The sequence below is a fragment of the Arvicola amphibius genome, chromosome 3 (genome assembly GCF_903992535.2).
Source record: "Arvicola amphibius chromosome 3, mArvAmp1.2, whole genome shotgun sequence".
Classification (NCBI taxonomy): Eukaryota; Metazoa; Chordata; class Mammalia; order Rodentia; family Cricetidae; genus Arvicola; species Arvicola amphibius.
In genome coordinates, this window is record NC_052049.1 from 87232362 (window position 1) to 87299892 (window position 67531).

General features: G+C 38.4%; 2 protein-coding genes across 2 annotated transcripts; one reads left to right on the top strand and one right to left on the bottom strand.

Annotated features, from left to right (window-relative positions):
• Window positions 1–1019: 1019 nt before the first annotated feature.
• Window positions 1020–49956, bottom strand: Naalad2 (N-acetylated alpha-linked acidic dipeptidase 2). Its single transcript, XM_038323441.1, has 20 exons — window positions 49892–49956; window positions 47355–47485; window positions 46601–46712; window positions 43911–44097; window positions 42143–42244; window positions 40637–40762; window positions 38125–38311; window positions 32954–33047; window positions 31989–32087; window positions 26771–26856; window positions 26351–26470; window positions 26166–26248; window positions 23701–23764; window positions 22650–22717; window positions 18765–18856; window positions 12855–12945; window positions 9280–9544; window positions 5061–5142; window positions 3854–3946; window positions 1020–1209 (listed from the first exon to the last, which is right to left on the bottom strand). The coding sequence occupies exons 1-20, from the start codon at window positions 49954–49956 to the stop codon at window positions 1020–1022; spliced, it is 2337 nt and encodes a 778-aa protein (XP_038179369.1).
• Window positions 49957–59033: 9077 nt separating this feature from the next.
• On the top strand, window positions 59034–60320 carry Ubtfl1 (upstream binding transcription factor like 1). The gene has a single exon (XM_038322126.1). It carries the CDS (start codon window positions 59034–59036, stop codon window positions 60318–60320), a length of 1287 nt encoding a protein of 428 aa, XP_038178054.1.
• Window positions 60321–67531: the final 7211 nt, after the last annotated feature.

Consider the following 67531-nt stretch of genomic DNA (forward strand, 5'->3'; position numbering starts at 1 on the left):
CAGTTGACATGAATCTGGACAGATGTAAAAAGATCCTTGCTTTTTCGTTGTCCCCTGCTGTTTTAAAGGCTTTTATGTATGCATAACCTTGGCCTGTGATCATCCAGACTGGAATGTTTTTCTACGTCTGTTAGGTAGAAGCCCATGTTTCTAGACTCACACACGGCAGGGCACTTGAATTGAATGGCAGTGCGTCAGGCAACATCGCTTGTTTTTCAGTCATATAAATAAGTTCATATTTGTAAACAGTTAACAGAAATAGCCCATTGCAGGGAAGAACATTTTCTTACAGCAGGTCAGAGCCTGACCCAACAGTTTTATACTGTGTAATAAGTTGTCCCAACGGGTTTCTCAAGGGTTTTTCTTTTTAACTTACATATATGGATGTACAACTTTATTGTCGGAAGAGGACATCTGAGCCACCATGTGGTTCCTGGGAATTGAACTCAGGACCTCTGGAAGAGCAGCCAGTCCTCTTAACTGCTGAGCCATGTCTCCATCCCAGGTTTATCTTTTGACCTGTCCAGTGACTGACAGGCCCATTTGGATTACCTCTTAAAGGAAAGGACAGTGATAAGTTTGTTCTTTGCCAAAAAGCCATACACTGAGTAACTAACATAAGCCTCAGCCTTAAAAAAAGATAAATAGTACTGCAGATTAGTTTGGTCTTATGGGCTCATTCATGGCTAACTTTTTACTCAGCAGAATCTGCCAGTAATACTGGATGTCCATGAACATTTGGGTTGCTTCCAGTTTCAGTTTCACTAAATATGCATGCAAGAGTTTAAAAAGAAAAAAAAAAACCACGACAGATAAGTACGGTGGAAGTACAAAACATGATCTGAGAATCATGGTTTTAGAATGTCCTGGCCTCTTGACCCACCAGAGAAAAAGACATTTTGTCTTCAGACTCCTCAGCAGCCTCTACCAGTGAGTCCATATGAGCGAGACTCCCTCTAATGGCTTGACTCTCAAAAACACTGCAGTACTTCTTGTGATGAAGCTACTTGACAAAAACTTCATAACACATCTGTCAGAGTCCCTGCTGCTGCTTGAATCGTGAAAGCTGCAATAGAAATATGTTTCTTCACTTCTGCCCAGGCCGAGTGAGGGTCTACTCTATTTTCAATATCAAACATAGCATCATAAATCCCAGGGAATGATTCTCCAGCATATTTGTTGTGACTACTTGGAGCGAAGATGATGTGCCTAAACAAAAAAAAAAAAAAAAAAAAAGATTATTTTTATAACAAATGAAAAATTACAGGTGTCATAGCTACATTTATCTAAGAAGTTGTTGGGCAAAGTATAAGTATACAGTGTGTCATACAGTCATTCTACAAGGTCTTTAAAATAACAGTAGCATTATTCTAGAATACTGCAGCTGGCTAAAACAACAATATGAACTATTTTAGTATCTACATATTTAATTAACAGTTTAAAAATATATATTCTTAACATATAGCATGGTAGTTTTGGAGGACATCTTGATATATTCTCATCAAACTTTAAAATGTGTTGTGTTGTCTTTTTTTGGCCCTAAATACCAGGTCCTGATGATAGAGATACTAATATTTATAAATGCTCAAGTAGAACACAAGGACATCTTATGAAGTGTGTTTCATAATGGGTGAGAGAAGCTCACCTAACAAATCTCAATAATAAGTCATTAACGCTATCAATGAAAGCCAAACTATGAAATACTATGTGGGGGAATAAAGTGCTAAAATCTTCCATGCTGACATCAACAGATGAATTCTTGATTAAAAAGAAAAAGAAAAAAGAAAAACGTAAAATAAAGTATGACTCCACTTATATATTGAAAAAAACCTCTGTATATGTATATATAAATACACACATTTACATGCAAATATAGTACATGAATATAGTAAGCAGAGTTATCCATAAATATGTGTGTGTACAGTTACATTTAAACATGCATCTAAAGTACACATTTATATACACATATATGTATATTACATAACTCACGGAATGTTGAGTTCCCCTGAAAAGATCAGCAGAACTATGTGTACAAGCGAGGAGGAAACTGATAAAATAGAACGGTCTCTAGACTCCATGCTTCACAGTCTGAAAAAGTACAGCTGTTATAAAAAGTGGTTCTGAAGGATCAATAGACGATTAACTGTCAAGTTGGGAGCATAGGCCCCAGCCCCTGGCATTTATCCCAGCCCCTCAGGCCTGGTCTGGACTTCAAATCCCAGCAGGCCAGGTCCTAACCTCTCCCTGGGGGTGGGGTCAGGACCACCCCCCAGAGTATTTAAGGGAACACATGGTCTCCCTTTCTTCCTCCTGGAGGTGGCATTCCTGTGGCTTTCCTGTTCCCCCTGGGGGCCACCCAGAGTGCAGAACTCCCATTAAACCTGGATATTTCTTAATTTGGCTTGTTTTCATTCAGCTTGATTGGGAACTTTGCATTTGCAGGGAGCTTGCATTAGGAAATATTCCTAACAATACTGCAATAGAACTTGTTATATATACACACATATTCATAACTACTATCTCCAATTTATATCTATGAATAAACAGACATTTATAAATACAGCTCACACCCCAGAGTGCCTCCGTCTCCTAGCTCAATCTTCAGAAGCCTTAAATCTACAGGCCTCAATGGTAAACAGCTAAAATCTCCATTTGTAGCTGAGAAACCAAAGGTTTAGAGAAATAATATCCCAGGTCACAGTGGAAGGTCCCTGCTCTAAAAGTTCTATTTATATCATTTGGCTGTTAGTCCTAACCACTAACATTTAGAAAGGCGATCACTAGCTATGTAAAGTAGCATTTATTATGTTAATCCAGACAGGCAAATCCTAGAGGCATGATATTGAAGAGCACTGAAACCCTGAAATTGCACCCAGTCCTACTTTGCATGACCATGAGTGAAGATTTTTCTGACTTTAAATGCTAGAGCCATTTTAATTTCCATTAAGGCACCATTTAAAATGGTTTTTTGATTTATTTACATTGTTATGTGCATAAATACTTTGCCTGGGTGTATGTATGTGTACCATGTACCACATGCATGCCTGGTGCCTCCAGAGTTCAGAAGAGACTGAGCTGCAGATGGTTGTGAGCCACCACATAGGTGCCGAGAATCAAGTGCCCTTAATCACTAAGCCATCTCTCCAGTCATAAGGACCTTAAGAAAATAATCTGGGGGAGGGGGAGTGATAGCTTTAAGATACTAAAAGAAAATATGACATAGATACAAAACAAAAAAATAACCTGAAACAAAACAATATTTCTTTCAATAGACATGACAACTATCTTAACAACTTAAATCACTATATGGAATGAAACTAATAAATGTAATATAAATGTAATGAAGTAAACTTGTTTTACTTGGGAAAAAAGATCAGGTTAGATGAAAACATTACACAGGATAAAAGATTTGAGATCTTTATGAAAGAAATTTTCTAATAATTACTCCTTCAAAAATATAATGGGCTTCTTTAGGGACCAGTGAGGTATCTATCACGAAGTCTGAAGCAGATTGAATATTTACCTACCTGAAAGCATGCAGGAAGGATTCATTAGACTTGGACTACAAGTGCACTAAGGTTCCTTTCGAACTCTGTGGCTAGAATATTGTGTTAAAGTTCTTTCTCAGTTTGGCCCACAGTGAAAAACTAATTGATATGAGAAGTATTTTTCCAATACTACATATTATACCATTACTGGATACATAATTGCATTCATATTACATTTAGCATTCATATTGCATTAATATATCTCATACTACTATGATGGCATTTATTTAAATCATCTTTGATATAATTCTTTGACTATAGTGAAGTGTTTGGTGTCCTCTGTAGAACACACGTCTTCCTCTTACCTGTAGAACCGCCTCCCAGGTAAACCAAGAGGATCTATGAATGCTCTTTCCAGAAGCATAAGTTGGTCATTCACAATTCTCACTGCAATAGGACTTGGAGAATAAGAAACACATCATTAAAATCTCTACTAGCAGGCCACAATTCAACTAATATTAAATAAAGATAATGCATGGGAAGATAAACAAAATAATCAGTAGACAATTAGGAGAAATAATGTTGACAGGGTAATAAGTCACACAGCAAGCAACATGTAACAACAGGGTCATCTTAGCATTTACAACAGACACAGAATGCTATTGAGAAGTGGATTGTTTTATTTTTCAAGGCCACAAAGTGGTCAAAAAGAAAGGAAAGCTACTCTTTACTTCTCTGTAGGCTAACCAGACTTCCCAGAAAGATGGAGGAAACTGCCAAGTCATTCCTAATGACTCCCACAGTCCTACTTCGGAGGACAGAAACAGAATAAAGATGAGCAACAACACAGGGTAAAGGTTTCTGAAATCTGTGAGAAAGGGAGGACAGCTTGCCATGGTGAGCAGGCAGTCCTTTCCCATTCACAATCCTTACACTGCTTCTGCATAGTTGACCTACATACATCTTTGGGCTCTTCTGCAATCCGAGGGTCAAGAGAGCCTCCTCGAAATGACTGATACAGCTTGCCGTTTAAGTCTGAAAAAATAAACTATACTTGGTGCAATTCATATTTATTGTATAATGTTTTAATATAATATAAAAATTATTTTCTACCTAAAAGTGGCAATAACAAAAAAATTCCAGAAAAAAAAAAGCTATACAAAAGAAGTGGTTCATGGGTGACTAGGTATTGAGAAGGGCTATACAGAAATATATTCAAAGCACCCAAGTTTATAGTTATGAATTACCAACTGTAACTCTCATCACACAAATTCAACTTTGAATTAGTGAAAATTAAAAATAACAGAACTCTGAGAGCCCTAGTTATTACAAAGAAGAGGCCATGAACTTGAGAATGAAGCTAGGGAAGGGAACAATAGAGGACTTAAGCGAGTGGTTGGAAATGACATATTAGAGAAAAGACAACTCTAAGGACGTCTTTCTGGGTTCTAAGAAGCTGGTGAATCTTGCTGATGCTGCTGTCTTGCAGACCACGGCTTAAGCAGCAATGACTTCGCATTCTACACACATGAAGACAGTCTGCCCTTCTGAGAGTAGGCAGCTGAAACTTACTTAGTAAGATCAACTTGAGTGAGTCTTCTATGAAAGTCTGAAGCGGCCTCTGAAAAGTTTGTCACAGCAGAAAATAAGGAATCTTTTTTAAAAATAGAAAAGTAAAAGAATTTAGTTAGTAGTTCACATTTCAGAGGTTCACATTTCTGCCCTCTCCCTGATAGGACCAAACAATGGAAAACCTTTGTTCTAGGGACCCTTCTTGTGGATTCATGAAAAGGATTGGTCAAAAAGATGGGAATTTTAAATGTAGTCAAACTGTGTTATTTTGTTGTTGTTTTTTGTTTTTAGTGTGTGTGTGTGTGTGTGTGTGTGTGTGTGTACTTGTGTCCTGGTATCCATGGAGGTCAGAAGAGGGGGTCAGATCTCTTTTGGAGCTAGAATTACAGGTATTTATGATCCTCATGACATGATGAGTTTTGAGATCTGAACTCCTGTTCTCATGATAGACCAGAAAGTGCTTTTAATCAATGAGTCATCTCTACAGCACTCCCCTAATTTGGTTCTTAAGAGAATTCCTTTTACAAGTACTGGAAACAAATAATACCGCAATCAATTACTTACCCAAACTCCAGCATTCTTTAATTAAATATATTTATTGGAACAATTAGCAATTATGATATGTTAGCGACTGGATATATGTATAGATATGATATTAACTGTCATTATTACAGGACTAAAACAATACCAATTCTTATTTTTTAAACAATAATATATTAACATCTTTTTCAAATGGTGACTTGTGACAAATTAATATATCTAGATGGAGAAACAGATTGAGGTTTGGTCTGGATATATTTTTATTTATTTCATAAAGTTTTAAAAATATAATTAGGCTTCCAGCAAATACTTTTTATTACAACGACCCACTTGCCATGGTGTCTGTGTTCTAAGCAGGAACTGACACGCATGATTGATAAACTGCTTGCAACTCAGATCACATGACTCTGCTACATCATCTGTCAATGGGGTTGGACCTTCAAAATAAATACATCTGGTATTTTCAAAAAAGTCCTTTCAACCTCAAGTTTTCCAAGCTTTGTTTAAAATGTAACCAAAGCAAGTAATCTAATAATGTGTATGATGGAAACAAAGGAAACAGGATGTTGAAGAGGGAGGTCTAAATTTCACGTATAATAGAGAAATCAAGATAAAAACTGAAATATGTCATTAGGATTCATCAGAAACAACATTTGCAGTGCAGTAGTAGTGTTATAGGAGCATAGTGAGTTGTTTAGTGGAAGATAAAGAACTGGGAGTATAAATTATGTATTGATTGATTCATTCATTCATTCACTCATCTGACCCACATTCTTCACTAGTGTATCTTATGAATAATCATTGCTTCCTGCTACTAACAGAGAATTTTGATTGTGAAGGTGGGACATAGCAGAGACGAATGCCACTGTTAAAATGGAAGAGATATGACAATATGCCATCTGATGAGTATTTACTAATAGAGACACAGATGCGATCAAAGGCCTCACTATAAATTCAGTTACAGTGAGGCTGATAGAAGAGAAAGTGGGAAATAACCTTGAACGCACTGGCACAGGAGACAACTTCCTGACTATAACACCACCCATACAGACACTGAGACTGGCAGGCAATAGATGGGACCTCTGAAACGGAGAAACTGCTGCAAGGCAAAGGACACAGTCAACAAGACAAAACGACAGCCTATGGAATGGGGAAAGATCTTCACCTACTCCACTCTGACAGAGGACATCTCCAAAATATATAATGGACTCGAAACTAGACATCAAAATATCAAATAATCCCATTAAAAAGCGGGGTACAGATTTAAACACAGAATTCTCAAGAGAAGAATATTGAATGGCCGAGATACACTTAAAGAAGTGTTTAACATCCTTAGCTATCAAGGAAATGCAAATTAAAACAACTATGAGATGCAATCTCACATCTGTCAGAATGGTTAAGATCAAAAATGCTAATGACAGTTTATGTTGGAGAGAATGTGGGATAATGATGTGGGATTCCCCTCTGTATGCTGTTAATACCATTGGTTAATAAAGAAACTGGCTTTGCCTGATAAAGTAGAGCTAGGCAGGAAAAACTAAACTGAATGCTGGGAGAAAGAAACAGAGTCAGAGAGAAACCATGTAGCCCCACAGGAGACAGACGCCAGAACTTTACCTGGTAAGTCACAGATTAATAGAGATGAGTTAAATTAATATGTAAGAGCTAACCAATAAGAAGTTAGTTCTAATAAGCCAAGCAGTGATTTAATTAATATAGTTTCTGTGTGGTTATTTCAGGTCTGGGAGGCTGAGAAACGACCAAGCAGCCTCCTACAACGGTAAAGGGAACACTCCGAACACTCCTTCATTGCTGTGTGGGTGTGCACTTGTTTGCACTTGTGCAGCCACTTTGGAAAATAGTATGGCAGTTTCTCAGGAATTTGGGACTCAATCTACCTCAAGTCCTAGCAATATCATTCTTGGGCATATACCCAAAGGATGCTCAACCATATCCCAATGACACTTGCTCAACTATGCAGCATTATTTGTAAAAGCCAGAATGTGGAAACAACCTACATGCCCCTCAATTGAAGAATGGATGAAGAAAATATGGTATATTTACACAATGGAGTAATACTTACACAATACCAATGACATTATGAAATGTGGAGGCAAGTGAATGGAACTAGAAAAAAAATCATCCTAAGTGAGGTATCCCATACCCAGAAAGAAACACGGTGTGTACTCACTCATAAGTTCATATTAGATGTAAAGCAAAGGATAACCAGGCTATAATTCTCAGCCCCAGAGAAGCTAGGTAACAAGGAGGACTCTAAGAGGGATACATGGATCTCCCAGGGAAGAGGAAGTAAATGGGATGTTTTGGGGAAACTGAGGGTGGGAAAGAGTAGAGGGGAGAGGATGGGGGATGGGAACATGAGGAATCAGGATGGTCGAGTTGTGAGCAGGATGGAGCAGGAGAGTGATTGGGGAGATAGCTTGATAGACAGGGCTATTGCAGAGTCCTGGAGAAACCTGGTGCCAAGAAGCCTCCTGGCAACCCATAAGGATGACTCTGTCTAGGACTCCCAGCAATAGTGGAGAGGGTGCCTGGACTGGTCTTTCCCTGTAATCAAGTTGACTACCCTAGTTGTGATCATAGAGCCTCCATCCAGTACCTGATGGAAGCAGATACAAAGATCCACAGCCAACCAGTGAGCTGAACTCCGGGAGGGAGTCTAGTTGAAGAGAGGGTGGAGGGGCATCAAGATCGTGATGAGGAAACCTGCAGAGACTGCTGACCTGAGCTTGTGGGAGCTCAGACTCTGGACAAACAGCTCAGGAGCCAGCATGGGACTGAACTAGGCCCTCTGCATTCGAGTGACAGTTGTGTAGTGTGGTCTTTTGTGGGGCCCCTAGCAGTGGGACCAGAACCTGTTCTGATGCATGGGTTGGCATTTTGGAGCCTAATCCGTTGGTGGATGCCTTTTTCACACTTGATGAAGCGGTGGGGACAGGGGGGAAGCTTAGTCCTGTCTCAGCTTGGTTTGCCATGCTTTGTTGATTGTACCATCTAAGTGGAGGAGGACTGGATGGGGGTGGAAGGTGGAAGGTGTGGGGAGTGAGAGGGAGGAGAGGGGAGAAAGGAAACTAGTTGGTATGTAAATAGTTTTAAGTAATAATAATTTTTTAAAAAAATAAAAGAATGAAACAGCAGAAAATGGCATTAACAGAGAAGACTGGTTCATGAACAGGTAGGGAAGCAGAGGGAGAAATTAACTTGTCTATAGAAGCCCCTGCCCCTAAGCTTATATAACTTCTCTCCTGCCTGGATCTCAGCCTATGCTAATGAAGAGGCATTTCACCAAAAGGCTCTCAAGATCTCTCAAGATGTTTAAGAACTCCACGTGCTGCACAGCTGCACAACTGTTAGCATCTGTCTCGATGAGGCCTGGTCGTTTCCTCCAGTTTCAGCTCTTCATTTCCCTCATCGTGCAGAGATACTCTTTCTTCTTTCCTTCTTTTATTTGTTGTTTTTTTTTTTTTTTCAGGCAGTCTTGCTATGTAGCTCAGGCTAGCCTAACACTTGTGATCCTCCTACCTCAACCTTCCGAAAGCTGGGGTTATGGGAGAGACCAGCACACCTGCCTCTTCTTTAATTCATTTTATTTCCAGATTGAAGCACCTAAGTGGGGGCTAGCAAGAAGGGTCAGTGGGCAAAGTCTATAAAATCTTACCAAATGACACCGCATGTTTTCTCAGTTGCTGTTCATGTTTCCTGGATAAATTGAAGATACTTGCTGCATAGGTTTTCAAGGCTTTTGCATAGTCTTGAACGTTGAAAGGAATGATTACAGAGTCTGCAAGCTCATATACCAATGCTCCTCGCAACTGAGCCACAGAAAGCTGTTTTTTAAATGTGGGGTCATAAAACTTCTCTACTAATTCAAATGTCTCATAGATGGTATGGTATACAGGATAGCTACTGTATTTATCTGTTTTCTAAAATGGAGAAGGAATTGAAAAATAAGAATTATATTTTCAATTTATATTTTAATCATAGACATGATTAAAGAAAAATAGATGACAGCCCTGATTTCACCAAGTAAGTTAAAAATATAATTAAAACACTATAGTCAAAATGCTCACTAACTTAAATTTTTATATTCCTGTCTTCATTTTGTAATTCATGTAACCTTCATCCAACCTTTGGTTTTTATAACTAAAGAAATACTTATTCAAATCAGCACAATTCAAAACTATGAACTGATCAAGTGTATGAAAAGTTCTGGGTAACTTAGTGTCTACAGAAAGGTAATGTATTCTTTCCCTAACCAAGCAGTGCTCAACCAAAGCCTATCAACCCTTGATAATACTCTGGGAGTATCTGTAGTGAACATGTTACTACACAGTTTGTGGACATAGTTTGAGATCTTCGGTTTGCATATCCTAATTTTATTTTTTACTATCTGCTATTTTCTTTTTTTTCTTATTATGTGTACAGTGTTCTGTCTGCATGCATGCCTGCAGGCCAGAAGAGGGCACCAGATCTCATTACAGATAATTGTGAACCACCATGTGGGTGCTGGGAATTGAACTCAGTACCTCCAGATGAGCAGTCAGTGCTCTTAACTACTGAGCCATCTCTCTAGCCCATAGCTTTTTTTGTTTTGTTTTGTTTTGTTTTGTTTGTTTGTTTTTCAAGACAGGGTTTCTCTGTAGCCCTGGAGCCTGTCCTGGAGCTAGCTTGTGTAGAACAGGCTGACCTTGAACTCACAGAGATACTCCTGCTTCTTTCTGCCTCCCAAGTGCTGGAATTAAAGGCATGTGCCACCACTATATTATAGGCCTGCTATATTCTTATAGGACTACCATTCTTACTACTCTGGATCATAAAAAAAAAAACAATCCAGTATTAGTCCCCTTTCTTCTAATTGTGTGTTTCTTGAATACTAGACAACTTTCTTCAAACTTGTGACAGAGTGTAATAGTGAATAAAGTGATACAGCTAAAGTCATACTTTTCACGTGCAGTTGACCTCTAAGTCACACAGGAGTTAGAGAGAACCAATCTAAGCACATATATCAACTAAACTACTACTAGTATAAATAACACATATTGTGTATACTCTGTATATTCTGTATGATCAAAATATGTGAGCCCTATAACACATTACTTTTTACTCTAGTATGCAACTTACTATAGAGGTAAAGAGCTCAAGCTCCATATGATTAGTGTCACATGGTATTTTAAGTAAATACTCAAAACAATCATACCACAGAGCTATAGACAGAGCTATAGGATGACTTTAGTAGTATATTATATTATATAGTTCACTTTATACACCTATAATTTAATGTAATATCTTCACATTTATTTATATTTTGTTGTATTGCAAATGTGCCATGTATTATTCAATAAATAACTTTGATAAACTTATTTTTTGCATTATTTTGTATATATTTCATAGCAGCAAGAGGTGAGAGTAGACTCATCTGCACATATTTTATGTAGGACATACCTAGCTCTTAAAGTTTTTTGACATTTCTAGAGTCTGTACTTTGTAATCTTTAAATCTCAAAAATATTCACACCTAAATGGACTCATACCATTTAAACTCATGTTGCTTGATTTTCAGGTGTAGTAAAAAAATGAGTATTGATATATAGTATACAATGCTCACTCATCTAATTTACAGTATTCTGGAACCATCTTTGCTTCTTTATCATTGGTTGTATTCAGGATAATTAAACGAACAACCAATATGCATTATGTACAAACAAGATGTTGGCATATGGTACTTTGGGTTTGGAATTGATTAAAGGATGCAAAGAAGCCAAGTCTACTAATATGTGGTGTATGACAGAATTTAAGATATTGTCAAAACAACACAGCACACATTCACTACTTCTAAGTACTTGTAAGTCATCAGAATGGTTGATTAACAATGATATGAACTAAGAAGTACAGAGTAGAAAGTAGGAAGAAATTAAAGATTGAGAGAAACTTGCTCTGTTCTCTACCCACTGGCCTTGCCTCATGACAGACAAAAGTATGTAGAAGGGGAACTGAAAACATACAAGCCTAGCCCAGCATGCCCCTCAACAAAAAATTTCCTCTGAGGAAAAGCATATAGAGCCTATACAACTGGACTACAAATTAAAATTTTATTTATTTACTTGTCTTTTTTATTTAATTTGAGTAGAGTCTAGCCCAGGCTGATCTCGAACTCTCTATGTGGCCAAGGATGACCTTGAATTCCAGTTCCCCTTAGTTTCACTCCAAGTACTGGGATTACAGGCATATACTACCACAGTCCATTTTAGGGAAAGGAACCCAAGGCTTCATACACCCTGGGCAAGCACTCTACCAACTGAGCTCCATCCACAGAACAAAATAAGATTTTTTCAACAAATTCTCTGTTGAGAAAATATGTATAACCAGCTATGCATCTGACATTTATACATGAACTACCATTTCAATGAAAAACCTTAGTAGTAATGCATTCACAGAACAGCCCACAGTCCTTCATAGTGTATCTACAAAGGAACAAACTGTCTACATCTCTGAACTCTTCTTGGGTCCCATGCCCACCTACTACCTGATGACATGCAATTCAATTCTAGTTCATATTAGTGAAATGTTGCTATGGTTTGGACCTGGAATAACCTCCATCCAAAGACTTATACAAAGACTTGTAAGTTCAAGCTTATCCTCCCAGTGTAGTAGAACAATTTTAAGAAGTGCTATAGAAAAATGGATGGAGCTTGTGCTCAATTTAAACAAAGACACACAGAGAATAAAAAAATATGCTATATTTTCCCAATTTACAGAATCTACATACCTAAATTTAAAATAAAAGACAGAGAGTAGAATGCAGTATTATATGAAACAGAACAAAAACTACAGGGGGAAGTATGAGAGGGTGTAGACACTACAAGGGACAGTATAAGCATTGTTAAAATTCATTGTATGCGTATATGAAAAAGTCGTACTGAAACACACTATTTCATAACTAAAAGGAATTGCCCCCAGAAAAGGGACTGGGAAATGCCCTAGGAGAGGAAGTGGCAATTCAGCTCCTTCTAATTTCTCTTTGCTGCTTGGCAGCCTTCAAGGCAAGCAGTTTTCTTCCCACCATGATTACTGACTCACCACAACCCCACAAGAGCTGGTACAAACACTTCAGGCCGAGACCTCCAACACCATGAACAAAACAAGCTTCTTTGTGAGGTGATCATCCCAGGTATCTTGTTAGAATAATGAAGAGTGAACCAATATACTACTTATTAATAATTACTAGATGGCTTACCTTGTTCTTAGTGTAGCGAGCTCTGGCTGAAGCAATTCCAAGTCTCTGAAAATAAGCTTCAAAATCACTTCCAGATCCCAGCTTATTGATTCTAGATATAAAATATAAATAAAGAAAGAAAGAAATAATACGTGGATAAAATAATAAATAATATGAAATCAAATAGATGGGAAAATGAATCCTGCTCCAAGAGTAGTTAAGAATTTGCATACCAAATTGCTATAAGAATTATAAGAAGCTAAACAATGTCAAGCATTCCCCTATTATTTGCTAGAATATTAATGTGACAAGCTACACTGAATATGAACAGAGTTTGTCAGTACTACAGAACACTGAAGTCTAATATTTTTTAAATTAACAGAAATATTTGAACCACTTAATAAATTATTTTCTTTTTTTGTTTTTGTTTTTTTTGTTTGTTTGTTTTTTGTTTTTTGTTTTTTGTTTTTTTTGTTGTTTTTTTTTTTGTTTTTTGTTTTTTGTTTTTCGAGACAGGGTTTCTCTGTAGCTTTGGAGCCTGTCCTGGAACTAGCTCTTGTAGACCAGGCTGGTCTCAAACTCACAGAGATCCGCCTGCCTCTGCCTCCCGAGTGCTGGGATTAAAGGCGTGCGCCACCACCGCCCGGCTATGTTTGTTTGTTTTTTGAGACAGGGTTTCTCTGTAGTTTTTGGAGCCTGTCCTAGAGCTAGCTCTTGTAGACCAGGCTGGCCTCAAACTCACAAAGATCCACCTAACTCTGCCTCCCAAGTGCTGGGATTAAAGGTGTGTACAACCACCACCCGACCAAATAAACCATTTTCATAGGCCATCTCAAGCTGTTTATAGGAAGAACTTGCTTTTTCTTATTTTTTGCTGAATATGCATATGAAACTTTTATAATGGGAGAAAAACATTTAAACCTTTGCAAGACTAATTTGGGAGCCATCAAGATGGCTTAGAGGATAATGACTCTTTTTAATTTATTTATTTATTATGTATACAGTGTTCTGACTGCATGTATGTCTGCAGGCCAGAAGAGGGTACCAGATCTCATGAATGATGGTGAACCACCATGTAGTTGCTGGGAATTGAACTTAGGACCTTTGGAAGAACAGCCAGTACTCTTAACCACTAAATGATCTCTTTAGCCCAAGGATAATGACCCTTGCCAACAACCCTGATAACCTGAGTTTGATCTTAGAAACCACATGAAAATGGAGGAAACCAAGGAAAAATTGTCCTTTGACCTCCACACAAATATGTGGCATATGAATGAGGACACACACACACAAACACACACACATGAATCAAAATAACATTCTTATCCAGGATATAGTCCAAAACCAGCTAATAAAAGAAGTACACTTGCCCAGACCTAGCCACAAAAATACAAATAATATTATGCAATATCAAAGGAGTACACCCACACACAAAAAAATGTGACCAGTTCTAAGGAAATGTGTGCCAATGAGCACTACCTAGATGAACCCCAGGATGCAATTTAAAAGAAAAATTACAAACATCATCAAAATTTTGAGAGGTTTAAAGAAGGCAAAAAGAAATATCTCAATGAAGTTAAAGAGAATAAATGCCACAGTAATGCTCAAAAAAACACAAATGTAAGGCTGATAGAAATTATGGAGACAATTCAGGATTTAGAAAAAAATTCAATACATAGAAACATTGAAGAGGGGCTCAAACTGAAATAAAGATGGCATTGATAAAAAACCAATACCTTCAACTAGAAAGCTCGAAGGAAAGCTTTACAAGAAGAATTAATCAAGTAGAAAATAGAAGATCAGAACTCAAAGACAAATAGAGGATTTCTATGAAAAAAAAAACTTAAAAAAAGGAATATACAAGGAATGTGAAACACTATTTTAAAAAAGCCAAACCTTCACATTATAAGAATAGAGGAGGGAGAAGAATCCCAGGTCAATTACACAGACCAGATCTTCATCTAAATCATTGAAGAAAACTTTCTCAAACAAGAAAAGGCATACTCATATAGATACCGGAAGCACACAGAATGCCAAATAGACAAGATCAGACAAGAAAATTCCCATGATAAATTATACTTAAAACACTAAATATGCATAATAAAGATTATTCAGAGCTATAAGAGAATAACCACAAGTCACAAAATAAAGGAAAACGCATCGGAATAATAGGTGCTTTCTCAGTGGAAATTATTAAAGCTGGAAGAGCTGGGAGCAATGGATTTTAAGTACTAAAAGACAACAATGGCCAGTCTAGACTGATATATCCTGTAAAACTAGCCATGATAGTTGACAGAAAATGAAAAACTTCCAATGATACAAACAGACTAAACAGACACACACACACACACACACACACACACACACAATAAAGAAAACCTAAAGAGGAATACACAGTCAAAAGAAATATAAAGCTACAATTACTAAAATACAATCCACAAAGAACCCAAAAATCAACCATATAATAACTGCAGTCAACACTGAAAAATAACTTTAAATATCAACAACCTCAATTCTTAAATCAAAATACATGAACTGACTAAATGGATTAAGATACAAAATGTAGCTAAAACAGGTAGGGAAGGGGCCCGTGTTTTGCCCAGTGGGGACTAGGGCCTAGAGCCTGGGCTGTCTAGTTGAGAGGCTGGTCATTCACCTCCTGATCCAATCTGTTGAGACGCTGTCTGTGTCTCAAGGACAGCCTACAGAATGGGCAAAGATCTTCACCAATCCCACATCTGACAGATGGTTGATCTCTAAATTATATTAAGAATTAAAGGAACTTGACATCAAAATATAAAATAAGCCAATTTATTGGAGTACAGAGCTAAACAGAGAACTTTCATCAGAAGAATCTCAAATGATATTTAAATATCAAAAGATATTTAAGAAATTGCTCAACATACTTAATCATCAGGGAAATACAAATAAAAATGACTCTGAGATTCCATCTTATACGTGTCAGAATGGCTAAAATAAAAAAATACTGAGGACACCTGATGTTGAAGAGGATGTGGAGTCAGGGGAATACTTCTCCATTGCTGGTAGGCGTTTAAACTTGTTCATCCACTTTGAAATCAGTATGCTGGTTTCTCAGAATGTGAGAATCAATCTACCTCAAGACCCAGCAATACTTAATCATACCACAAGGACACATCCTCAACAATGTTCATAGCAGCATTATTCATAATAGCCAGAACCTAGAAACAACCTAGATGCCCTTGAACTGAAGAATGGTTAAAGAAAATATGATACATTTACTTAGCTGTCAAAATCAGAGACATCATGAAATTTAAAGGCAAATGGGTGGAACTAGAAAAAGCTATCCTGAGTGAGGTAACCCAGACTCAAAGAGACAAACATGGCATATTCATACTTATAAATGGATATTGGATGTATGTAAAGGATAACCAGACTACAATCCACAGTTCCAGAGAAGCTAGGTACCAAGGAGGACCCTAAGAAGGACACATGGATCGCACTGGGAAGTGGAGTAAACTGGAGGCTTTGGGGACAGTAAGGGGAAGGGGAAATCATTTCTATACTGGAAACATAGCCAACAGCACTAGTACCCAGTACTAGTGAAGTCATTGATATTAGGGGAGAACTCACAATTGTCACTTTATTAAACCAGCATAAACTTTAACTTTTATAAATATAATACATATCATTATACCCTGCAAAATGTCATTCTCATTACACATTGATGAAAATTCTCTGCAATAGACATAAATAAGTACATAAAATCATAACTGATGAAAATGCCTGTTGTGGAACCTAGTCCCAACTAATACATCTACAACAGAACCTCTGAAACTTACGGCTCAGGGATCATTGTGAATAAAGGAGGCAGAAAAATTGTAAGATCCAGAGGAATCAGAAGGTTTCTCTGAGTTTGTGTCTCCTGGCAATGCCAGAGAAGCTACTCCCATGAACTTTGACCAATATGGCTGCCTAAACAGGAGCTGAATGAGGACAACGCCAATAGATATGCAGCCATGGGACAGAGGAAAGCTCATGAGGCTTCAACCTAGACAAAGAACTGTATCAGCTAAGGAATGATGAGGACAGAAGAAATAGTCTTCTCCCAGGAAAGAGCTCACCAAACTGGTTATCCAATACGAAATGGTCATTCCTGAAAACATATACAACTAACAGCACAAGGATCAAGTAAATTATCTTTATACATTTAGGAGTATGCACACTGAATGTTTCTATGTACACATACAGACACACATATATGTAACAACAATTAAAGAAAAAGAGGCCATGGATTTGAAAGAGTGTGTGGGGGAGAGCAAAGTATATAGGAAGGAGGGAACAGAAGAGGTAAATGATATAATTATAGTCTTAAAAAATAGAAAAAATTTATAATTAAAAATTAAATACAATGATATTTTAAATGACTTCAAAAATAGAACTAAGTTATAAATTACTATCATCTTCTGTCAGTTTTATAAATCATATTGTAGTAAAAATGGATAACTATATAATAAATTTAAGAAGTCACTACAACATGAATGAGAAAATGTAAAATGATAAAAATCAAAAATCTAAATTGATTACAGAAAAACACAATTTAAAGATTATTGATAATGCCCTTTATTAAATATAGAATAAAAATGAGGTGGTTAGGGAGATGAATCAGTGGGCAAAGTGTTTTCTGTGCAAGTATGAGGACTTAAGAGTTCAGATTTCCACAACCCACATAAAAGCCAGTCGTGGCCACTCATATCTCAAACCCCAGGGCTGAGAGTAAGGGGCTGACAGTCAGATTCTGGAAATCTACAACCAGCCAGTTTTGATGGATGCTCCAGTTTCAATGAATGATATATCATGAAAAAGTAAAAATAAATAAGGTAGAGGGGCTGGAGAGACTGCTCAGTGATTAAAAGCATATATATTGCTCTTCCAAAGGACTTGAGTTCGGTTCCCAGAACCAACATCACATGGCTCAAACTGACTGTAAATTCCATTTCAGTTTATTCAACTCATCTGGCCTCTGAGGACACATGCACATACCCACACACAGATGCACATATGTATATAATGTATATATGTATATAATGATATATATATATATATCATTAAAAATATAATAAATCCTTTTAAAGAAAAAAATAAGGTTGGGAATCAATGGAGAAAGATCCTGGCATCAACCTCTGGCCTCCACCAACACGTATATACCACATACACATACATGCACACACACACACACACACACATACCACATCCACACACATTAACATATACACTACATCCACACACATCCATACATACATATAACACATGAACACACATGTATACCATGTCCACACACGTGAACGCTCACATACATCCATACACACCCACACTCATGAACACCCACAGTACATTTATATTTTACATCATTATCACATGAAGTTATGCTATTATTTAAAGCATATACTACATATCTAAAATTACATTTCTGTAAAGATGCCAAATAATGACTAATAAATAGCAAAATCATTGTAAAATTTATTTTACTCATATTTATATGCATATATCTGCATGTATATACAAGGATTTCAGGTGCCTACAGAATCCAGAAGAGGCTATTGAATCTCCTGGAGCTGGTGACAGATGGTTGTAAGCCACCTGACATTGGTGCTGGGAATTGAACTTGAGTCCTATGGTAGAGCAGCAAGTACTCTTAATTGCCAAGTTATTTCTCAATCCCCACAAAATCAGTTTAGTTGAAAATTTTCAAAAATATATCTATCTATGTTACACTGAACACTAAAAATGCGTCTGAGCTGACTAGTAAGCCTAACAGAAACTGACTGGACAGCTTTATTGAATTTATTTACATTATTTTGAGCTCTGTAAGAATTGCAAGTTTGGAGGAGCAAGGGAAAAGGAACAATCTATATTTATCTCAGGGTAGAAAAGCTACATATGTTAATTTACCTAGGAAAAACTTTATTTTCAGGTGAAGGGTCTTTTTCTAGCCAGCTTTCATAAAGTGATTTGCTTTCAAAACCATCATCAGGGCTGGAGATCTAGAAAAAGAAACAGTGGGCATCAGGAATGGAAGCAAATGCGAAACCAATATAACTCCATCTGCACATTAGTATTAATTTCTGTTGCTCTCTGCGCATGCATACATCATGTTCACTTGCATAAAATAGTATATTTTGCAGCTCCTAAGAAAAGGACAGAACTAGCATAAATTCTACATTTATGATGACTGTTGTTGGTAATGTTGCCAACTACCTAAAAAGGGGGATTTCCTTTTTTTTTTATTAATAACATTTTAAAGGAAAGTTTTAAATTGTTTCCGGTAAAGATACTGGAGAAAATGTAGATAATTTCTATAATAAATTGCCTTTATCCAAGCAGATGTATCCTACTTTTGCTGGAAAAGAAGTCAGGAATAGTGAGAATAATTATTTATATTTTTAAATTATTATTTTATGTTTAAGCAAAGCTGGATTTTCTTAATGTGAGGAAATGGAAACCTTTATACACTGGTACAGTCACTATGGAAATCAATGTGGCGCTTTTTCAAAATAAAAATAGATCTTCATATGACTCAGCTATACCACTTCTGCACATACACCCAAAAAGCTAACAATAGAGACACTTGAACATTCGTGGTCATTACTGTATTCTTCACAATTGTTAGGTAATGGAATCACAATAGTTAGGAAATGGAATCAAACAAGATGTCCATCAACTGAAATGTAGGTAAGTAAAATGTGTCACATTTATACAATGCAATTCTATTTAGTACCAAATAAAAATGAAATTTGTAGGAAAATGGGTAGAGTTGGGGGTAATGTTTACTGAGGTATCTCAAATGCTATGTGTTCTTTTTTATATATGTGTCATACCTTGTAATTTAATTTTGTATTTAACTTGGAATGTCGATAGATAGCAGAAAATTATAAAGGGAATATGGGGTTAGGGGAGAGTTCTAAAGATGGGTGGATAGTAGAACTCATGTGGTATGAGAGTGGAAGGGGAAAGGATGGTGAAATTTAAGTGAGATTATGGGGAGGATTAGTAACAATGTAAGAAGTCATGCGGAAGCCTGTTGAGCTAACTAAAAACATTTTTTTTTTAATGAAAAGAGTTTATGGGTGGTGAGTTGGCTCAACAGCTAAAGGTATTTGGTCCAATGCCTAAAAGTTGAATGGAATTCCCAGGACCTACATAGTAGGAGAAAACTGTTTCCTACCACACACACACACACACACACACACACACACACACACACACACACACACACACACTTTCATTTTTAAGACTGTGGGCTGAAAAGTGGCTCAGCAGTTAAGAAGCACTTGCTTCTCTTTTTTATGTTTTTTTTAAATTGTTTTAATTGAGCTATATATTTTTCTCTGCTCCCCTTCTCTCTCCTCCCCTCCCCTACTACCCTCTTCCATGATCACCATGCTCCCAACTTATTCAGGAGATCTTGTCTTTTTCTACTTCCCGTGTAATTGGATCCATGTATGTCTCTCTTGGGTTCCTCTTTGTTGTCTAGGTTCTCTTAGATTGTACTGTGTATGGTGCTAGGGAAATAAAGCTATCCATAGTCTTATGTAGCTGTGAACCTGAAAGGCTGATTTATTTGAGTGCTTGGTCCCCAGTTGGTGGAACTGTTTAAGGATTAGGAGGTATGGAGGAGGTATCTCACTAGGGGCACACTTTAAGATTTCAAAGGCTATGCCATTCTATTTACATCTCTCTCTGCCTTCTGCTTAGAGGTCAGGATGTAAGTTCTCAGCTATTGCTTCTATGCCATGCCTACCTGCCTGCTGACTGCTGCCTGCTGCCCTTCATGATAGTCACAGGCTCACCCTCTGAAACTGTAAGTCCCCAATAAACTCATTATTCTATAAGTTTCTTTGATCATGATATCTCTTAATCACAATAGAAAAGTAACTAAGATGTGGAGGATGGAAGAAATTGTAATAATCTGTCTACAGGAAGGTGAAGGAGTCACTTTAGTTACCCAGTCTTTGCATGACCATAAATAATAAGTATATGTCTTTTCACAAGATGCACAAATAATAACTTCTACTTACTGGTTCCAAAGGTCTTAGCACCCCTGAGATCAAAGAGAGTAGCCATTTTTCAAATACAGTACAGATCATAAAAAAACATATTCTGTAGTATTGCCCCATAATGATTCTCTTTACACTTGCTTTTAGGAAAGAAACTATTTTGAGACGTTCCAATAACAGAATATGGAAGCTGGGCAGTGGTGGCACATGCCTTTAATCCCAGCACTCAGGAGGCAGAGGCAGGCGGATCTCTGCAGATTTCAGTGAGTTTGAGGCCAGCTGGGTCTACAAGAGCTAGTTCCAGGACAGGCTCCATAGCTACAGGAAACCCTGCCTGATAAACAAAAACAAAAAAACAGAAACAAAACAAAAAAGCAAGGAAATAAGTTTATTCAAGAGGGTAAGAACACCAACAAAAGGAAAAAAAGAAATATAGTAAGCACTTTTGCTTGATACAAAAACCTGTTTTTAGAAACACTAGCAGTAAGCAGAAAGGTAGGGCAAGCTTACAGAGATTAGGAAACAAAACCTGCATTAGAGTCACACTCACCTCTTACTTTTCACTAATGCTGATCTTAAAGCAGCAAACAGTTCTACAAGCAAATTCTTTGGTTTTAAAGATTCATTTTATTTTTATTAATGTGATACTTTTGTTGGTGTCTGTGTGTGTGTGTGTGTGTGTGTGTGTGCGCGCGCATGTGCGTGCACACGCGTGTGCGCGGTTCCCATGCACCATGTGTTTCAGGTGCCCAAGGACGTTGAAAAGGGTATCGGATTCCTTGAGCTGGAATTACAGGCAGTTGTAAGACACCTGACTGGGTGCTGGGACCCAAGCTTGTCCTCTGGACGATCTGAAAGATCCGCGGTGCTCTCAGCCACTAGTCTGCCTCTGCAGCACTTCTCTAAGTAAATTCTATGATGGAGGACTGCTCAGAGTGTACAGATATTGGGAGCACACTATCTGATTTTACTCTGGGATTCAATGTGCTTTAGTTCTCATGAGTACGTAATATGTATAATTAGTTTAATATTTATGGTGTTTTTGTGTAATCACCAGTTGGAGACTTACTCCCTCCCCTTAGGCCTTTGGACTGACTACTCTCCACTCAACCCACTAAGTTGATATACAATGAAATGTCTGGCAATAGAGACCAAAATGATTTCTGCATTGCTATATTTCTGAATTCCTTGGCTTATTTTTAATACTTTATTTCTTAACATCCTGACAATTAGGTTACATAGTCAAGTGTATATGATAAATTTTGTTTTAGCTGCTACTTATTTGAGTCATCAATTGATGTAGGAGTGTTCCTATCTATCTACTGTTTCATTGGTTAATTAATAAAGAAACTGCTTGGCCGGATAGGTTAGAACATAGGTGGGTGGAGTAGACAGAACAGGATGCTGGGAGTGAGGCAGATGCCTTGGGCAATTGCCCTGCCAGCCAGCTACCAGGTCAGACATGCTGAATCTTTCCCGGTAAGACACCACTCGTGTTGTTACAGAGATTATTAGAAATGGGTTAAGCAAGATGTGAGAATTAGATAATAAGAGGCTGAAACTAATGGACCAGCCGGTGTTTAAATGAATACTATTTGTGTTGTTATTTTGAGGCATAAGCTAGCCAGGCGGCCGGGAGCCAGGTGGGACGAAAAGCAGGCCTGCCCACAGCTCCTCGCTACAATCAATGTTCTGACAACTTAAAAACAAATGTATCTAATCATGCCAGAAATGTGTTACCCATTCATCATAAAATAGTAAGCCAGGAGTCCTCGTTTACCTCTTTTGCCACTTTATACACCAACTGGTAAAGAAGAGGAGTACAGTCAACTCGTAGAGTGTAATTGCCTGAAGGATAAACCAAGCACAAAGGTCATATTTCATACTACCAAATGAGTCCATTTATGTTTAATTGCACTTTATATTTCAAATATAATGTAACCGTCTAATTCAAAATGTTCCTGAGAAGTGGAGAGGCTGCAGTGCATTGATTAAACAGATGAAGCGATGGTGAACTGTGGTGGCTGACGTGGCAGCTCCCAGTCATCAGCCAATTTTCCTGTAGCACCATCTCTCGGGGGACAATGTCAAGGAACGCATTAAGACCACAGAATTCATTCTTCATTCTTTCATTGTTTTAGATCAATGTATTAGAAAGCAATATACATGTTGTAACAGCTTCAGGGACAATAAACAAAAATGCACAAAAACCACTGACAGCTAAATAAAATGTGTCAATTCAAAAAAACAGCTTCAATAGTGGAAATATTATTTTATTTTTCAAGGAAATGTTTTATTAAGAAAATATTTCTGTATGAGACATTCTTCTGAAATACTCCAGCCAAATTTCTCTAATTCATCCACAAGAAAAATGTGGTGAATGTTAGGCCTTTAATCACAATCCAAGGCAAGCAAAGATAAACCAAAGATAGATCAAAAAAAATTAGGAGTCATAGCTCAATTGTGAGTCATAATGATCAATATTAATTATTTTTTCCTGTAGTAAAACTAAAAGCTAACTTATTACTGAATAGCCTTATCTAAATATAAGATTTGAGATACTACTAATAATTTATAGACTTAAGAAAGTAATTAGCCAAAAAACACTGGGGAGGGGCGCTAAGGTGCACTCCTATAATCCTAGTGTTTAGCAGGTAAATGTGGGAAGATGAGGAGTTCGAGGTCAAGGCCACCAACACAACTGAGACTTATCTCAAGACAGAAAAAAAAAGTTCAAACAAACAAAAGAATAGCATACCAACTAGAAACAAAATTACTAAAAACGGAATTTACTTTTTGAACGTCGTATTTCAAAATAAAATAAGATGCACCTTCTATAGATGAATCTGAGTTGATGTAAGCAATGCTTCTCTCCTGTAAGATCTTTGTGTTCTCCTGCAGTTGAATCAAAGTTGTTAGTATGCAGTTTTTACTGCTTTGAAAATATATAAATAAAAGTAACCACAAAAATCTCCTGGAAAATGATCTGTTGGCATTTATAAGTCAAATGCAGTATCTGCCTGTGACCACAAACGTGTAGAAAATTCTGATGACTGCTTAATTGATGATAGCAATAAAAATTAAAACAAGAAAATGAAAATGTTATGAAGCTGTGTACTAAAAGCAAAAAGCCCAGGAAAGGTATTTTTAGGTGTAATTCCTTCATTCACTATATCAAAATAAGCTAAGGTGAGGGTCCAAACTTTGGTAGTTCTCTATAAAATCTGTTGAATCTCAACTGTTCAAAGTGAGGCCTGAAACTCTTTTCTAACAGGTGTCCTTAGAAATTGATCCTTATAGCCACTGAAGCTTGAGATCCACTAAGTAGAGTATAAGAGTGAAAAACACAGAAAAGTCCACTTATCTATATTTATAAAAATCTATAGAGAAGTAAAGGAATAAAATAAAGAAAAAGCCTATTCTCTGTGCTAGTGTTCTGGGCTGAAGGAAAGCAAGCACCAGTGTTTAGCTAGTCCATCTTCCTGACTGTGGATTTAATGTGGTCAGTTGCTTCTCAGATACGTCCTCACTACTTTGCTGCCATGATGGGTTGTACCTTTGAACTACAGGCAGAATAATCCCTTCGTACCTTGAGTTGCTTTTCTCAGGCACTTTGTACCAACAAGATATGATTGCCTTGATTATAGTCAAAGTCTCTATTACAGCATTTGCAGGATCTCATTGTGTACCCCTGGCTAGCCTCAAACTATAGATCTTCCTGCCTCTGCCATCTGAGTGCCAGGAATTAAAGTTTGCATCACCATACATAATTCCTTATATGTTTTCAGAAAAGTTAAATGTGGTATTGAATATGACAACATATTCTGTAGAAAATTGTTGTGGAATATAATTTTATCTAGACAAAGATATGTTACATTTATGCTGCAGAATATTGCTTTAACGGTGTAAAGGTGTTACATTTATTTATGCTGCATTTGTTTAATGATGTAAGGATGTGTGTTTAATTATGTAAAGATGTTTGTTTCACCTTGCCTGTCTAAGGTATCTGGTTGGTCTAATAAAGAGTTGGGCAGCAATATCTAGTCAGAGAAAAGGATAGGGAAGGCTGCTGGGCAGAGAGAATAAACAGGAGGAGAAGTCTAGGCTCGAGAGAGAAGAACATAAAGAGGAGGAAGGAGAGAACAACGGGTACACCCAGGGCCAACCAGGCAGCTGCCAACCAGCACACTCAAGAAGCAGTGAAAGTAAGATAGACAGAAGTGAGAAAAGTAAAAAGTCCAAGGCAAAAGACAGATAAAGAGAAACAGGTTAATTTCAGTCAAAAGAGACGAGCCTAAGCTGGGCTGAGCATTCAAAACTAATAAGTCTCTGTGCCATGATTTGGGAGCTGGTTAATGGCCCAAAAGAAAAAGCCTGGTACAGAAAACTTGGAAGAAAGTTGAAATTATTTCTAACTCACTTGTGTTACCAATGCAAATTTACTATTGAAAATCTTATATTTCTTTGATTTTTATTTTGAATCTCTAAAATTGAAGGAATAAGAAGTCAAACATTCTAAAAAGAAATTACTTTGATGGATACTATTTAATCAATCTAAATTAATGCTCTACCTTCAAATTTCATATTTATGGTACCAGTATCAAAATGAAACTTTATAATGTAAATATAAACAACAAAGCTAAGTGATATCAGATAAGTAGCTATACGTGATTTTGCTTCATATTTTATAGTTATGTAAAAGGGAATGAGTCAGGAGAAAAGCGTTTTGTAAACTATACAGACATGCATAGAACACACCAATAACATTTATGCTTGTATGTGACAGATGATAGAAAGCAAGCACCACAAAGTGTAGCAACGGTATGAAAATGTGTGCTTGCTTTCCACACATAAGAACTTAGACATTACCAACAGAGGAGAACTGGAAAGGAGAAAGATGGTGTGTAGGAAAGGCTCTTTAAGAGGTAAGAGCCTGTAAGAAAGAAAAAAAATAGACAACACTGTGAAATAGTAAGTTAAGCTACTTTACTAAATTTACAGAATTATCATTTTATATTTAACAATCAAAGCACATTACTGCGATGAAAGGTAAAAAGATCAACAGCTTGCAGATTCTGATTATTTTCTGAGTTTAGTGACTTTGTTTTTGCAATACAAATGCAAAAAAAATTAATGAAATATCTTGATAATAAATAGGTTTAGCATAAAAAGTGACTCGGCTGTGCCAAATAGATTTGAGAGAAAAAACAAATTCTATGTCTTACATTCCCTTGAGTCATTCTCTATTAGGTAAGAGAATCTACACAGTATCACAAGTACCTTCACTGTTACTTACTTCAGCCCATTCGGTTGAACCCAGCAGCCCAAACTCCTCTGCATCCCAGCTGGTAAAAATAATAGTTCTCCTAGGTCTCCAGCCTGTAATCATGTTAGTAAACACGGTTTAATATACCTACCTACAGGGACAGGAACATAAGCAAGTGTCTTTCAGTCAGCAGCTATCTGAGAAATGCTAGTTACCTCGATTCATCAGTTTTCCAAAACTTTGGGCAATCTCTTGCAAAACTGCAGTCCCCGTGGTAGGGTCAATCCCTCCAAACACCCAGGAGTCACGATGACCTCCCAGAATGACATACCTATCTGGACAAGAATGTGTTCCAAAAGCTTCAGCTTGCACACATTACAGGCTTTAGTCATTTATGTAAGTAAATGAAACTTTCTCCTGCCTGAGCTACCTCCACAGAAGACAAACAACAGTGTAAAGGAAAATCTTTTAAAGTGGAAATATCCTTTCCCTGAATTTCACTTTCAAATCAGCCAGAAAAAACATGTTATTAACAGAATTTCATCTTTCCTTAATCTTCATTAAAAGAAAATGTCTTTAGATTTTTAATGACTCACTAGGTTCCAGAGACCCTCTGATAGTTTCTAATGACTCACCAGGTTCCAGAGACCCTCTGATAGTTCCAATCACATTGTAAATCCTTGTGATTCTGTTAATGTTACTGACATGCATTCTAACTTTCCTAGAATTGTATAAAGAATAGGTTAGTTCAATGAAGGATTGCATTTAGTTTTTTTGTTTAACATTTTATTGTGAAAAATCTCAAAATTACAGAAAACTATACACTAGAACAGTGAATTCTCATATCTTTACTACCTCAATAATTGGACTATTTAAAACACTTGTGAAGCGTCATTATAATTTATTCCTGTGCATTTAGGCATGTACCTTAACATCAACTTTAAATACCAATAGTTTGTGTTTTTCTTCATAGCTGTATTACTCATTCTTACTTTTAACTGAAAATATTCTATTAAATGCCTTAAAGTACTAATTTTAAAACTTTATATGCTCACTACACAGGAGCAACTGTTTGCTATATACTAACTGAAAAGACAAACATTGTTTGAGCATCTGTTTTTATAAATCCCTGCATAGCACAGTGACGTCTAAATCGGTAACAGATCACACGTGATAATATCCCAAAAAGTACACAGGAATTAGAAGGATCTATTAACACGGCACCTGCTGTGATGCCATCGTATAATGTATTACTTGCGTATTTGTGGTGATAGAATGGGAACAGACATTATATTGCCAGCCATAAATGGAGAGCAATGTGTTGTGATGGGAGCGCCGGGTTGCGTTCTGCCACCCGGCCAGCTTTACACCCGGAATAATTACACAGAAACTGTATTCTTTTAAACACTGCCTGGCCCATTAGTTTCAGCCTCTTATTGGCTAATTCTCACATCTTGCTTTAACCCATATTTAGTAATCTGTAGCACCACGATGGGTGGCTTACCAGGAGAGATCTTAACCTGCATCTGTCTCAGAGAGGAGAGGCATGGCGTCTGCCTGAGACATCTGTCTGACTCTGCTTTCTTTCTCCCACAATTCTGTTCTGTCTACTCTGCCTACCTAATTTTATGTCCTATCGAAGGGCCAAGGCAGTTTCTTTATTAACCAATGAAAGTAACACATAGACAGATGACCCTCCTCCATCAGCAACGCACTTCTGTACAACGCATAGTGTACTTTCATTATTCATTTAAAGTGTGCTTGCACTTACTAAAAAAGAGTTTCCTCTAAGACAGACTACCCAGTTAGGCTAACGGTAGCCTCATTCTTCTTGTTTACAGAATCCCAGTGGCATCAAGAAGTCACTTTTGAGTCCCCAGGGAGACCTCACTCTCTCTGAGGAGTGCATGGGGGAAGGTGGGGGGGGGGAGGGAGAGGGAACTAAGATTGGTATGTAAAATAAAAAAGGATTGTTTATAACAGATTTTTTTAAGTCCCATTCAGTGACTGAGGTATGTATAAGCACACTCTGGTGTTCCGGCAATGACATATTTCTCAAAACACATCTTCCTGGTAAGGGACACATTATTACAATAATACTTGCTGTTCATTAACTTTTGTCATGACTGAAAGCGGTCTATAAATATATTACTTAAAACTAACCTGAGAACTTACTGAAAAAAATATTATGAATTCTATTGTTAAATAAGAATTTAGGCCAGGTGGTGGTGGCTCATGCCTTTAATCCCAGCACTCAGGAGTCAGAGGTAGGCGGATCTCAATGAGTTCAAGGCCAGCCTGGTCTACAAGAGCTAGTTCCAGGATAGGCTCCAAAGCTACAGAGAAACCCTGTCTTGAAACTCCCTCCCTCCCCCCGAAAAAAGAATTTAGAATGTTGTACTAAGTGCACAACTACATACTGAAACTTCCCTGGGCCATCCATTTTGATTCTGATTTGGGCTAAACTTTAATATTCCTTCATGATTTTAACCAATTTAAAAGCAAAGGCAAGTTTGGTCAAACTCAGCCAGACTTCCTCCATCTCAAAGGCAATACACACTATATGAATTCCAGAAGGACATGAATAAATATTGAGCTTTTCCATGGGAACAGAAAACAAGACTTTGTTTTCTCTAGTTCAAAAAAGATATATAATTTGTTATCCATGATGGAAGGAAGGAAACAGCTCCCAAAGCTTGAACAATATGAAATGCATGCAGATTCTGCCATCCTCCTAAAATTTTTCTAAATACATAAGTAATCCTAAGAATAATTAATACATAATTCAGCTAAACATTCCATCAAGAGCAAAACCAATCAACAAGTGAGGTTTTTAAAATGCATTAAGCAAAAAAATGTATTTTGCTACTGCAAAGTAAACACAAGAAGGAGATGGGGAAGGCTTAATGGTGGAGCCACTAACTGACAAAAGAAAACCCCAGGTTCAGTTTTAGCAACAAAACACCAACTGCTACAATGCAGAAACATTTTCAGCATCTTCCTGTAACTAAGAGCTTAAAGTCATGGGGTACTTTGTGTACTAGCTAGTGTTCATTGAGTATTTGTCAAATGCATTAACACACTCCTATCGGGAAGAGTAGAAAAGACTCAGCTCACTTATCACGGTCTCCTGTATCTTTTGTTTCATTTCATTATATAACTAGACTGCTTTATGCATCTCTGGAGAGACAGGCTGAATAAACATGCAGAATCATGACAAAACACAATTCACAGTAGAGTCATATTTAGTATACATTCATTTAGGATCGCTCACCACTGTAAAAGCAAATTTTACTGTAATTGTGTTCATCTCAGAGTTCCTAATACGCTGATTTGATGTATATAAATATATGTGTGTATATGTATCCTTGAACCAATTTTGCTGTTGTTGTATTTTTTCTTTGTTTTTCAAGACAGGGTTTCTCTGTTTTGCTTTGCAGTTTGTCCTGGAACTCGCTCTGTAGACCAGGCTGGTCTTGAACTCACAGAGATCCACCTGACTCTGCCTCTGCCTCCCAAGAGCTGGGATTAAAGGCATGTGCCACCACCACCCAGCTTCTTTGAACCAATTTTAACACCAATCCTGGTTCCTTTATTAGCTAACAAGTCTAGTGAAAGATAGAATAAATTCTATCCATACCTGTCCAACAGTTATCACTTTAAATTACTCTTTATTAGTTTTGGAGGTCCTGCTGAGATGTGCTATGACTTCATCTTACAGGAACAATGTGGACAGTTAAAATTCCATTATGTTAGCTATCTGTATATCTAGGTTTAATTTTGCTCTAGTGTTTTTGTGTTTATTTCTATTTCCATTTTTGTTAGGAACAAATTATTCTTCGTTGATACCAGCAATATGAGGAAGTATCTTTATGTCTTGTCATTTGATAGTCTCCCTAAATGGACAAATAATTATCAAGACCTTTGTGAGGTGAAGGAGAAGAAAGAATCTCTCAAAGCTTTGCTGTTATTGCTTACTATGTATCAATCCATTTTGAACTCAAATCACAACAATGATGGACAGTGTTGGGTAGCCAGACCTACACTCTCTACTTCTTATGCTTTCTGAGTTTAATCTGTTTTTTAGAATATGTGCTTTATTCATGTATTTGTGCATGTGTATGGAAGGGGCAAGGAGGCCAGAGGAGGGAGGAGGGAATTTTAGATCCCTCAAGAGCTGGAGTTACAGACATTCTGGGAGAGAGCATAGTCACTGGGAACTGGACTGACCACTAGTCCTCTTAACGCCCAAGTCATCGCTCCGGTAAACTCACAGAAATTATCAACGCATTTTCTCCATGTCTGTCTAATTCTACTCATAAATTAAAAACAAATAAACGTTACCTTGTAAAACTATGCTATCTTTCTCTCTCTGAAGAATGTAAGTAAAATAGATAATAAATTTTCTAATCGAAGGAACATTGCTCTGATTGAATTATGGAGATTATTAAGCCCTTATGTCACTCAAATTCTAAAATTTTATAAAAGTAAGAAAACGAAACTTGTTTCAATTTAGCTTATCTGAAACAAGCCAATTCTAACAATAAAAACATATTCTAATTATCAAAGTTCACATAGATAGGTAAATTATTAGCAATCAAGACTGACTGAGCAATGTGGGTTTAAAAAAAATAAAAAGCTATCTTTATCCTTTCTGGTTTATCAGCACTAACATTTCCCTTTGCCCAGTCTTTCCAGTATATCAGACTTCCCACCATGGTCTGTGTTTCTATAACTACGTTACCTGCCTGCTTTTTCTCAACCCATCAGGCACATATGATCACTCCACTGCAACAGTTCTGTGTTTAAAAACGATACTAATTATATTAGGCAATGGTGACACATGCCTTTAATCCCAGCACTTAAGAGGATCTCTGAGTTCAAGGTCAACCTGGTCTTCAGAGCAAGTTCCAGTACAGCCAGGGCTACACAAAGAAACCCTGTCTTGAGTAGAAAAAGACAAGAGCTCCTGAGTAAACAGGAAGTGAGGGGATCATAGGAGAGAGAAGGGGAGGAGGGAGGGAGGGAGAAGGGAGGGATGCAGAGAAAAATATATAGCACAATAAAAATATTTTTTAAAAAAGGGAGCCGGGCGGTGGTGGCGCATGCCTTTAATCCCAGCACTCGGGAGGCAGAGGCAGGTGGATCTTTGTGAGTTCGAGGCCAGTCTGGTCTACAAGAGCTAGTTCCAGGACAGGCTCCAGAGCTACAGAGAAACCCTGTCTCAAAAAGCAAAAAAATAAAATAAAATAAAATAAAATAAAATAAAAAAATAAAAAAGGAAAAAACCAAATATTTTAATTCAATTCAAATATTTACTTAGAAATAATGTAACACTGACCATTTTCTTATTTTAATAAATTTGGTTTATTTCAAAAAAGAAACCCTGTCTTGAAAAGAAAATAGCAATACTATTTATAATGAAACATCTCTTGAGGATTATTGAGCTGTTGACCAACACGGTTTCCTCATTTTGACTCCTTTATGCCATCGAGTAAAGGCTCAATAACCGAGGGCCCCTTTCTCTCTGCCCTTCCGCTTCTCTCGGGTGAACCACCATAAAAAAGCGGATTTAAAACTTGAGTTGAAAGTGGAAGCTAAAGAAGACAACACTGCTTGAAATGTTACAAGCCTAAGCTCAAACATGGTCATATTTCATCTAATAATACAATGTCATGACTGAATAATTCAGTAGTTAATTCTGTAAGTCCTTCTGAGTTGATATAAAATGATCAGTTGCTCACTTGTGACAAGGAAAACAGGAAAAGCATACCTTATCTGGCAGAGCACGAGCCTGACATTTTTTCTGTTAAAAGCAAGCTCTTTTAGGCTTTTAAAGATTCACAACATTACCTGGAATATTCGCTTCCTGTAAAGCCAGGCCCGATATTGTAGCTAACATTTAGAGTTCCCTTCCAGCTATTGTCTGGGGCAGCAGTTCCTCCCAAGTTTCTGCCAAGAGCACATGAAACAACACAAAGATTGGTCTTGAGGAAATCACGAGATTGGGTATGATTCTGTAGAGTAGAACTATTCACACAGACGCCTAACCTCATGGAGCTCTCACTCTGGAAAGAGTCATAGCCTAGACAAATTAGTAACATGCAACGTGTTACTATTAAAGGTAAAGGGAAAAAAATAAAATCTGGAGGGCAGATGCATGGCAACAGCCTCTTCACACTTGACCTAGTTGGACAAGCAGGAAATTGAGGTTATTGGAAAGCGGGAACATTCATGACTGTGTTAAGAAACACCTAATTTTAAAAGCAACTACTGACTCCATTGGGGGCACCTATAAAAGGGAATTAAGTTACTGTGGTACAACCATTTAGGAAGTGGTAATTGGGAAATAGGTAATAAAATACAGAAAACATTACCAGCAAATATTAGCTCCATGATGGCTGTACTGGAGACAGAGATCTCAACCGGGACACGAGAAGCAGCACTGTTCTCGTTTTCCAGGTGAGGACACTAAATCAGACAGCAAGGACGCACCTGGTGCGAGGTCACACATCGAGTGGCTGGTGTGACTGCTTATACCATAGATGAACAGCTAATGAATACCTAAGGAAGCCTAAATATTTAAATCAGTACTTGATTTTAACATTTGGACAGAATTTCATATTTGAGAACCTCATTTGAGCAGAGAAATGTTGTATTATTATTTCTTAGTAGTTAATCTGATTGTTCTTCTCATAAAAAGTGTTCCTACTTCAGGGCTTATTTTGATATATGTTAGTTTTAACATAGTGGACTTATAGAGCAGAAAATGGAGAATGTAGGGCAAAACACACTCATCTCCAACTAAATGACTATACCGTAACAGTGTCTCTGCATCATTATATCCGATTGGATGAACGGGTATGTTTGGAATCCCTACTCCTTCTTCAACTTGAAGTCTGAAGGTGTACTCTGCAAGGATCAAGTATATAAGTGAAAACCATGGAAGAAAACAAGCAAAGACAATGGTATGCAGGAATTTCTTGTAATATTATTACAGATTTGCTATATTTGGCCAATTAAAATAAAATTAAAGGTTACCAAAAGGTCAAATTGTATTATTTAAACTGGCCTATTTGAGCCAGCAGTAAAAAATTAAGTCATTTATATTTTAAAGTAAAATCAAATCATAGAATTTATAGATTTCAAACTAAACACTTGAAATAATTTTCTTAAACTTTTTAATATTTTATTTGCTCAAAAGATATTATGAATTACTATTATAGAAACTCCAGGAAACTGTATGCTTGGAAATGTGTCTATATGTCTAAAGTCACATATAATGGGTAAAAAACAGAAAATTTATGGGATATTGATTGAGGAATAATTACATTTATCCTCAATAAATTTTCTTCAAAGCATGATTTGGAAGTGCCATCAGATTGATAATCTCCTTAGACCTGGGTATCAGGATTAAAATGGAAACCCTCATGCCATATCTGAACCAACTTAAAAATGAAAAGACATATAAAACAACAGCTCAAATATCTTTTTCTTATTATTTATTTTTATAATTGCCTATTGAAACAAAAAGTCTAACCATATTGTGGTATTTGGGGCCATAAAACATGTTCCACTAAATGCAAAAATCATACAAAGTGTATTTTTGACAATAGTGGGATTAATTATATTGGAATTAGAAATCAATATTGAAGAAAATATTTCCAAAGTTCTTGAGTATCTAAAAACCAAACAATGATTTTCTGCTAACCCACAAAAAAGCAGGTAGGCTGCCTGCAGACCTTCTCTTCTCTCTCTGGTCCCCTAGTTCGAATACCAGCTCTATAGAACACCCTTGGCAGGCCCTCCTCCCATCTCCCGTGTATCCCATAGATCTTTCCCCTTTCTAACCTTCCTCCCCCTACTGGTTGTTTTGCCCCAGACCCCAACCCCAGTGGGCACTCCCTGCTAATGGCCCTCTTCTCTTAGGGCAACAAATAGGCTGAAGGCAAGCCCACATCTGTGTTGCTGCTCTCAAGATACACCCTAGTACCAGTATAATCCCCCACTCCATAGCAGGAAACTTGCTGTAGTTTCCCTTTCCTCTCTGACCCCATTCCAGGGGAACACAAAGATCTTCATCCCTAACCCTCTTTCCCCCAACAAATTTGAGTATCCCAACATGCAACACCAGCAGGCATTCGGTGGAAACATAGCAACCTAGTAGAGCAAGGGAACAGCCCACAGTTCCAGTTCACATGACCATGTTAATTCACAGGCCACACCTGTACGTTCCCTTCAGACCTCTATTCTTTCTCTGTTCTACCAGTTTCACCCCCAGCTCTACAGCAGAACATACTTGGCAGTGTCCCCCCAACCCCTAACACTCCACCCACTCCCATCTCCAGTGGATCTCACAAATCTTTCCCCTTCTAACATTCTTACCCCCACCCCCACCCCCACACTATTGTTTTGTCCTAGATCCCAACCCAGCAGACAGCCCTACTAACCCAGGGGCCTCTCCTACCAGGAAAAGAAGGCTGGAGGCAGACTCACACCTCTCCTACTGCTCCTGAGTTTGAATCCCCCCATTTTCATCCTAAGCTTTCTATCACGAAGTCTTCTATGACTTCCCTTTCCTGTTTGACTCCATCCCCAAGGAAGAGCAAAGACCTTCTCCTCCAACCTTACTTCCCCTGCCTTGTCCCAGTATCCCAGCGTATAACACCAGCAGACTGTTCCTAAGAACACATCAGCTAGATGGGACAGGCAACACTCAGTCAACAAACTCTCTGAAAATCCAGAGAGAAAATCAAAATCAAGGATGGAAACCAAAACAACACAAATCCAGAAATCAGCACCTAGACCTATAATCAACCCAAACCCGTATGCTTAGATGCCAGCATTAAAACAGATTCAATAACAGCAAGGGCCATATGTCTCCATTAGAGCCAAGCTATTTTACTACAGCAAAACTTGAATATTCCAATACAGCTGAAACACAAGAAAAATACCTTAAAACCAACTATATGAAGATGATAAAATTCCTTAAAAATGGAAGTTAATAAATACATGAAAACAAACAGTGTGAGGAAATGAATAAATCACTTAAAGAAATCCAAGAAAACACATATCATTAAAGAAAGCAAATAAAACTGACTAAGACCAGAAAAGTGGAAATAGAATCAATATAGAAGACTTAAGATGAAGGAATTCTGGAAATAAAAAATTTTAGGAATTCAAACAGTAACTACAGAGGAAAGTTTGACCAATGGAATATAAGAGATGGAAGAGAGTTTCAGGCATTGAAGATACTATAAAAGAAATGAATACATCAATCGAAGACAAAGTTACATCTAAAAATTTCCTGATACAAAACATCCAGAAATCTGTGATACTATGAAAAGTGCAAACCTAAGAATAATAGGGATTAGAAGAAGATCTCCAGCTCAAAGGCCCAGAAAATGTCTTCAACAAAATCATAAAATAAATTTCCTTAATCTCAAGGAGATTCATACAAAGGTACAGGAAGCTTACAGAACACCAAATAAGTTGGACCAAAAAAGAAAGTTCCCCCAACCACATGAAAATCAAAACACTAATCGTACAGTACAAAGAAAGAATATTAAAAAACACAAGGGAAAACAGCCAAGTAACACATAAAGGCAGACCTATTAGAATTACATCCAAGTTCTCAGTGGATACTCTAGAAGCCAGAAGAGCCTAACCCTTGCAGACTCTTAAGAGACCAGTCCTGCCTACTATACCAGCAAAACTTTCAATCACCATAGATGGAGAAATCAAATATCATAGATATTCCATGATAGAGCCAAATCTAGCATGAAAGAAGGTACTAGATGGAAAAATCCAAACCACCAATGTTATCTACACCCATGAAAATGTAGGAAATAGTCTTATATCAGCAAAAACAAAAAAAAGGAACGCTCACACACACACGACAACCACCATCACCATCACAATCAACAACAAAGTAATAGCAATCAGCACTCACTGATCATTGATATCTCTCAATATCAATTGTCTCAATTCCCCAATGAAAAGACACAGACTAACAGACTGGATGCAAATCCTTCTGCTGCATCTAGAAAATACACATTAACAACAAGGATAAACAGTACATCAGGGTAAAGGGTTGGAAAGGGATTTTCTAAGCAAATAGATCTAACAAGAAAGCTGGTGTAACCATTTTAATATTTAAGAAAATAGACTTCAAACCAAATGTAATAAAAAGAGACAGGGAAGGACACCACATATTGTTACCTTAGGTGGGGTTTCTATTGCTGTGAAGTATAAACAGAGGAGCTTTTCTTTTGTCCCAATTATTTGGTTCCAAATAAACACAGAGACGCGTATATTAATTACAGAATGTTTGACCTATAGTTCAGGCTTATTACTAATTAACTCTTGCCACTTAACCTATTTCTGTTCATCTACATGTTTTGCCACATGACTTCGTGGTTTTACCTGTTTTCTAGCATCTTGCTTCCCTGGCAGCTGGCTCATCTCTCACTCTCTCCACTCTTCTTTCTCCCTGTCTCTCCATTTGGCTTTCCTGTCTGACTTAATTCTGCCTTGTTATAGGTCAAAGCAACTTCTTTAATAACCAATGAAAACAACACATATTCACAGTGTACAGAAAAAAAAAACACCCCATAGCAGTGAAAAGACACCATGACCACAAACACTCTTATAAAAAAAGTACTAAATTGGGGCTGGCTTACAGTTTGCAGTGGTTTGAAAGAAAATAACCCCCAAAAGGAGTGACACCATTAGGAGACCTGGCCTTGTTGGAGAAAGTGTGTCACGGTGGGGGAGGGATTTGAGGTTTCTTTTGCTCAAGTTTTCCTCAGTGTAACACTCAGTGGACTTCCTGCTGCAATCTGATAAAGATATAGCCAGCACCACATCTACCTACAGGCAACCATGTTCCCTGTCATGATGATAATGAACTGAACATCTGAAACTATAAGAAAGCCACCCCAATTAAATGTTTTCTTCATAAGAGTTTTCATGGTCAGGGTGCCTCTTCACAGCAATAAAAACCTTAACTAAGACACAGTTTCAGAGGTTTAGTCCATTATCATCATGGCGGGAATATGGCAGTACACAGGCAGACATGGTTTTGGAAAAGGAGCTGAGAGTTCAACATTTTGATCAATAGGCAGCTAGGAGTCTGTGTACCACACTGGGTGTAGCTTGAGTACATGAGACCTCAAAGCCTGCCACCACAGAGGTAGGACACACTTCCTCCAATAAAGGCATACCTACTCCAACAAGGCCATACCACCTGATAGCACTACTCCCTAAGGGCCAAACATTCAAATGTGTCTATGGGGGCCATTCCTATTTAAACCACCACATTCCACTCCCTGACCCCAAAGCAATACAACTAAATTTTTTTCTGAAAGAGAAGACTGTCCAATCTCTCCGTATCTACTCATAGTACCCAATATTTTAGCTAGAGCAATAAGACAGCTGAAAAAGATTTAGGGGATACAAATTGTAAAACAGGAAATCAAAGAATCATAATTTGAAGATGATATGATAACATATATCGGTGACCCTAAAAATTCCACCAGGGAGCTCTTACAAAGAAACTGAGAAAGAAATCAGAGAAACAATACCTTTCACAATAGCCTCAAATAATAATAAAAAAACAGCCTAAAATAATAAAAAAATTACCAAGCAAGTGAAAGACTTGTATGATAAACTTCATGTCTTTGAAGAAAGAAATTGAAGATATCAGAAGATGAAAAGATCCCCCATTCTTATGGGACAGTAGGATTAACAGAGTGAAGATGCCCATCCTATCAAGAACAATCTACAGATTCAGTGCAATCCTCATCAAAATTCCAAGATGATTCTTTACAGACCTTGGTAGTACAATTCTCAACTTCATATGGAAAAAACAAAAAACCCAGGACAGAGAAAATACTTATTTCTGAGCAGTCAGGATCCCAAAAGACATACAGTGCTTGTTTTTATATACTTAGAACAAAAGTGATCAACTAACAGATTTGCTCATAACCTTTAGCTGGATAGCCTGGCGTAAGCGGGTCACCTGCCCCATTCAGGTTTAAGACATTTCCTCTCTGTGCTGCAGTTCCAGGAAGGTTCCATCCTTTGGGATACGGCTGTACCTCAGGGGCACAGTAGTCAGCTGGGTCAGAGTACAGGATGATTCCCATGGCTCCGGCTAGCATGGCATTTTTGACCTGCAAGAGCGATGTGCAACACAATGCAGGAATGCAAAGGACTAGCTTACTTCTGCAAAAGTAGTTTAATAACTGCTTTTTGATGCTGTTGTTATATGCTTGTTATCTTTGCTTCCAAATTAATCTCCTTCATGGTAAACTTAACAAATGGTCATTTATCTTACAAAATCCTATCTCTTTTAAGAACTGTTTCTGTCATTCCCAAACCTTCAAAATTAGTCTCCTTTCTTTATACTTAATTTATATATTTCTATCATAGGACAGTTTATGATAAATTAAAATATCTTTCTAGCGTTTGTATTCCCTATTAAAACGAGAGGGTTGATGAGAATGTGAATGATGCTATAGTCTTAACCAACTACCCACAAAAATCTTGCACATCACCGAGTAAGCACTTAAATACTTACATAACCAAGCAGATTGTGAACGCTATGTAGAATAGTCATAGTGTGTTTTTCAAAAAGAACTTTGTAAGCACGTAACCATCTGGATTAAATTTGATAAGAATAGAAAACTTTATTCTGTGAGATAACTAATAACTGAATTGTTTTGCTTTGTTTTTGTTTTACAAGACAGGGTTTCTCTGTGTAACAGCCTTAGCTGTCCTAGAACTAACTCTTGTAACCTCGAACTCACAGAAATCTGCCTCCCTCTGCCCACTAAGTGCTGGGATTAAAGGTGTGCACTACCACTGCCTGGCTGAGATAACTGATTTCTTAATCATCAGAAATGTTGCAGCAAAAAGTAGGTAATTCTCATTCTTGGCTCTTTTGTATGTATTACGAAGTTAAGAAAGCACTCAGCTTTGTCAACATCTCAACTTCCTGGAAAGAAAATTAAGAAAGAACATTGAATATGAATATATATATATATATATATATCACATACATACATACATACATGTACACTTAATTTTTATGAATGTATATCACAAAAATTGGATGCAAACGTTTGAAGTATACATGGAATGTTAACAATGGAATTCTTTATAGTAGGAACGTACTGAAGCCTGGCTAAGGAAAGTATCTGTCAACAGGAGAATGATTAAATATATTATCAATTCTGAAAATACTATGTTCCTCTTTAAATGAATGAGGGACTTAATAAATAGTCATATAGAAATTACTGGTATCAGTTTGCTACTGAGATGCTCTCTCCAGTACAGACTAGGATCTTATGAAGAACTCTATGATGTCAGTGCTATTAGCATTCATATTCTGCTCAAAAGGACACTGGGAAGAGAGAGTAGGTGACAGTGAAAAGATCTAAAGATTCAGTGCCCAGACTAGTACTGACCCAAGTATGTGGAGACAGGGTCCTAGTCCCTTAACTGCTACTATATTGTATAGCTCTTAGTGTATCACCGTAGGTATGCATAGGAATAGCGGAGTGAGAACAGTGTTACAGAACACACAGTGTGTCGTGGCCTTTTTAAAATCTAATCATAATAATTGTATAAAGAGTACATATACTCAGATTTAGAATTCAAAGAATTAAATTGGGAAGGGGTGACTAAAATTGAATACGTCTAGTGATGTGAGATTTCCCTCTGTATGCTGTGATTACCATTGATAAATAAAGGAACTGCTTTGGGCCTATAGTAGAGCTATAGGGGAACAGAGTTAGGCGGGGAAAACTAAGCTGAATCCTGGGAGAAAGGAGGCAGAGTCACGAGAAGCCATGTAGCCCCACTGTAGCCATGTAACACCGGAACTTTAGCTGGTAAGGCACAGCCATGTGGTGATACACAGATTAATAGAAATGTGTTAAATTAATATGAAAGTGTTAGTCAATAAGAAGCAAGAGCTAATGGGCCAAGCCGTGATTTAATTAATAGTTTTCTGTGTGATTATTTCAGTTCAGGACAGCTGGGACAAACAAGCAGCCTCCTTCCAACAGTCTAGAAAAAATAAGTTGGGTAATACAGAGGGACAGTTCCTTTTAATTGATAGAAATTTCATTCTAATGATCTTTAAAAAGCAAATGCTACTTTTGTAACAAAAATAATGTCCTTTCCAGAATTAAAAAGTTACACCAGGCAGTGGTGGGACACGTTTGTAATCCCAGCACTTGGGAGGTAGAGGCAGGCAAATACTTGTGAGTTTCAGGTCAGCCTGGTCTACAAAGAGAGTTCCAGGATAGTCAGAGCTACATAGTGAGACCCTGTCTCAAATAAGAAAATACATATAAAGTTATATAAAATAAAGTTTTCTGTGTACCCATGAGAACAAAGTTAAGAGCAATTTTAGAGAGTGAATATAACTGACCACTTATATGTGTAGGATCCAACCTCCCCTTTTCACTCTAGAAAAAGAAACACCCTACTTTATTTCCTCGAAAGATCTTCCCATATCTTGCAATAACAATCTTCCCAGTACAGTTGATGTTCATCTCTCTTTCTAGCTTGAAGAAGTCTTCAGTACGAGCATAGTTGACATAGACAAGCTCTCCCTACAAGAGAAAGGAAAGATATGTATGCTACTGCCTTTGAGACAAAATTAAAATAATTTGTGCTTCAAAAGTCTATTGGAAGTTTTCTTTCCTTATTTGGAATTCAACAACACCGTTTTAACATTTCATAAACTTCTTTATGGAGCTAAGACATATATTAAATAGCTATTCTCCAGAAGAAAATATCAGTAGAAAACAGTCAATCCAATTTCAATAAACCCAACTATGTTTTAATTTTTATTGTCTATCTTTTTTTCATTTTTTTCTTTTACTGAAGATACTTTTTAAATACAATATATTCCAATAATGGTTTCCTCTCCTCTTTTTTTTTTTTTAAAGATTTACTTATTTATTTTGTTTACAGTGTTCTGTCTGCATGTGTGCCTACAGGCCAGAAGAGGGCACCAAATTTCATTACAGATGGTTATGAGCAACCATGTGGTTGCTGGGGATTGAACTCAGGACCTCTGGAAGAACAGTAAGTGCTCTTAACCTCTGAGCCATTTCTCCAGCCCCAGTTTCCCCTCCTCTTACTCCTTCCAGATCTTTCCCATCTCCTCTCCCATCAGGATCCTTTCTGTTTCTCCTTAGAAAACAAACAAGTATCTAAGGAATGATAATAAAGTAAAATGAGATAAAACAAAAACAAACAAATCAGAATAGGATGAAATAATCAAAAGAGAACAAGAACAAAAGAAAAATAATAAGAAATGCATATAAATGCAGATACTTGTATTCATATACACAGGAATTCAATAAACACACAAACTAGAAGCCATAGTATACATGCAAAAGACTTGTAAGATTAAAAAGAAATCTGACTTTAAATTAAGAGAAAAAGAGCCTACAAAGATGCTATTAGGTTTATTTTGTGTTGAGCATATACTTCTGGGAATGGGGGCCAACCCTAAAGAGTAGTTTGTTTCCCCAGTGAGACTTCCATGGAGAAAACCAATTTTTCATTTGTAAGTGACTATCAATTGGAAATAGCTTCTGAAATCCCAAATGTATTTAATTTCCAACCACAACATTATTTTAAGAATATCTGTAGTATGACCTACAAAAGCAGGTGGATAAAAATAATTTAAAAATCACGTTATAAACAGTGGGGAAAGCTGCTGAGAGCACCTGCTGAGAGCGCAGTTGGAGGTTTGCTTTCCGCTTCAGCAGGACTCTTAGTGCTCTTTCCTTTCATTCTTCTCCCCCTTAGGATCTTCTCTGTTATTAAAAAAATTCTAATTTTGGAAGATGCTCATAGTACTGAACATGAAACCATGAATACACCAAAATGTAGTCTGCATGTGGGGTCCCCTGGGTGGTGTTTCTCTATACTGGCTTTCACAGAACAAAAAAAGGTGTAAAGGCGTGCACGTTTTTTACCTCTGGCATGCCCTGGGCTGAAAAGGCATTATAGGGTGGTACGATGTTTGTAACATTCTCATATCCATCTGGTGGTGGTTCAAGGTATGAAGTTTTAAAAATCTAGCAAGAATTCAAACATGTCAAGTTACAGAGAATAATCTCACATCATTATCAGGCATGGTCCGTCTTGCCCCCTAAGTTACACTTAGATAAGGTTTTATAATTAAACAGATAAATTCTGCTGACAATAATGAATAAGTTTTACATCATCTTCAAAGTAATAGTCCTAAGTGATTAAGTGTTCTCTTATTAAGTGTGGAAGCAGAGTTTCAAAGGTGGCATCCGTGGGTGTAGCTTGGTGGTAGAATACTTGTGTAGCATGTTGAATTCCATCCTCAACACTGCTTAAAAGTAAGCGAGCAAAAGAAATGCTACCAGTGGTGGTGCTTTTGTGATTTCCTCCTTTGTCTTCCTGTTGGCATCTCTTGCAAAGCCCTTTTCTTTTACCATCATTTAAATGGTTACCATGTCCTATCCCTATACCGCTTCTTGGTAATTTCCTATTCCGTCCAGTGTAATTTCACTATTAAGATTGTGCCAACAAGTAACAGGCTTCTGGAGTCCGCTTTTTACATTCCTGTATTTAAGAGCCAGCTTTGATCTTCAAACTCAACATACTAAAATTGGCTTTTATCGTCTACCATGCTTACAGCTCTACATCTCCCACCTGTGAACTGTCTCACTAAGTAAGCCACCTGCACCAGGCAGTTGGGTGTGGAGAGTCAGTCATCCTGATTATTCATGAGCTTCTTCCTTGCTCAGGTCAGCCGTGAACCGTGTTGCTAATACACTCCTGATTGCTTATCAAATTCATCCTTCACCTTTATTTCTGGAAGTAGCCTAATTCAGGGCTTCGCCCTTGACTTGAACTATTACGTCACTGTTGTAACTTTGACTCCCTGCCTAGTCTACATGTGCTGTGCAGGAGCCCTCCCTAACATGCTTTGCAGTCCTACCATTTCCTTGCCTATGATTCTCAGAAGGTCTCATAGTTGAATCTTGCCATCTAACTCCTTAAGATACAATATAATTCTATGACCCGTCTCCAGAGCCTATCTATTCCTCTACCCCTTTCTGTAGTCCACTTTGCTTTCACATTATTGTAACACATAAAATCTTTAGACTCTACCAATCATACCAAAACAGGATACACATCCACGCATGCCTACTGCTTCCTCTGACTAAAACTCTCTTCCTTGCTTTAAGTTCTCATGTGGTTAAACTCGTATTCTCTTTTCTGACTCATGTATCAGTTCCTCCAGCAAGACTTTTTATCTCCTTGTTTAGGCTAAATGGCTGAACCTCAGTTCTCTCTTCCCAGTACTTACCCTACTGATTTTAAACGACATATCCTTTTGTCTGCCTCAGCTCCCTAAGCAAAGGAACTATTATGTACTAGTCTTCATTCTGGCCTAAGGAATTAGTACCATGCTTAACACAAATAGACACCGAAGAGTGCAGCATTTTATCACCATTTCTGAATTATGTGAACAGTACCACACTATCAACAAATTTATATTGGTTCTTGACTCTGCATTCCAATCAGTGAAGGAGCAAGAAACAAGCAATGAATTAGGTTGTGTGCAGCTTGCCACTGATTTGAGGACATTTTGGCTCATAGAACAGATTCCAGGCCAGCAAAAGCTAAAAAGTGAGATCCTGTCTCAAGGGCAAAATACAAACCAGGGATTTCAAGATAAGAAAACTCCCAAGAATTCCACATCACCTCAGTTCCATGGCCATCCACAATCGATACATAGTTTGCATTTGTCTCATTTGGGTAAGATAAGAGAACATCATAATGAACCAAGTTGGCTGAATCTAATCCAAATTTCTTCCACTGTGTTTGGATTTTTTTGGCAAGCAGTAAATTTTGTTCTGTTCCTGCCAGATGGGGAGCTATTGTAAAAGACCTGAAATGAGATGAATAGAATTGGAAGTTAAGGGCGTGCATCCAAACAAGGCTCCATGGCTCACCCTTCAGGCAGTCCATGTCAATTATGTATCAGACATAGAAAAATCTCAGTCGGATATACCAATTTCTTAGACACGACTCTTTAAAATAATTAAACACAACTTCAATTTTCATGTTATAGCTGGGCACGGTGGTGCACGCCTTTAATCCCAGTACTCAGGAGGCAGAAGCAGGTAGAGCTCAAGTCCAGCCTGGTCTACACAGTGAGCTCTAGGACAGTCAGAGCTACGTAGTGAGATCCTGTCTTGAAAAAAAAAATACAAAACCAAAACCAACCAACCAACCAATCTTCATGTTATGCTCCCTGCAGAAACGACAAATTCCATGGTAAACACACTAGCACGGGACCAAATGCAAGAAGACGCCCTTAAGATTGTCACCGCTCTATGACAAAGATGTAAGACCCTGATGTGTATGAATAAATGGAGGGCGTTTTGAGGGGGAAGTCTCAGCATTTGCTCAGGGACAGCCAGGTACTCTGCATTTGGCTTAGATGATTCATTCTATCAGTTGTAACAGGTATGTAGCAGTGTATTTACTTCATTGAAATTAAGGTTCATGAATTTTTGTATTCTTTAGTGCCAAAGTCTTTTTTTGTGACTTGAGAAGCACAGATCCGTCAAACTTCTTTGGGTGATATTTTCTTAGTTCTGGGTGGAAATGAGCTATAGCATTTTAATAACCCCACAAAGAGCTATTTGTAAGATTTATTTCATAAATATTGTGCTAAAGGTTTCTTCTCTTTTCTACTTACAACAGTAGAGAAAAAAATAAACATTTTTGTAAATTAGTTTTAAAGTTAACTAAAGGATGACCAAAAAAAATTAACAAAAACAAAAAAAGAAAAACAAATCCTCCATGGACATGAAGATGAATTTTCATTAGAAACTTGGCTCCAGCAATTTCACATTGCGTCTCTGTCCTCACCACCGCTCTTCCTTTCCCTTACTTTGCAAATGAGGGAGCTGAAAAAGTAGTTAATGTTTTTATAGCTAGAACCTGAAATTATAATTTTCTGATTTTGAGAAATAGTATTTTTCAGTAGTTGGTCTGCTCTTATTGAACGATTGCTCAAGATATTCAGACAGACTCATATCATCTGGATTAAAATCCTCCTCCCCCAGCCTCCTCCCGTTACTGTGCTCAAAGCTTCCGCTCAACAGCGCTCTTTCCACTGTCATTGTCGTCCTTTGGAGACTTTGCACAAGGCCTTCTTCCAGACATAAACATTTTCCCTCTGCTTGAGTCTTCCCCCTCCCACCTGCAGACTATGGCCGACTATGAAGACTCAAGTATTAAGCTCTGCGAAGCTTTCTCTCTTTAGTTAAGCCACTAAGTGAAAACTGCAGGCTATAGATGTTTAATACATCAAATATTTCTTTTACAAAGTACAAATGAGGTTAGACAAGCTATTTTACAACTAGAGAAAAATACATGGAGCCTAGAAATATTTGATTTCTACTTTACATTCTTTTGTTGGTTATGGGTTGTTTGTTTTGTCTTTTGTTTTCAACTTGACAACCTAGAGTTTTCTAGAACAGGGAATCTCAATTGAGGAATTGCCTCCTTCAGACTGGCCAGTCTGTGGGGCATTTTCTTGATTAATGATTGTTTTGGGAGGGCCCAGCCAGGGTGGGCAATGCCATCCCTGGGCAGGCAGTCCTGGAATCAATAAGAAAGCAACCTGAGCAAGCCAGAAGAAAAATCCAGGAACCAGTTATAAAACCGCAAGGTTTTGAAGTATGTAGTTTATGTAAATTATAATCCAACAAAGCTGATTTGTTTGTAGAACTCTTTTTGAGGGTGTCTGAGAACAAAAATGTGTTATAGGAACTGCCTTCCAAAAGAAGCTGAAAAGTTTACACTGTCCTTACTGTTTCCATTTTGTTCAGTGTTTGGGAAAAAGGAAGGAAGGAAGGAAGGAAGGAAGGAAGAAAGGAAGGAAGGAAGGAAGGAAGGGAAGGAAGAAAGAAAGATTGCAAAATGAGAAAAACTGCAATCAGAAAAGCTGATGCCCTTTCTAAGTCACCCGGCTGCCAGTGTCCTAACTCCTCTTAACAGAATACAGTAAAGAAAGGGTGTTGGGAGAAAGGAAGAAATAAGATTCTTCTGATTAAATTCAGTATACTGACTAAATCCATGCACAAGGAACAAAAACATCTCATTCAGTTGCAGTTCAAGGTTACATGAAGATGAAATACACCAATTGTCTCTAAATACACCAATCAGACCCTTCCCTGCAGGATGAAGTTATGGGTGAAAACAGCACCTCTGTAACAAGCCATGGGTTTCATCCTTAGTGGTTTAGACACATTTTTAAAAAATCAGTGAATTGATGAACAATGTATAATTTCACATATAAATAAAGGCTGGCCAAGTTTAAATACATCTGTTCATGCTACAAACACTATTTCTATGGTAAAAATGCAACACAAACTTACCGGAGAAAAGATCTAATGTTTTCAGCCTTCATTTCCGATAACAGTGCCCATTGCATCCTCTGATGAGAACGAGCTGAAGTAGATGTTTCTTTGAGAGGTTTAATAAGCCAGCCTGGTGGGTAGAGTGAAATGTGTAGATACACATTCTACACACAGAAATACACAAACACTCATAAAGACGCAGAACAAGCACTCTGGTTGCTTCTGACAACCAGAAACCAAATAAAGTAAAAACAAACAACAAACAACAACAACAACAAAATGTGGTGATACCTAACCAACAGATCATTGTGCACTTTTTGAGGGAAACATGCTAAATGCAGAAAGCTATTAACATTCTCATATGCGTGTAACTCTCAGTTGGCTAGCACAGATTTTCTTCACGAACTGTTCTTTTTCTTCCCTTGTACTAGGAACATATGAGGCGTGACCTTTCAGGCTCTCTCCGGAAATCTAGTTCATAAACAGCACCTGACACTCAAGAAGCACTGCAAAAACATTCTGGTAAAAATGATTTCAACTCATAATTATTTAGAAATAGGCATCTTTTTCCCATCCACATAGATAGTGGCAACAACCGGTGTTTTCTTCCCAGAAGCCCACAGCTTAAATAAAGTTGAATTCCGACTGAAATGCATTGTATTTTCTCTTTACGTTTGCTGTATTCTTTTGGAAACTCCACAGAGCACGCCCTAAACCACTCTGGGCTTTTCCTCTCTCCAGTGAGATCTCCTCACCAGACTTTCACACTTACCCATAGTAAAGCCGGCGAGAAAGGACGCCAGCGCTACAGCAATGCAAATCCCCAGACCTCTGATCTGCCTAGGCCTCGCCATGCGGTCCTGTGCCCGGGAGCGCAGTGGACTGCAACAGCAGGCCTGGGGGCTGCAGAAGGAAAAGAGCGAGCGTGAGCAGGAGACTTTGCAACGACCCAGAGACTAAGAGAAACTCTGCACCGCGCCTGCTCAGTCTGCCTGCAGTGGAAGGCAGGGCAGCGGGAGGAGCTGCTACACAGAGCTCTGATTATTTACTGAAGAGAACAACCAGAGCCTTTTGTCAACTGCATCCCAAGAAGGACGTTTTCATTGAAAATCTCACTGATGAGTTCCTTACTCAGCTTTCATATTCTTCCAATTGCTACTTGAACACACTGAGGCTAAGTGTGTCCTGGGCTTCTTCTGTAACAAGCCGGAGCCTCAACCCTGTAACACCAAATCCCAGAGCCTGAGACCTAATTCCTCCCAACCCACCCACCACACGCAATCTGAACAGGCCTCCACATTTCTGCATTTCTATAGCAGAGGTTTTAACACACCTCGTTGGAATAATGTAGTTGCAGGTGAATAAAATTCACCATTACAAGGGCTGTGCGCTATTACTGGCAGTAAGTTCTAAATGTCATTTCTGTCCTCGTCCTTCCGTTTAACTTAAAAAGTATTTCTCTTTAACCATGTTTACAAGGTTCACAACACAGCTGGTTTTGCATCCGTGTCTCCCAAACAGAACATCTAACAAGTCATGGTTGACTTTCCACCCCTAGCTAAATCAAAATTCCCTAGAGGATGATGTTTAAGATGTGCCCAGCAGTTCTTCACATCCTGGGCAGTCCTAACGGCTTTGGGTAACACACCTTACTTCCAGCAAGTTGCTGGAAGCTCCTAATGTCTTTATTTCTCTTGTGTGTCATTACTGACTGCTGTATCAAATGGCTTTTCTTTTGTAACTTTGCAAAAGTTTTAAAAGCTGCCTTTAAATAAAATACATTTGTTTTGTTTATTGTTTATTTAGAGTCTCCCAGTCTGGCCTTGACCTTGCTATGTAGACAGTCCAAGGCAGGCAAAGGCAATCTTGAACTCCTGCGGAGTGTGCCCCCATGATGGGAATGGAATCTTCTTACATGCTAGATGTGGCTTCTACCAACTGTGCCACATCCCCCGCCCTGAAAACTTACTTCTAAACATTTGTAATCTTTTAAAGCCCCTAATAACGTCAGCTCCTTCACTAGTGGCTCTTTGGACTGTCCAAACCCATGTCTCTGTCACTCTCATTTTAGAAATAAAAACTTTCCCAAATATATTTTCAAATCAAAATTAATCCCCCTACATGTGGATGAATACATAGGAAATTAGAATAAAATTACTTCACAGGTACAACAGACTGTGAAGTATATACAATCCCCAAATACAACATAAATGATTCCACAATCTATTATGTAAATAATGTAAGAATTTTGTTTGTTTTGTTCATTTGGTTTTTTTATCTTTTCAAGAAAGGGTTTCTCTGCCCTATATCTTGCTCTATAAATTAGGCTGGCCTCGAACTCAGAGATCTCCCTGAGTTTGCCTCCTGAATGCCAGGATTAAAGGTGTGCACTACCATATGGGCTTTAAATAACTATCCAGTGTCTAACAACTGGGACAAAAATCACCTCCGTTCACAAACAGTATGAAATGTTACTTGTATGCCACATAAACATTTTGGTGTTCAACCCCAAACCGGAAAAACAAAGCAGTCAAGCCTCTAGAGAAGTCTTATCACTACCAAAGTTGGACAACTGCAGACTAAGTGATCGAAACCTCTTCCTCCTAGTGTTTTATATTCTGTCTAGTGCTGGCATTAAATGTGTGACTCCTTAGGACTGGGATTAAAGGTGTCAGGTACCACACCCGATTTGTTTCTGAATTGATATTGTGTAGCCCAGAGTGGCCTTGAACTCGAGAGATCCGTCTGCCTCTGTCTCTCAAATCCTGGGATCAAAGGTGTAAATCACCACTACCTGATGTCTAGTGGCTTTAGCTTTGCCTCTGGTCTTCAGGCAAGATTTATTTATTTATTTATTTATTCATTTGTTTATTTATTAAAATACAGATAACATACCACTGTATTTTGGGGATTGTTTATATAATTTTCTGGCTTCCAGAACTTTGACTTTATCTAGAAAGACACAAAAATTTAATAAGGTCTGTGAGATGGAAACTAAAGATTAAAGAAACTAAAATTATTTTTAAATTTTAATTTTTTCCATCCTATCTTAATTTTGACAGCCAATTGAAGTTTGACAGGTAAGAGAAATTGATGCATCATTCATCACTTTGTCCATTTGATTAATTGTCCAAAATTAAAATTAGAATACTGATTCAGTGAGCATTTACTCAGGAGCTATTGTATGACACACATTTTACAAACTTTTGAGGATGTGATACTTGCCTTTACAAGACCTATGATGGCCTGATAAGGTAAGTATTGAATAAATTATTCCATACAACAAATTCTAAGAAAAAGCAGAATTACCTCCAATACGACCGCCGTCGATGCCCTATCAGGCGGCATCTGCAGTCTGAGTCCTGAAAATCCATTGTAAAAAGTGGAATTGGCTGGCTCCAGAGTCTTTGGCCCTTGCTGTCTATGGAATCTGTAAGCATTCAGAATTTCTGCTCCATTAAGTGTGTTACAGAAGGCTGCTCTTAAGTAATGCTTTGTAATAATTGGCATTGTAACAGATATTTGCATTTTGCAAAGCACATGTAAAAGAACAATATTAGTGATCTTTTGCTGACCTTTTCTTAAAATTTTCCTTTAAAGCTAAGTTTGTGTAAAAGAAACATTTTCTCTGGAAACCAATCTCTCCATAAAACTATTTGATCTAATTATGCAGTGAGCATCTAAAATAAACTGTTTTCCATTCAAGTTGAAGACTCTTATACAAATACTTTTCTTTCTTTTCTCACGAATCTTAGAAGCATCCTTATAACTCTAAAATCAAGCCACTTTAACTGACTTATGGCTAATCTTTTGAAAAATGGTGAAATAGAGCACGGTGTTGTGGTACACACTTTTAATTCAAAAACTCAAGAGGCTGAGGAGGAGATTTACCTCAAAACATCTAAAACACCCTGGACTAGGTAATGAATTTCAAGCTAGCCTGAAATACATATGCCCTATTTTTTAAAACAAAAACAATCAAACCCAATGTGAAATGTATACAAATAAAGCAATATATATACTAATAATATTTTAATATTTAAGTGTTAAAATGGGTTTAGTGACTAGATATTTGTCATATCAACATTCTAAACAATGGTTATATCAAAAATTCTATCCTTTAAAGATTTAGCTTTATTCTAGATAAATTCCAGATAAAATATTCTTTATAAATATAAGCATTAAGCCATTAGTGATGCCACAAGGTAACTACAGAAATGTCACTACTTCAGAAATGGTCATAGGCTACATGATATTGTCATCAAGGCAGCAATGCTTACTTTCCAGAAAGAAAACATTGAGTATCTTGAGTACTGTGCTTTATGAAAAGAGAGGCATTCCAGGTGAGCATTTCTAAGATTCTGAGCACAATTTTTCTTACAAATATAAACTTAGATATTATAGTGTTAGCTGATCAAAATACAGAAACCCATTGGACAGATGAGAGATAAATAAAGGTGGTGAGGAAAGACTAGCAAAGAGGAGGAGAAATTTAGAGAAAAAGCAGAAACCATGGTTTTCTTCTGATGTCACAATTACTCTACTCAACAATAAATGTAGAAATTAGGGAACAGCCACATATTTCCAGTGGAGTTGGAGGACCTCTGCCTCATGGCTCCTGTCAAGCAGACATTCCAGATAGAAACAGAATCCTGGTAAGTTACATTGGTCTTTAATCCAGATTTTCGTACCTCTCTTATTTTTCCATTGTTCCTCTCTCATTAACACAGACATTCAGCCTGTTACCCATGACACTTTGCCAGCTTTAAGCATCTGGTGTCTTTTCTTTCTGTGTTCTCAACTTTTTTTTCAGTAACCTTTGTGATTCAGTGCCTCTCCATCCTCTACAACCATCTCTTTTCCTGATATCTATTTTCATTTAATGATCTCTTTTCCTGAAAGCTAGCTAACCAGCCATCTTCTCTTCCTGGCATCCTTCATCAGAGGTCAGAAGTGAAAAAAACGTTTGGTCTGCTGTCTTGTTCTGCTCTGCACTGCCCTTTGAAGTCCTTTTGTACCTTTGCTTCATGTTTGCATCCTCCCTGCAAGCTGAGCACCCACTACCCTTTATGCTGGTGGAAACAGCTGTTCTTTAAATTTTGAGTTGACGGAGGTTTTTGTCCCACCGTTAAGACCATTGTCCCACAGCACTTCCTCTCTCTCTCCTTTTCTTTTTCAAAGCAAGAACTCTAAATCTAATCCGTTTGTTTTCCTGACCATTATCCCTAGAAACTTGTAAACAACACTCTAAACAAAGACAAACATCCATAATCTATTTGGGGGGAATGTGGGCATAGTTTTCTAGGCTACTTCCTGCTGATTGGGGCATAGATAATCTTATGGGGACCTAAAAAATTATAGGATTATGGTCAAGTCCTAATTGGAATATTCTATGAGACTTGATCATCTCAGCCAGCAGTCTTGAAACTGTTCTAGATGTTGGATTCAGACATCTCCAACAGGGACCCTCTGAAATGTTGGATCATCTGGACCATTTGCTCCTACCAGAGATTTCTCAGTGGGTCTTCCTTGATAAAACCTGATTTTTCTTAACTCAGAATGAATCCACAGCCTCTCATTTCCTGTGGAAACAAAAGCAAAAACCTCTTCTCCAAAGTTACATACCCTTTGACTTACATTTTGAAGTCAAGGCATTGATTAACCCAGCAACATTTATAATCAAATGACTTTTATCGGCTGCTGGTCCTCCCTCAGCAGTCAAACAATTCGAAGACAACACAGCAACATACAGTATCCAGATTCTCTGTATATTTTCCATCTTTATGTATCTTTATTTTAAACCCTGTTTCTTTTCTTTTTCTTATTTATTTATTTATTTGAGACAGGTTTTTTTTTTTCTGTGTATTTTTGGCTATCATGAAACTCACTCTGTAGACCAGGCTATCCTTGACTTCACAAAGATCCACCAGCCTCTCCCTCCCAAGTGCTGGGATTAAAGGTGTGTGCTACCACACCCAACTACTTTTTTTTAAGGACTTTATCCTTTTTCTTTTCTCTCACAAGTCTACATATATTTTTAAACACACTGTAAACCATTTAGAGGATTTTTTTTCATCTGAATCTATCTTTACTGTATATCTCTCTTTTTCTGACCATATGAGTCTTTAAGTTGCTAAATAATATGGCTAGGATTAAAGCTGTGGCTTAGTGATGGCTTGATCCACCCCATTCCTTAGCTTTCTGAGAGTATAGCTTCATGGTGGAGGTACTGACAGAAACCATGTTTATTGCCACAACTCTATGGAGTTTTAAGGTCCCTGCCACTACCAAGAAGCATGCTATCAGCTATTCATAAACACCATTTAAGTGTTTGGTGGCAGGGCCTCTTAAAAGAGCTGCAAGGTTTTTTGTTGTTTTTTTTTTAGCTAAAGCTGAGTCAGGAAGCCTCTCTTAAATAAGATGCACTTGCCTCTAGCAAACAGAGCCTATCCAAGAAAATGCTGATACCAAAAAGCTGTGCTTGACTCTGTTCTTTCTTGTCTAGAATTGTTTACCAAGGTCTCTCAGGTTTTATGTGGATATAGTTGTCCACAATGGTGCCATTCTGTTGACAGAGATTTCTGTCCTGTCCAGTCCTGCAGCTGTTCAGTCCCAAAGAAACACACAGAGACCTACATTAATTATACTCTGGTTGGCTTATTAGCTTAGGCTTTCTTATTAACTAATTCTTACATCGTACATTAACCCATAGTTCTTGTCTGCATTAGCCATGTGGCTTGGTACCTTTATCAGTCAGGCATTCTCATCTTGCTTCCTCTGGGTATGGATAATGACTGCAGACTGAGACTTTCCTCTTCCCAGAATTCTCATTTTCTGGTTGCCCTGCCTATACTTCCTGCCTGGCTACTGGCCAATCAGCATTTTATTAAACCAATACAAGTGACAAATCTTTACAGGGAACAAGACCATTGTCCTACAACAATTTTGCATTCACCTCATCTTTGGCCTCAGGGTTCATATTACTTCTCAGTTTCTTTCACATCTCACATCCCGACCTTCAGAAGGCTGTAATGATTCCACAGTCCAAACACAGCTGCTTTCCACCTTCACCAGCTTTCTTCTTGCTACTGACTGTTTTGAAGAAATAGATTTTTGACTTAACAAAATTCTTCCTAAAGCTTCCTAAAGACAGATCACTCCAAAGCCTCCCTTTAAACTTAAAAGAAGAAAAAATCCAGACTTGTAACAGTGGCCAACAAAGTCCACATGATCTAGTTTTAAACTTCACCTCCCTTCATGGGTAAACTTCATCAAGGAGATAAGTGTAAGACCAACAAATGAAGACTAGGCAACCCCATGTCAACAGATCTTTAGCATCACAAAGAAGACAGTAAAGGCCCAGTGCTGCCATACTTTCCTGTGATGGTATCAGTGTGCATGTCTTCAGGTGAAGGAGACAGTGTGGCTTGGGAAATGGCTAGCCTACGCTTTCTTTAACAGTTTTTTTCCAGGGATCCCCAACAAAAGCCAAAATACAAAGAGAGCATAACTAATAATTTTATAATTATTAAATTATAGAGATGGAGATGATTGTTGGAAAAGTTTAATAATTTTGTACTTTATTCCATTGAATTAAAAAGTCTTTATTAAATGGTTACTCTTCATGACCAACTAGACTGGCTGAGAACAGGCTATCTTGTTTAATCAGATTTTAAACCTTGTTTTCCTAGACACAGTAATCATACCCTATTTTCTTAAATTGCATTGTCAATAATAGGATTCAGTGTTATTTCTATGCTTAAGTCATAAACTTAAGGAAGGCTTCTGGAGATTTACTAGTCCTTTTCAGTATGTACTATCTACTGTGAAAAATTCCTTTTTCTCAGAACCAGACAAATTTGTCTAACAGCAAATGCATAAAGGAACTTTTCTGATGATTAGATGATAAAGTTATAACAGACTCTCTGTGTGATCTTGAAAAGTAGATGACAAAGCTAAAGGAAGGAAGAGGCGAAGCATAAAGGGATCATGGTGGAGTCCCAAAACACTAGGGTGGAGCTTATTCGATCAATGCTTTCTGACCTTTACAAATCTGTATGCTCAACTATGTTCATAGCAGCTTTGTTTGTCATAGCCAGAACCTGGAAACAATCTAAATGCCCCTCCACCGAAGAATGGATGAGGAAAATGTGGTACATCTACACAATGGAATACTACACAGAAGAAAAAAAATAACATCTTGAATTTTGCAGAAAAATGGATGGGGCTAGAAAACATTATTTTGAGTGAGGTAAACCAGACGCAGAAAGACAATTATCACATGTACTCACTCATAGGTGGTAGAAAACCAGCCTACAAACCACAATCCCAGAGAATTTAGACAACAATGAGGACACTAAGAGAGACTTGCATAGATTTAATCTACATGGAAAGTAGAAAGTAGAAAAAGGCAAGATCTCCTGAGTAAATTGGGAGCATGGGAACCTTGTGGGAGGACTGAAGGGGAGATAGGAGAGGCAGGGAGGGGAGCAGAGAAAAATGGAGAGCTCAATAAATATAAAAAAATCGATCAAGGAAAATAAAAGATCAAACTGTTCCAAGGTAATCTATCCTAGACTCCAAAATACATAATCTATCTTCAACAAAATTAGATAGATTTTTTAAATTATTGTATACTAATTATAGAACAATGGGTGTCTTTGTGATATTTGAAATCATGGATTAGTCAGGGTTCTTAAAGGCACAGAACTGATAAAATGACTGTACAGTTAGCAGGGAGTTTATTAGACTGTGTTATAAGATGTGGCCTGAGTACTCCGACAACGACTGTCTCACAACCAGAAGGCTGAGAATCCAGTAGTTATTCAGACGATGAGGCTGATGTCTTTGCAGTTCAAATATGGCCCCGGAGTCCAGGAGATTCCTGGAAAGTTGCTTGTCTTCAGTTTATGTGGGAATCCTGATGAAGTTAGATTTAATATTGGCCACAACAATGAGATAGACAAAATTCCCAGCATAAGTGAAGGTAAGTAAGCAAAAAAGCAAAAGTTTTTTCCATGTCCTTTAATGTGGGCAGCCAACAGAAGGTGTGGCTCAGATTTAGAGTGAATCTTTCTCCTTTAAATTATCTGATTGAGAAAATTTCTTTTTCTTCTTTTTTCTTTCTTCCTCGTTCTCTCTCTCTCTCTCTCTCTCTCTCTCTCTCTTCCCCCCCCTCTCTCTCGCTTTCTTTCTTTTTTTTTCTTTTTTTTTTTTGAGACAGGTTTTCCCAGTAGTTATGAAGCCTGTCCTAGATCTTGCTCTAAGACTAGGAGGGTGAGCCGGACGGTGGTGGCACACGCCTTTAATCCCAGCACTCAGGAAACAGATGCAGGTGGATATCTCTGAATTCAAGGCCAGTCTGGTCTGTAAGAGCTAGTTCCAAGACAGGCACCAAAGCTACAGAGAAACCTTGTCTCAAACAAGACAAAAACAAAACAAAACAAAACAAAACAAACAAACAAAAAAAGAGCAGGGTGACCTTGAGCTCACAGAGTTCAATGCCTCCTGAGTGTTAGGATTAAAGGTGTGTGCCATAATCACTTGGTGGAGAAGATTTCTTACATAGCTAGGTATGGTGTCACGTGCCTTTGATCCCAACACGTGGGAGGCAAAGATAGGTAGATCTCTGTGAACGGGAGGTCATCCTGGTCTATACAGTAAGCTCTGGGACAGCAGGACCTACAACATAGAAAGCTCCTGTTTCAGAAAGAGAGCGAGAGAGAGAGAGAGAGAGAGAGAGAGAGAGAGAGAGAGAGAGAGAGAGAGAGACAGAGAGACAGAGACTCTGAATTCCTTACTGGAGTGCTCAGGAGTTTAGATTTTAGATGAACCAAGATTTGCCACCACAATAAGTTTCTTTCAATTTATTAATAAGTCATCAATGAAAGTGTTTATGATTAAGCCTGATTGGTTCATAGCAGAGCAACAAAATAGCCACGAGGGCTAAAACAACACTCAGGGTGGATCCTGGAGACTGTGATAGTTAATTAAAACAGGCTAACTCTTAAACACTCCACCTTAGGGTGGGGCTTTCAGCTCGCTAATATAAAGGCGTCTGAAGAGCAAGATGTGCTTAGTTCGGAGGCATTTGGTGGGGGTTACACCGTGGTTGCCTTCGAGAGTCACAGCTGCTGTCCAGAGAGTCCAGAAGACGCAGCACCCCTGAAGCAAAGGGCAGACTTCCAAGAGGATCTGGAGGTGAGTTGAACTCCTGAGTACATGACTTTTATATTTCTCAGTTCAAGGATTCTCAAATAAATGTATTGGTCATAGTTAACAAGGAGATTGCCGTTATTTTCAATTTTAGTTGAACTACAGAATTTTAATCTATCATGACTTTAAAATTTAAAATTAATGTGATTTTTTCCATTTTTGTTTCTTTTGAATTTAAATTTTGAATGTATGGTGATATCATATCGTTCTGATTTTACATGGGATCCAAACTTAGTGTACATTATAGAATTCATAAAATGCTATGTGTATGAAACTTTTTTCACAGTGTAAGAAGCTACAGTCTTGTGTCTCAATGTTTTAAAGCTTTTCTAAAATTTTTTATTTTTATTTATTCATTTATTTTTTGGGTTTTTGAGGCAGGGTTTCTCTGTGGCTTTGGAGTCTGTCCTAGAACTAGCTCTTGCAGACCAGGCTGGTCTCGAACTCACAGAGATCCGCCTGCCTCTGCCTCCCAAGTGCTGGGATTAAAGGCAAGCACCACCACCACCCGGCTTAAAGCTTTTTATAAACTAATATTTTATTTGTATAGTATGACACATTCATTTACTAACATACATTTAATGGGATCCTAGTGGTAGGGACTAGCTCCCTAATAGCTTTCATAACACACGTTTTGTTCTATTCCTAGCACTAAGGAAATAAAATAATAATAATGATTGAAATTACTTAGTTTTACTTAGTGCTGCTTGGGAGCTGCAGACAGGAGGAGCCTGAGAGGAAAAAAAGCTGTTGTTGATAATGTTGATTTTTTGACTCAATTTAAGAAGTTAAAGGTAAGTTTTCTATCTAGATACAGCTAATCTTATCAAAAATTTTCTTTGCAGAGAATTTTTAAATGATGGGTGAGTCCATCATTTTTACACTACACTTGAAAATAATTCTCAGTATTATTCTTTAGTTTTCAGAAATTTACTCTCAAGAGGCCTCTCCCAAGGATGAGCCCTTTCATTGGTAGCCCACTCCAGAGCGATCAGCCCTGGAGCTGTATATATGCAAACACAACACATGGCTTAGCAGACTGCATGTAATTTGGCTTAGGTACGGTTCAGAGCACATTTGTGAAGATAGTGAGAATACTCAGAGTGGTCTAGTGAACCGCATTCCAGAGAAAGGGCAACATTGATGTGAGAATAGCAGCCCTCAGGGCTGTGGCTGTGTTCACGCTCTAGGGTCCAGATATTTTAAAGAATCTTTATGAGCCAGGCAATACTTTTACTGAGGCTTATGTATATAGAAAGAGTGGCCAAACAAAACTACAAAGGTGGTAATGATGTGCCTGTTTGAAACCCCGCATGATGATTCAGCGGAAAGCCCTTACCGTTGAGTGCAGGGTCCTTGAGAACTCCATAAAACCATCCTTTATTACAGACTCACACTCAAACCATGACAAGGCCTCAGCTTGATGTCTAGGGAGTTCAGTGGCTCATCTCCTGTTTTTGGCTCATTGTGTGTAAGTGATGAACATCTCGGCTCTGTCCAGAGAGCAGCCACATTTAGGGCACTGGAGTGGGAAAGTTACTTTCTTTCTAATCATTTAGTCATTTCTCTCTCTATTTTGTCTTGTTCTCCCATCCCCACCAGGTACTTTTCCTTCCTTCCTTCCTTCCTTCCTTCCTTCCTTCCTTCCTTCCTTCCTTCCTTCCTTCCTTCCTTCCCTCCTTACCTCCCTTCTTCCCTCCCTCCCTCCTTCCTTTCTTTCTATTGCCATCAGCTTGGTGTTCATTTCATTGGCTTGTATTCTTTGAGGATCACTATATAGCCCTGGTTGCCCTAGAATTTGATATGTACCCCCAGACGGCCCCTGAATGTACAGAAAACTGTCTCCCTGGTGCTGTGACTAAAGATGCAAACCACCATGCCCCACTTCATTCCTTCATTTTTCAGGCAAGTTCTAGTAATATTTGGAAAAGGAGGCTGCAGAGGATGTAACTGAATTATATATAAGGCAAATAACTTCTGTTTCAAAAGGAGAAACTCTCAATTTACATTGCTAATAGTAAAATAGGTGCATAAGCAACATATTACAAGTGATACCTGGTGTTTTTGGTAAATTCCAATAATCAAGTCTATAATTCTTTTATTTCTCCTCATAAATACAGATTCACCAAACTGTGGATCCAGAAACCACCTACTAAGTTGTGTGTGTATGTGTTTGAGCTCCTGTTGAGGTGTTCGCACCACTAAGAAATTAGTGGGCACAGAACTTAAAGTAGTAATGGCATCGCTTGATAATCAACGTCTGTGGTTGAGAAGAGACATTCTGAAGTTACTGGAATCCATGAAGAATATTATCCCCTTGGATGACTCCAGAGGATTCAAAAAGACTCTGGAAGACCTAGACTGGAGCAAAGTGGCTTTTGGGCAGTTTTCGGGAGAAATGTGCAGACAGAAGTGGCTGAAGATGTCCCATTGTCTGAGGAAGTCCCGCACACTGTCAGAGTTAGTGGTGGAAGCCTCCGAACATGTCAAACAACCTCAAAGAAGTAAGGCAATGGAGAAGCATCCTGACTTCCCCAAAAGACCCCTGACTGCCTATCTGCGCTTTTACAAGGAGCATCTGGACAAATACTCTCAGCTGTATCCCAAGTACAACAACCGACAGCTGACCAAAATCCTGGCTGAGAAATACAAACAGCTGCCACAGGAGATAAAAGACAGATATATTCAGGAGTTCCAGAAGGAGAAACAAGAATTTCAGGAAAAACTGGCTAAATTCAAGGAAATCCACCCTGGTGTAGAGCATTATAAGAAATGTAGGGTGCCCATGAGCCACCAAACCAAAGTCCCTAAGAAATCACAAGGAGATAAGAAAAACGTAAAGTTTCCTCTAGAAACAGAATTTCCCAAAACATTTTCTCCATTGATAAAATTTCAGGGAGAACCCAAGAAACCCCCTATGAGTGCATATCACAAATTTCACCAAGATTCATGGTCAAGCACGGAGCTGCAGCATCTTCCCTTAAGGGAACGCTGGGTTGAGATTAGCAGACGGTGGCAGCAAGTCCCAGGGAGCCTGAGAGAGCATTATAACTGTCAGGTCGAAGAGCTACAGAAACAGTACTGGGTGGAGATGGACCTCTGGCTCAAGGGATTGTCTCCCGAGGAAGCCACCACATATCGAGAGGCAAAAGCCACTTGTGGTAAGAGAAAGAACTTGGCCATGTCTGGACACAGAAGCCCCAAATTTAGACAAACAGAGTATCAGTCCACCTTAGCAACGGAGCTCCAATCCAGTTATGGAGAAATGCAAGGGCGGCTGCCTCCTGAAACAGATTCCTCAGAGACTATTCAGGGCCATGATGGTGGCTCCCAGGCAGGCGGGCAGAATATGATGGAAAATGGCAAAGAGGAAGACCCTGTCGGCTCCTCAGACTCCGCTAGCTGCTCCTCAGACTCCGCTAGCTGCTCCTCAGACTCCGCTAGCTGCTCCTCAGACTCCGCTAGCAGTGCAGATGAAGAAGAAGATGATGGGCGTGTTCCTTACTGGACTTCTCAGATTTAGACTTCATTTTAGTCACTTTCTTACCCTAAATCATAGTTTAAAAGCCAGGGCATCCCAGACAGAGAGGGACCGGTCTTCTCTGTGCTTTTGTACTTCCTTACTTTTTTTTTTTTTTTTTAATCCTGCATCCTTCCTTTACTTACTAAATACAAACTAAATACAAAGGAATACAGTTTGGGGAGAAGGGAGTTTGCCACAGTATTGTCTTCATCAGGTTCATAGGTTTAGAAAGATCCCGAGACAGCACGCAAAAGTTATTTACATTTTATTCAAAGAACAGAGCCAGTTTTACAAAGTTAGGCACCATTTAGACAAGTGGTATCAGTTAATTCTAGGAAGGGTCTTTTAGTCCTTGCTGTTTCAAACAGCGAATCTCACCTCTGATATTCAGGATAAGTAGACACATGAACAGATAGATACAGATAAATACTTTATTCTATGACCTTATCTGATGTCTTTAATACACTCATCATTACCACACAATTGTAATTATTTTCTTATTGGCATTTTAAATATATTTAATGTTACTTTTTTATCATTTTGCTTCTTAATAGTCTAAGCTGTTTTCATAAATATTAGCTTTATAGTATTAGTTTAAAGCCTTTGAGATTTTAATATTTGTACATAAATATTCATTTTATCTATTTTAGCTCACACATAGATTGGAAATCTTTTACACATCAATAAAGTACTAGGATATTTTAATAAATATTTACAGCATATATTGTTTAAATCCAGTTAAATAAATGTATCTCTTAAAATATTTATCATTTACTTAAGGTGAAATTTGCCAAAATAGGCTTTTTTAAATTTACAGTGTATTACCATTATTATCGTAATGAATCATTGTTTGGTCTCCCAAAAAAATTATTTGGGTGCATATTTTGCAACATTTACAATTTTGTACCCCTCTCTGATTTGCTTATGCTTCTAAACATGTTGTGATAAATTTGTGTCTTTTTAAAAATTTTCAGCTGGAACTTACAAGATTTGCTGCCGTGAAACTGTGTTGATATATGAATTTGAATTAAGTCGTAACATCTTGCCAGAAGTGAATATTTACATATACAATTAAACAATTTAGTGAATGATGTTTATTAATTTTGTCCTATCTTTAATCACATAGTGATGGAATTTTCTATAGTGCAATCCTCAGACTTCTCTAGACCCACACGGAGAGTACTGTTACTACTTCTACTTTTGGGCCACAAAAGTGCTCTATTTAGTCAGCACCTTCCATTTTGATGGTCTTGCATCCCCAATCTGGGAAATTAAAAGTCCTGAAATACCAAAGTGGAGAGATGAAAAGCATATGGGGTCCATTCAACCATTTGTAGCAGACATTCCTGTAAAATATGGAGAGAAGATTTTGTTGTCTCAAATGGAAGTTACTGTCTCTTAATAGAATTAAGGTACCTATGATCCTAAGATTGGAAAAACATGAAGATGGTTTAGAGTTTTGTAGATTTGGTTTAGGATATCCAAATTTATAGGAATGGCCACTGATAATGCACAACTCAGATGCGTGTGATTCTTTCCCTCAGTCCCCAGTAAGGCCTGGGAAGCAAATATGAGCATCGCCGGCTCCTTTGCAGCAGGCATCTGAGGAGGCCACAACTACACAAGATATTCCAGGCCTCAGCTCTAGTGAGAAGCAGGGCTGTTGGGAATCTTCCCTCCAGGTGGGCCTCATCCTGTAAGGGTCCGTGCAAGAACATTGCCTGCCATGTGTAGTTCAGTAAGGACAAGCTAAGAGGAGAAGGTAAAAGTTTCAGCAACTTCAAGCTGAAAGGATTTGACTGGCAGTCTGCAACTGGTTACAGCCTCCTTTGGCTACGGGAGGCTGCTGGTCATTTGCTCCTAGAATGAGCCCTGAAGCTAAGCATAGGTAACATTGTCATCTATCGTTACCATCAGGGAATCTGGGTTCTGCTCATTTTCTCTGTCAGTTAAAGAATTAAAAGGCATGGGGACTTTAATCCATTTGGACTTGAGTTTTGTGCATGGTGATAGATATGGATCTACTTTCATTCTTCTACAGGTTGACATCCAGTTATGCCAGCACCATTTGTTGAAGATGCCCTCTTTCTTCCATTGTGTACTTTTGGCTCCTTTATCAAAAATCAGGTGTTCATAGGTTTGTGGTTTAAGATCCGGGTCTTCTATACGATTCCATTGGTCAACTTCTCTGTTCTTATGCCAATACCAAGCCGTTTTCAATACTGTAGCTTTGTAATAGAGTTTGCCTCAATATTAAGTTGAACACATTGAGCTTGATAGAGGAGAAAGTGGGAAGTACTCTACAACAAATGGGCACAGGGAACCGTTTCCTATGCATAACCCCAGCTGCACAGACTTTAAGGGCAACATTGAATAAATGGGACCTCCTGAAGTTGAGCAGCTTCTGTAAAGCAAAGGACACTGTCACTAAGACACAAAGGCAGCCTACTGACTGGGAAAAGATCTTCACCAACCCTGCAACTGACAAAGGTCTGATCTCTAAAATATATAAGGAACTCAAGAGACTAGACGGTAAAAAGCCAATTAACCCAATTAAAAAATGGGGTGCTGAACTGAACAGAGAATTCTCAACAGAAGAAGTTCGAATGGCCAAAAGACACTTAAGGTCATGCTCAACCTCCCTAGCTATCAGGGAAATGCAAATCAAAACAACTTTGAGATATCATCTTACACCTGTCAGATTGGCTAAAATCCAAAACACCAATAATAACCTTTGCTGGAGAGGTTGTGGGGTAAGGGGCACACTCATCCATTGCTGGTGGGAATGCAAACTTGTGCAACCACTTTGGAAAGCAGTTTGGCGGTTTCTCAGGAAATTCGGGATCAACCTACCCCAGGACCCAGCAATTCCACTATTGGGAATCTACCCAAGAGATGCCCAATCATACAACAAAAGAATATGCTCATCTATGTTCATAGCAGCATTATTTGTAATAGCCAGATCCTGGAGACAGCCTAGATGCCCTTCAGTGGAAGAATGGATGAAGAAACTGTGGAATATATACATGCTAGAATACTACTCAGCGGTAAAAAACAATGACATCTTGAATTTTGCAGGCAAATGGATGGAAATAGAAAACACTATTCTGAGTGAGAACCTCCACCTGACGATAGACGAAGAAAATGACAGAGCCCCACCTTGGAGCACCGGACTGAGCTCCCAAGGTCCTGATGAGGAGCAGAAGGAGAGAGAACATGAGAAAGAAAGTCAGGACCGTGAGGGAACCTCCAGCTGGCGTCAGATGGGGAAGGTGACTGAGCCCCACATTGGAGCACTGGACTGAGCTCCCAAGGTCCCGATGAGGAGCAGAAGGAGCGAGAACATGAGGGAGAAAGTCAGGAACGAGAGGGGTGCGTTCACTCATGGAAACGGTGGGACAGAACTAATGGGAGATCACCAACTCCAGTTGGAATGGGACTGATGGATCATGCGACCAAACCCGGCTCTCTGACTGTGGCCAACAGCGGAGGCTGACTGAGAAGCAAAGGACAATGGCTCTGGGCTCTGATTGTTCTTCATGGACGGGCTCTGTGGGAGCCTTCTCAGCTTGGTCGATCACCTTCCTGGACCTGGGGGGAGTTGGGAGGACCTTGGTCTTAGCATAGAGTGGGGAACCCTGATGGCTCCTTGGCCTTGAGAGGGAGGGAGGGGAGGTATGGGTGGAGGGGAGGGGAGGGAAGGGGGAGAAGGAGGGGAGGGAAGGGGGAGGAGGAGGGGAGGGAGGGGGAGGAGGGGGGAAGGAGATGGAAATTTTTAAATATAAAAAAAAAATAAACCATGAGAGAAAAAAAAAAAAAAAAAAAAAAAAAAAGGCATGGGGAAAACATGGTCCTGAGAGATGGCAGCAGAAGAATCTCAAATACAGCACACAATGTCAGCCATTACATAATGGCTTCTCTCAGAGATAGGGAGACACACACAGACGGAAAGACCTTCTAGAAAGCAGGGGAAAGTCTCTGAAGCCTAAAACTCCTGGCTCTGGCAGGGCTGGGTTTTTCATCCCCTAAACAACAGGATGGCTGATTGGCCCACAGCAGTGGTGTAAACATACCCTGCTTTGGCCTTGAACTCCACTGGTTATGGTTGGTCCATAAATGATGTGTGTGTGTACGTGTGTGTGTGTGTGTGTGTGTGTGTGTGTGTGTGTGTGTCAGGGGGATGCTACAGGAAGCGGAAAAGTTCATCAGGACTGTTTCAAGGTGATGATATTTTGTGTGAGGAGGAGCAAGCTAGCTTTCTTGGAAGCTTGCCATCTTTGCTACCTCGTCATGGTCCCTCTCAGGGAATCTAACTACAGTACTTCACTACTGCAACCTAGCTGGAGAGCAGCCAAAGACATGAGACTTTCAGTTTAGCAAGAGATGGCATGTCTTTGGTGATCACTTTCCCCTCCTTAGGACTTAAATATTGTTTTCTAATCATAGGAATATGCCTGATGAACAATTTCCTAACATTGTTTCTTACATGAAGTGTGGAAATTGGAGCCATGCATTCTGCAGCTGACCCACATTAGTCCGCTTTAAAAGGTCCCAAAAGCAATCCACAGATTCAATGAAATCCCCATCAAAATCCCAACACAATTCTTCACAGACCTTGAAAGAATATTAATCAACTTCATATAGGAAAACAAAAGACCCAGGGTAACCAAAACAATCCTCTATAATAAAGGAACTTCCGGAGGCATCACCATCACTGACATCAAGCTCTATTATAGAGCTAGAGTAGTGAAAACAGCTTGGTACTGGCAAAAAAAAAAAAAAAAAAAAAAAACCCAGACAGGTTGACTAATGGAATTAAATAGAAGTCTAGATATTAATCCACACACCTATGAACACTTGATTTTTGACAAAGAAGCAAAAATTATACAATGGAAAAAAGAAAGCATCTTCATCAAATGGTGCTGGCATAACTGGATGTCAGCATGCAGAAGAATGAAAATAGATCCATATCTATTCCCATGCACAAAATTTAAGTCCAAAGGGACTAAAGTTCTCAATATAAATCCACACTGAACCTGATAGAAGAGAAAGTGAGAAGTAGCCTTCAATGCATGGGTACAGGAGACCCCTTCCAAAAAATGTAACACCAATAGCAAAGACTCTGGGAACAACAATAAATAAATGAGACCTCCTGAAACTTAGAAGCTTCTGTAAAGCAAAGGATACAGTCAATAAGACAAAAGGGCAGCCTACTGAATGGGAAAAGTTCTTCAGCAACCCCACATCAGAGGACTGATTTACAAAATATAGAAACAACTCAAGAAATTAGACATCAAAATTTCAAATAATCCATTAAAAATGGGGTACAGAACTAAACAGAGAATTTTTACAAAAAGAATTTCTAATGGCATAAAGACAAGAAAATGTTCAACATCCTTAGACATCAGGGAAATGCAAATCAAAATGATGCTGAGATAACATCTTTCACCAGTCAGAATGGCTAAGATCAAAAACATCAATGACAGCTTATGCTGGAGAGGAAGTAGATCAGGAGAACACCAATCCATTGCTGGTGGAAATGCAAACTTGTACAACCACGTTGGAAATCAGAATGGCAGTTTCTCAGAAAATTGGAAATCAACCTACCTCAGAACCCAGCAATACCACTATTAGGCATATACATAAAGGATGCTCAATCATACTACAAGGGTATTTGCTCAACTACATTCATAGCAACATTATTTGTAATAGTCAGAACCTGGAAACAACCTAGATGCCCCTTAACTGAAGAATAGATAAGAAAAATGTGCTACATTTACACAATGGAGTACTATTCAGTGGTAGAAGAAAATGACATCTTGAAATTTGTATGCAAACGGATGGAACTAGAAAAAACCATCCTGAGTGAGGTAACCCAGACCAAGACAGATAAACATGGTATGTACTCACTCCAAGTGGATACTAGTTGTAAAGCAAAGGATAATGAGCCTATAGTCGATGACCCTAGAGAACCTAAGTAACAAGGTGAACCCTAAGCAAGATCTCCTGACAAAATTGGGAGCATGGGTGTGTGGGAGAAGGGAAGGTGGAAAGGAAGAGAAGAGGAGAAAAGGAAGGGGGAGGAGAACTTGAGGGAACAGGACAGTAGAGATGGAAGAAGGACAGGGATGGAGAGAGCAAGGAAAGAGGGAGCCATTATGCAGCTAACAAGAAACCTGGCACTAGAGAGATTCCCAGGAATCCACAAGGATGATCCCAGCTAAGATCCTAGGCAATAGTGAAGAGGGTGCCCAAACTGGCCTTACCCTGTGGTCAGATTCATGTCACCATTCATGTTACCATAGAACCTTCATCCAGTAACTGTTGGAAACAGAGGCACAGTCCCACAGTGGAGCACTGGACTGAGTTCCCCAACTCCAGTTGAAGAGTGGGAGGAGTGAGCATATGAGCAAAGCAGTCAAGACCATGATGGAGATACCCACTGAGACAATTTACCTGAGCTGATGGAGCTCACCAACTCCAGCTGGACAGGGAAGGAATTAGCATAGGATCAAGCTAGACCCCCTGAATGTTGGTGACAGTTGTATGACTGGGACAGACTGTAGGGTTACTGGCAGCGGCACCAGGATTTATCTGTGATGTTTGTACTGGCCTTTGGAACCCATTCTCTTTGGATGACTACCTTGCTCAGCCTGGATATAATGAGATCCTTCCTCAGAGCAATGTGCCTAGCCCTCTCTGGAGAATAGATGGGGTGATTGGGAGGGGGAAATGGTGGAGGGAATGGGACAAGTGGAGGGAGTGGTATGTAAAATGAAAAAGGATAGTTTACTTTTTACAAAAAATATTTAAAAAGTGAGGGATAAAAAAGAAGGTGCAGTCTGAGATGGAACAGAGATAGACCCAGTAGTTAGTGAAAACCCTGGCATGTGTTCACAGGTTTATAGGGATCATATAAAAGATTTCAGGAATCAGGGAAGTTCCATGTTCCCTAATAAACGCTGAATTCATGCTTATCAGCTTTCCTGGCCATATGATCATACCAGCAGGATAGCAAACTAGATGAAAATAATGTAGAAATAAAATTATATAGTAGAACCGGGTGGTGATAGCGCACGCTTTTAATCCCAACACTCAAGACACAGAGGCTGGCGGAAATCTGTGAGCCAGTTCCAGGAGAGGTTGTGAACTTTACTATACCTGGAGTGAAATGCAATCCAGAAATGGAGGGCACACCTGTGTTCTAGATC

Coding starts and splice junctions, on each gene's coding strand:
- Ubtfl1 (XM_038322126.1), top strand. CDS start 59,034: ATGGCATCGCTTGATAATCAACGTCTGTGGTTGAGAAGAGACATTCTG.
- Naalad2 (XM_038323441.1), bottom strand. CDS start 49,956: ATGGATTTTCAGGACTCAGACTGCAGATGCCGCCTGATAGGGCATCGA. Junction 23,765..26,165: donor GTTCAACCGAATGGGCTGAA/GTAAGTAACAGT, acceptor ATTCAACTGCAG/GAGAACACAAAGATCTTACA. Junction 5,143..9,279: donor AAAACATGCGGTGTCATTTG/GTAAGATTTTAT, acceptor TTTTTAAAAAAG/ATTCCTTATTTTCTGCTGTG.